The 71,955-nt window shown below is 40.5% G+C and overlaps 1 protein-coding gene across 1 annotated transcript; it reads left to right on the top strand.

Annotated features, from left to right (window-relative positions):
• The first annotated feature begins 31,087 nt into the window (after positions 1–31,087).
• On the top strand, positions 31,088–59,335 carry LOC101405558 (arylsulfatase F). The gene is made up of 10 exons (XM_014795531.2): positions 31,088–31,098; positions 31,999–32,148; positions 33,712–33,833; positions 35,784–35,906; positions 38,582–39,005; positions 42,446–42,582; positions 53,184–53,318; positions 54,964–55,126; positions 58,423–58,544; positions 58,965–59,335. The coding sequence occupies exons 1-10, from the start codon at positions 31,088–31,090 to the stop codon at positions 59,333–59,335; spliced, it is 1,758 nt and encodes a 585-aa protein (XP_014651017.1).
• Positions 59,336–71,955: the final 12,620 nt, after the last annotated feature.

Genomic DNA, 71,955 nt, shown 5'->3' with positions numbered 1-71,955 from the left:
GTTCATGTGCTCTGCTTTGACAGCCTGGGGTTCACGGGTTTGGATCCCAGGCACAGACCTATACACCACTCATTAAGACATGCTGTGGTGATGTCCCACAGACAAAATAGAGGAAGATTGGCACTGATGTTAGCTCAGGGACAATCTTCTCACCAAAAAAAAAAAAAAAAAAAAAGACTTAATTTAGGATATGAATTTTGGGGAACTTGTCAAAAATATCAACAGATTTTGAAATGCTTGTTCAAATAGGAAACAATGCTCACTGTGAAACAATGCTCAGTTATCCATGCAATCAAAGTGACAACAGAAATAGTCAAAAAACCAGGTCAGTCCTTTTGAACATAGGAGATTATTTTAACAAAACACAGATTTTCTGCCTTTTAGGTAGACTTACTCAAAGGTAAAGAAAAACCTTTTGTAATCTCTTCATCAAGAGCAGACTAAGTGTTTAAGAAAATTATCCCTTTTAAAAGCAAAAGAAAAGCAAATTCTAATTTTTGTATCAGCTTACTTCTGATAGTAAAACTTATTCACTTAATTAAATTTATTTTAATCCTAGCCAACTTGACCATGTGTAAAACCCTTTCCTCAGGGGTCCTCTTCAACAAACCTTCTACAACTTTCTTTTTACATTCAGAATTTGTCCCATGCCTTTCTTTTTTACCCTCTTAATACTTTGGGAAAAATTTATCTTTCTTAAGGAAACAAACAAAAATATTTCCATTCTTTTTACATTCTTTATTGAAAGCATACATCTTACTTTCTTTGTGTATAAAGATGTTTTCCTTATTAATTTTTATTAACCTTAATCACATATATTAATTAGAATTTTTAAGCTTTATAGAACTTAATTTTTACTGAAAATGAAGAAGTAAGCAATTATAAACTGTCTTTTACATACCATTTTGTGGCTTGGCAAATTCATAAATATCGTTTATAATTTCTAAAAACATATTACTTCATACTACAACCTTTTAATAAAATACAAGACATGTTTAGTAATAGACCCAAATATCTTTTGGTTTCTCTGTAATAAGACAAAAGTAGGTAAATTTAGACATGTTTAGCAATTGATGTTTCAGTATTTTATCTTGTTTGGAAATGATCTAGATATTCAATGAATTTTTCTCATTTAAATTAACATAGTAAAACTTCAAAGTTTCAAGTTACCAAAGAGATTTTGGAAGCTATTTTAAGTACATACACCATAACACATGATATTGTTTAAATGTTCACTCAACACTCATTTTTTTCACATCTGTTTAGTTACTTGTTGCCAATAATTATTCATATTGCCTACAAAACTTCATGAGACATTAGGCAAAATTAGCTATCATTTTAAGTTTTTTTTTTTTTTTTGCTAACCAGTTCTGTAATAGAAATAACATCAGCTTATTTGACCAATAAATGTAGAATAAACGCTGCGTGTCTGCATCATAGCCAATGCTGATAACTCTAAGGACATGCCTATTTTAATCAAACCAACAAACTTAAGCTTTAATTTACCAAAGATTATTTCATATCACATTAACTTGAAAGACATTTGGGTTAGTTTCTATTGAGGGTAATATGCAAAGTGAAATAAGTCAGAGGGAGAAGGTCAAAGACTGTATGATCCCACTCATTAAGTAGTAGATAATAACAACAAACAAACACATACAGACAGAGATTGGATTGGTGGTTACCAGAGGGCAGGGGGGAAGGAGGAGGGTGAAAAGGATAATTCAGCACATGTGTGTGGTGATGGGTTGTAATTAGTATTTGGGAGGTGAACATGATGTAATCTATGCAGAAATAGAAGTATAATGATGTACACCTGAAATTTATACAATGTTATAAACCAATGTTACTGCAATAAACAAAAAATTAAAAAAAAAAAATTAATTTATGTAGGGGGTCAGCCTGGTGGTGTAGTGGTTAAATTCATGCATTCTACTTCTGTGCTCTGGGGTTCACTTGTTCGGATCCTTGGTGCAGACCTCCTCACTGCCCATCAAGCCATGCTGAGGTGGCGTCCCACATAGAAGAACTGGAACCACCTACAACTAGGATATACAACTATGTACTGGAGCTTTGGGGAGAGAAAAAGAAAAAGAAGAAGATTGGCAACAGATGTTAGCTCAAAGCCACTCTTCCTCACAAAAAAAAAGAGAAAGAATTTATGTAAGCACTTACTTTAAGCCAATTAAACAGAGCTCTTAATTTTGACCACACCATCTGGAGGTACAAAAATATCTCACACATATGTATAGACACGCACACAAACAACAGACAGATGCAACTGTTGATGCAAATAATCCTCAACCTATAAATTGAAAGTGGGCTGAATTTTTTGTGAGCCAAATCGGAGGACTAGTCTGGGACCTTCCTTCCCCAAGGAAGGAAGGGCACCAAAGAAGTGGGGTGTACAGAGTGGTTATATACCATCTTGGAACAAAGAGCATACATCACATGTGATAGGAATGTGCCTTTTACAATAGTCACGAGATTGCTTTGCTGGGACAGCGATTCGGTGAATACAGCAGGTCAGTGGTCACAAGGTGAGCACAGCAGGTGAGCAATCAATCCTTGCTTTAGGGAGAGATGCTTATCCTTAAGGAAGAAATGCCAATGTGGGAGAAGTTACATCCTTATCTTTAAGGGCATCATTGTTATCTTTGGGACATAGTAAATATTTAAAGCACATATATGATGCCTGCTCAACAGGCCATATTAGTCCCTTTTGGTAAAACAAGGTCAGGCCAAATTAGTTTTAACCCAAATGGCTTCCTCATATACTCCAATATATCCTGTTGCTTGCCATGTATTTATCACAGTAAAGATTTTATAGCCTCTGTTTTAAAATTTTTCCCTAGATTTTTGGGCAAGGGTGCTTTCATAGCAGTCTGCATCTCCAAAAGCTTCTTTTCCTGGTTTTTTTTTTTTTTTTTTTTTTGCTTTTCTTTGTGTTCTAGGAATCTGGGGTGGGCTAGATAATAGCTCCCGGAGAGGTCACAAGTTTTTGAGATCAGCGGGGGAAGGTTAGTTACTTGTCAAAGGACTGAAATTCTCATCTAGTTACATTATCCTTAATTTGCTTCTTTCCCTCTGGGTACATAGTTTTATTTTAATTTAAGAAAGAAGGCTTGGAAAGAAAATTCCTATCAGGCTCTGAAATTAGCTTCCGGTTTGGCCAAATTTCTGATCATTAGTTGTTAAATCCTTTCAAATACCTTGTCGGATTAGCAGGGACAAACAGTAACTACCTGGAGGTATGGAACAGTTCCAGTAATTTTTAACATGGCTGTTTCCCAGAACATCTCTGAGTCTCATTAGCTCTGGGAATAGAATATGAAGGTGTCTGTGAAGTCATGGACTAATATATTTTCCTTTAGATACCTTTTATAACTTAATTTTTATTAGCTATTTGTAACAAAACTTTGAATAAGATTATTTTGGAATTTTGAAGTCTTTGCCTTTAAGTGCACTTCTTAAATGATCTTATCTAATTAGAATGTTCCTTCCACTGGCCAGTGTAATTCCCCTGAGACTGGGGGCAGTTTGGTAGGACCCTTAGCCACAAATGGAGTGCAACCCACATTTTTCTCTAACCATCTCTGACCGTAAGATGGGGTGCAACTGCATTTTGTCTGATCGCGTTTTGGGAACCTTACCTGATGACTATTAAGCCAAACCCTTAGGACATGAAACAAGCTTGGTAAGATTTTTTGTTGTTGTTGTTTTTTGGTAAATATTTACAGCTTCCAGAACCTTTAGTCTGAGCAATTGTGCTGGATGTTGGTGAGCTCAACTCTTTAAAAATTTCTCTATCTGGCTCTTAAGAAAGGATCCCCACAGTGGCCACTGTAATTTTAAAGTTTCCCAAGTTATCCTGCCAGCCATTTACAGCTATCCTTGTTTCATTAAGCACTTGCAAGTTTCAGCACGAAGCCAGCAGGAGTTTCAAAGGGAGGCTGCCCATTCGGGAACTGGTCGGCTTTTAGAAGCTTGATTTCCCACTTTTCTTTTAGTTTCGTTTTGCTATAAAGTCTGAACAATTTCTAGGCACAGTGTAAGGAGCTGGTGTCCCTTCTCTTCAGAGCTGAACAAGTTCAGACTCTCATTTCTCTATCAAGCAGTTTGTTCAGACTTTATAAACACAATTCTTTCCAATTTAAAGCCAAATTAAAATGTCAGCCTGCCCCATTCACTTCAAAGTTCCCCCTAGGCTTCCCTGGCCTAGGAAATTCCCCCTAGGTTTCTCTTTCCTAGGAATTCCCTCTGTGGGTTCCTCTGATCTAGGGTATGTACTGGTACCCCCTTAAGACACCTAGTCTTAAGGTTTGAAACAGCTCAAATAAACTCTGGACCATCAACTTAAAATAAGGAGGTCTGGGTTTCAGGAGAACTCGCCAGGGTCACCTGAAGAATGCAGTGATCTTGGGGGGTGGGTCTCAGTGGGCCAAAATGCCAGTTCAATGTAGATTCCAGGTGGTCTCTGGTGGGTTTCTGTGAAATCCTGCCACAAATACACCAAGAAATGTCTATGCACATAATCAATAAGCAATCTATAAACCAAAATTGGGGTGAGTTTATTATGAGCCAACCCTGAGGACCATATAGCCCAGAAGAGTCCTTTCGCAAAGGAAGGGAACACTTCCAAAGAAGTAGGGGTGTACAGAGTGGTTATATACCGTCAAAGAGCATACGTCATATATGATAGGAATGTCCCTTTTCCGACAGTCATGAGATTGCCTTGCTGGCACAGCAGATTGGTGAACATAGTAGGTCCGTGGTCACAAGATGGGTGGTCACGGGGTGAGCTCAGCAAGTCAGCAGTTAATCCTTAGCTTAAGGAGAGATGTTTATCTTTAAGGAAATGCTGATGTGGGGGAAGTTACATCCCTATCTTTAGAGCATCATTCTTGTCTTTGGGATGTCGAAAATATTTAAGGCAGGCGTACAATGCATGCTCAACAGGCCACATCAGGCCCTTCTGGAAAAACAAGTTCAGGTCAAATCAGTTTCAACCTAAATGGCTTCCTCATATACTCCAACATGTCCTATTGTTTGTCATTTATTTATCAGCTGGTTACACTTTTATGTTCACTTACTTGAAATTTATGAAGCTGTACAGTTACAATGTGGGCTCCTTCCTATATGTATATTTCAATTAAAAATTGCATTTAAAGATCGTTTTGCTGCAGCAGTGTTATATTCACATATGCTCATATGTGCATTTTCCATAAAAAAATGCAAAGTGTGTTGACATAATAGGAATTCTCAACAAGCATAAAGAAATTTAAGGCCATAAATGGGATCTTAGAGGAATTTGCCAATTTTCTGCTTCCCACAGCAAAGAATATGGGCATTCCCACAACTGGGAGAGAAGAAACTCATAATTGTAGTAAAGCTACTATAGCATATAATCTCCATTTTCACACCAGGAAAATGAGTTTCAGAGTATTTAAATAATTGCCTGAGATTATACTGATGTTAATTGCAGAGAGAGTATTTAAGTTCAATCTCTTTTCAAATGTGCGGTGGTGTCGGATTGCATAGCATTGTGTGGTTTTCCAACTCTTTTCTTTGATTCATCTTGGCGAGAGAACGGGAAAATGCTTGGCCTTTCTGGCACATTGTTAAGTACTGATGTTTAAAGATAAAACTGTTATGCTAATGTCTTACACATTTTCAATCGCATCTAATCACCAGTAATTCGAGATCTAAACTCATGCATGTTAAAATAAAAGAAAGAAATCTGGAAAAGCTTTTCTTTAATAGTCAGAAATTTTAAATAGCTTCCTTCTCTTTGTGAAATTTTGTTTCCATGTACCAGTTTGCCATCTCCACAGAGTTTTCTCCTAATATATTTAGCTTGAAATTCATGTCACTTTATCGTGCTTTTCCACAATAAAAAATAGCTGTAAAATTAGTATTTTTTGATTCCTGTGATTATAAATATTAAAAAGTTTCTACTTAATTGGATTATCAATACCGTTAGTAATGGTATATAATTTATCACAATGCGCACAAAACATATGGCCCATTTTGGTAACTAGTATAAACAAACCTGATATTTTGTTGGAAACATACGTATCAATGAGATGGGGCAGGATGTTTATTCAACAAACTCCTGTATTTGTAGGTGAATATTATTTAATGCCAGAATGAGACAGTAGACACCTACACTTTTATCCTAGCTTTCATTTTTATAGCTCTTGGAAAACTTTTTCAAAAATAAATTGATGGAGAATGGGGGAGAGTTTTGTTCTGTGAAGTCAGTCACGAGAAAATCATATAGTGACTGTCCAAACCTGCAAATAGTATATTTTGGGATCTAAAGGAAGGAGATTGAGGAGGCCGGAGATTGGAATAGAGAAGGAGGGGAAGCCAATAGGAGAGGAGGTTGTCATGCTTTCAGCCAATGTGGGCACCAGGGTGTAGTTCAACTCAGACCTCCAGAAGAGCCATATAGGATTGTCTGTTGATGGATGGGAAAGAGAAGCATGCCCCCACTGCAGGACCGCCTCCAAAAAACTAGAAAAAAATAGCAGTCCCTTTTTAAAACCACCATCTTCATACATAATGGTTAAGTGACGTGGAAGAAAGAGCACAAGAGTCACAGCTTCAAAATAGCTTCAAGTTTTACACCGTGAAATATCTTTTGTGAACGCGAGGCAACTATGGTTCAACTTATCTTTTCTTCTCACAAATGATTGGAGATTCTGTCAAACGCCCCATACCAGGTTCATGCTCTCAAACACGATTCTCACAGGAGGAACATCTCTGGCCTCAGACCTTCTGCAGGTTCATAGGTCATCCAAGAGCCTTTACTTATGTTGAGAATAGCCACCACTATGAGTTATTTTTCCCATTTTAGCAGGTGTTTCCATGCTTGCTCAAATGAGATGAAAGATTTCTTGCTTCCGGATTCAGAAGCACTGGTGAGTGTTCTCAGGGTTTCGTCGAGTCACCAGGCCAACGTCTGTACTGGGCTCATCTCCATGCTGACCTCTATCTTCCAGCTCACTGGAGCATGTCCAGTTTCCTTCTGGTGTCACTTGTTTTTGAGGTTTCTTTCATACTACGTACCTTCTATTGCATAGATGCTTCTGTCCTCTCCCACCCTTCTTGTCTTAGACAGGGGACGTTTTTCTTTTTTTTTTTTTCCCCGAGCGTATTTGGGAGGAGATAAATTCTGTAATGTGACTTAAACTTGCCATCCTATTTTGAAACGTATTTGCCTACTTAGGCAGACGTGTGGCTGTTTTTATGACTGTACCAATTCTTGCCCAACATCAGGGTGTCTCAGCTTCAGCACTGTTGATGTTTTGGACGTTATAATTCTCTGTGGTGGAGGTGTCCTGTGTCTTGCAGAATGTTGAGCATCATCCCTGTCCTCTCACTACCACATGCCAGTAACACTCGCCCCCGCTCCAACTGTAACAACCAAAAATGTCTCCAGACAATGCCAAATGTCCTCTGGGGATCAAAATCACCCCTGGTTGGGAACCACTGGTGTACCTGCACCATTTGATGGGTAGGGAACTTTGGGAACCAGAGAGTAACAGGAATGAGGCTGACCATTTCCCACTCCATGGAGAAAATGCAGAGGCTTTAAATGGTTGGGGTTGGTTTCATAAATTCTTCCCTGTTTCCATAAATTACCTCATCTCCAACTCTGTTAAAAAAAAAAAAAAAGGCAGGTTGCAGCAGATATGAAAATGTGGTCCAATTAAGTTTATTTTTAAGTATGTAAATCCCAGCAAAAGGACTCAAAAAATTTTAAAGTAAATGTTAAACGTGTCAATTTTTGCATCTTTGTGTGATGGAATCATCAATAATAGCTTTCTCTTCTTTACGTTTATCTGCATTTTCCAAATGTTAAATCATTATCTTGTTTCTCCAAGAAGGTGTTATTATATAACGTTGTAATGTCATGTTTGCAAGGGTGTACCAATTTCTCTAACTGGGCATGTGAAGTTCTGCTTTATACACCATTCCAACGCCCAGTTTTAATCTCAGCTACCTTAGCAACACAGGGGTATTTGCTGCCAACACCAAAGTGATTCAATTACCATGAGGATAAGCTGAAACAATCCTGATTTCATCTCTCAGCACATGAGACTCCTGTGAGAGCCCTGTTGAGCAGCTCATGGGGGAATCCTGCCCTGAGCCCAGCACTGGTGGATGTTGTATGGCTCCTCTTTGGGTATTTGATGAATCCACTTGTTAGTGTCAGGGTGCGTGAATAGGCTGTGTGCTGCATGTTGCAGAATACACTGATTTCGCCATTCCTCTATTGTCCTTGTCATGGCTGTGGGGATTCAGAATGGGCCACCCCAATGTGTCTCTTTGGCTTGACTATTTTTAAGAACAAAAGACTCTGAAAGAAACTTTGACCTTCCCCCATCTGCCTAAAAGAATTGAAGACAGAAGGCCAGTTCCAGGAGCTATCGCCATAGATAGCTATTGTATAATATAAACTAGGTGAGGTAGACAGGGAGGAAAATAACAAGGACCATTTAATCAAAGTCCTCTCCATGTCCCATTGTTCCTACAAGGCATGGTCAACATTTCTTTATCAAACATTTGCTTTTACAACTGAATGTAAATTGCCTTCTTCCCCTTTGAATTCTCAAACCACTACTCCCAACATCCCCCTTTGTCTTTAGCTGAAGGTGCTATTTAATGCAGTGGCTTCTGCGATTTTGGTGAGTGACAGATTTCTTGGGTTTCTCTCACGTATACATGTTATTAAACTTTGTGTGATTTTCTTCTGTTATTCTGGATCATGTCAATTTAATTCTTAGACCAGCAAGAAGGACTTAGAGGGTAGACGAATAGTTTTTCCTCTCCTACACCCCATTCAAGTGACCAAGGGATGGGATGGATTTTATCCAGTTATCCTGCCTGTAGAAGAACTCTCAGATTTCTAACTAATGGCATTCCCCCCAAGTATAAATACAATGCATATTTTGGAAAAGAAAAATAAAAATTAAGTAAACAAATATAATCTCAATACGTTCATCCAGAAATAAACCTCAGCATATTGGCATAAATTGGTATATATTTTTTTCCATTCACTGTCCTGGGTGTGTTTATACAATGACACAATTGACACAAAGTAGCATATACACCTTATGTACTGTGTCCTCTTTCTTTTTTATGTAGTGAATTGATTACTGTAGTTTTATAACACGTTTGAATGTCAGGTCAAATTGTCTCATAATTTTTTGGAGGAATTTTTTCATTCTTCTCCTATGCCCATTTCTCTAGATGAATTTCAAGGTCAGTTTGCCAAGTTACAAAAAAAATTCCTCTTTTAACAGGATTCCATTTAAAACATAGGTTAGTGTGGGAAGAAGTCACATTTTTATACTATGAAGTTTTTCCATTCAAGAAAAGACACGTATTTTTCTTTCTTGAAAACTTTTAAAAAATCCCATCTGTGGAATTATTGTTTTTTGTTGACTTGTTTGTTTAATATAGATTCTGTCATTCCTACATATTTTACATATGTTGCCATTATTATCTGGAGCTATTTTTCCATTCTATTTTCTATTTTTTATTTGACTACATAGAAGACACTGATTTTAACCTTAAGAATCTTACTCTTTAACTCCTGAATTTTCCTATTACTAACAATTTCTTTGTTTTTAAATATATATTACTTACACATCTGCAAATAATCATTTTATTTCCTAATTCCAATATTTATGTCTCTTATTTCTTTGTGTTTCTTCTTCTCCTTATGTCAGTGCATTTCACAACTATCACACTGGCTTGCTGGTCAGGAAAATTGTTCCATTAATAAGGATAATCTTGAACTCATTTCTCTTGCTTTTTTACTTCAAGAAGGTACATCTAGAATGCTAGCTTTGAGCATGCATTTGCTTCAAGATATTGTGAATGTGAGTTTGTGTACGTGTGTGTGTGTGTATAATCAAGGAAGTAGTACACTATTTCTATTTTGCCAAGAGGATTTTTTAAATTGAGAATTGATACAGAATTTTTTCCATATTTCTTTAGGGTGTCTATTGAAGTGATCATTTTTCCTTTTGATTTATTAGTATTCTTTCATGTTAATAGATTTTTTTTTTTTTATTTTGCTGAGGAAGATTCACCCTGAGCTAACATCTGTGCCAATGTTCCTCTATTTTGTATGTGGGTCACTGCCACAGCATGGCGGATGAGTGGTGTGTGTCCATGCCTGGGATCTGAACCCCCCAAACACAGGCCAATGAAGTGGAGCATGAGAACTTAACCACTAGGTCACGGGGCCAGCCCCTCATGTTAATAGATTTTTAACATGAAATGACCATTGTTTTTCTGTGATAAACTCCATGTGCACATGGCATGTTATTCTTTTCATGTCCTCTTGAGTGCCACTTGCTAACATTTCAGTTAAGACGCATGCACCTTTATTCATGAGGAAGGTTGCTATGGGATTTTAAGTTTTTGTGCTATCTTTGCCAAGTTTGAGGGTTTGTATTTTAGTCAAGACACATAATCTACTGCTGCAGCTTTTAGCACCTGCTGCTTGCACTGGAAGTCCGTTATCACATGACATGCGTTCCGCCTAAGGCTGCCATCTTGTTTGGTGGTGGATATGAAACCAAAGGTTCCTCCGACTTTCAATTCCGTGACACTTCTCAACTTCAAACTAAGCTCCTTGAAAAGATGGGTGGGTGTCCATAATCACACCATCAGGATACCTTTTAATTCTCACAAAAATGAAAGGATTATAAGCCTCAATATATGTTGACCATATTTAATTCACAGTAAAACAATGTAAGTGATATCCGAGGTCATTCCGTACTTGTTTAAAATTAAGCAATGACTTAAATGTATATATTCCCAGGAAAATAATTTTTCCCCCAAAGAAAATGTTCAATGTTTCAGAAATTTAATTCAAAATAAAAGTGTGATCTCAATTCTTAGACCCCTCAAAGTCCATGTGCAGACCTGTTTTGAGATCCCTGGGTAAGTACTTGAGAATATATATATATATTATATGTTGAATACATATATACACATATAATGTGTATGTATATATATATTATATATATATATATAATATATATAACATATTTATATTGCATCCCCTGGGGTTTTAAAGGATTGTTTTTTAATTTCAGGCTTTTTCTGTTTTAAAGCTACATGTTAGCAGTGTATTTTCTTTACTTTAAAACTTATTTGATATTTTTAAAATATAAGTTAAATTTAATTACAAAATATGATCATATTTTATAGTTAAAAATTCAAATAATTAAAAGGATTTAAGATAAAAATTAAAAGGCTCTCTCCCTCCTAACCCCATCCCTGAGTAAACTTTTACAGAAGTAAGCATTTCACATTAATGTGAAATCGGGCTTATTGTTCTCCAGGCTTGTTGGATGGCTCCCATTCTAGGATCTCACTTCCTTGCATCCTTCGGGTAACTTTTGCTGCCTTCTTGATCCAGTGCTGTACTTGACGACATCCCGTTTTATTTAAGATTTCACACTATATGTCTTTTGCAAATGTTGAAACTGAGTACAAAGAAGTTGAAAAAAATATTCCCTAGAGAAAAAAAATTAGATAAGTTTGGCTAACTGCAGCTGTGCATAGTCAGGATAATCAGCTGTTGTTCAAAACTAGCCAGGTCTCCCTGTGCCTCCTTAGTATACAAGTGAGGTGTCTTTCCCAGGAAGTCAAGGTCCAGACATCAAGATTCAACCTCACAAGGCCAAACACAGGCTGAAGATGAAACCTAACCAGAAAAGTCCAGGCAGTCGAGGTGATACCAGCTCAACACAAGGTTGACATAAGGGAAGCCATATTGTAGAAAAGAAACCCTTTTGTAGTTTTGAATGACCTCTAGTTAACTAGCCCAGATATGCTCTATGGACTTTATGGCCCTTCCCAGCTGCTATAAGTTGATAACTTTGTTGTTTTGAGTTCCTTAGAACAGATAAGTAATAACCAGCTCTCCACCCCAGGCTTTGTCCTGGATGCTAACCAACCCCATACAAGGAGGTTGCATGTTCCTGGGAAGCAAGACTAGGTCCATCAGAGAAATGGGCAACCCAGTAGCTAGACTATAAAGAGCTAGTGGAATCTGGAGGGGGGAAAGGGAGCAAGTATGCTCAGATCCTAAACACATTGAGGCTATAAAATTACGAATGGTTGTTACGAACAATTTGGGGCTATGCCTCTGGTGACCTGCAAAACTATTTGAAGATTAGCTGTAAATTCTGTTCCTCTACTGGTTCCTATGACAATGCCCATGTTCAGCAGGAAGCAGTTACAGAAGATAGACTTTCAACCTGTGCCCCTCAAAACGAGGAGCAGGATAAAACTAGAGGGGGGATTTGTCACCGACTAGAGCCCCGAGGAACTCAAGGGTGGGTTTGGAAGCATTTAACTGTTTTTTCCAAGTTGTTTGTTTATGTTAAGGAAACACAACCAGCAACCACCCTGAAGCTAACCAAGCCTCTCTACAAGAGCTACACCCATGATCTTGCCTTATTTTTAATGTGAAGATCTCTTCAGGAGGAAATTAAGCCTCATTACTATAATTTTCAGTGTACGTGCCTCTCCCTTTTTTTTTTTTTTCTTTTATAGCTGTTTTTATTTATTTATTTATTTTTTAATTTTTTGTTTATTGCAGTAACATTGGTTTATAACATTGTAAAAATTTCAGGTGTACATCATTGTACTTCTATTTCTGCATGGACCACATCATGTTCACCACCAAAATACTAATTACAACCCATCACCTTTTGAAAATTCATTCCCTAACCAAAATAAAAGTTCCTGCTTCCCTTTGATCCCTCTTCCCTTTGTCCTAAAACCTCAGCACACGCTCCCCCTCCCCTACCTAAAACCCCAGTGTTACCACCCAAAGGGGGTTCATCAGCCCCCCACAAGACATGGCAATAGTCAAGATGCAAGGTGGTAGGAGACAAAGGACTTTTTGTTACAGCTTGCTAGCAAGAGGGAAGATGGCCGAGTTATGTCTGAAAAAAACCATCTTACAGAACAAAGACTACAGGCCAGTTATATAGGGTGTTGGTCTCCGGGTGGGGGAGGCATCTGGTCTCTAGGTGGGGGCAGACATCTGGTCTTAGTTCTGTTACTGAACCAAGTGGGGTCACCTCCTGGTGAGTTAAATAAGATGCTACACCAGTGGAAGTTGTCCCTCAAAGTAAAGGGTATTGCAGGAAATAGGAGACCATGAGGAATCATTTCTAAAGTCATGGCATCCCCGAACAAAGGGAAAGAGGAAGTTTTATTTGGTTGGGGAACGAATATTCAAAAGGGAGAGGCAGATACACTGTAGGTTACGGTAATGTGGCTTAATCTCCTCTTGAAGAGATCATCGCATTAAAAATAAGGCAAGGGGGGCCGGCCCCGTGGCTTAGTGGTTAAGTGCGTGCGCTCCGCTGCCGGCGGCCCGGGTTCAGATCCCGGGTGCGCACCGAGGCACCACTCCTCCAGCCATGCTGAGGCCACATCCCACATACAGCAACCAGAAGGATGTGCAGCTATGACAGACAACTATGTATTGGGGCTTTGCGGGAAAAATAAATAAATAAAATCTTTAAAAAAAAAAAAAAAAAAATAAGGCAAGGTCCTGGGTGCAGCTCTTATAGGGAGGCTTTTTAGCTTCAGGGTGGCTCCTGGTTGCCTTCTTAACAATACAACCCTTAAATGCTTCCAAACACACCCTTGAGCTCCTCGATGCACTAGTTGGTGACAGGTCCAGATAGTTTTTTGTTTTACTGGACACGAATCTGAGATTGGAGCAATGCCTATACCCTGATCTTTCAGTTGTCATTGATGATGGCTATCAGCATAGACTCTCTGCCCTGGGGTCATCACATGCCTAAGGAACTCAAGAGAACAAAGTTATCAACTTATAGCAGCTGGGAGGGGCCATAAAATCCATAAAGCATGTCTGGGCTAGTTAATCAGAAGTCACTCAAAGTTACAACACGGTTTCTTTTCCACAATATGGCTTCCCTTATGGCAACCTTGAGCCTGTATCACTAGCACACGCTCTCCCTCCCCTACCTAAACCCCAGCACATGCTCCCCCTCCCCTCACTAAAACTCCAGCACATGCTGCCCCTCCCCTCCCTAAAACCCCAGCACAAGCTCCCCCCCCAACTAAAACCCCAGCACTCGCTCCCCCTCCTCTACCTAAAACCCCAGCACATGCTCCCCTGCCCTACCTAAAAACCCAGCACAAGCTCCCCCAACTAAAACCCCAGCACACGCTCCTCCCCTACCTAAACCCCAGCACACGCTCCTCCCTAAAACCCCAGCACACGCTCCCTCCCCTACCTAAACCCCAGCACATGCTCCCCCCACCTAAAACCCCAGCACACGCTCCCCTCCTCTACCTAAAACCCCAGCACATGCTCCCCTTCCCTACCTAAAAACCCAGCACACTCTCCTCCCCTACCTAAAACCCCAGCACATGCTCCCTCCCTACCTAAACCCCAGCACATGCTCCCCACCTAAAAACCCAGCACACTCTCCCCTCCCCTACCTAAACCTCAGCACAAGCTCCCTCCTCTACCTAAAAACCCAGCACACGTTCCCCTCCTCTCTCTAAAACCTCAGCACATGCTCCTCCTCCACCTAAAACCTCAGCACACTTTCTCTCCCCCTCCCTCCCTAAAACCCCAGCACTGGCCCCTCCCTCCCCCAAAACCCCAGCACACGCTCCCCTCCCTCCCTAAACCCCAGCACCGGCCCCCCCACCTAAAACCCCAGCACACGCTCCCCTGCCCTACCTAAAACCACAGCACACTTTCCCCTCCCTCCCTAAAACCCCAGCACCAGCCCTGCCTCCCCACCTAAAACCACAGCACAGGCTCCCCTGCTCTACCTAAAACCCCAGCACATGCTCCCCCTCCCCTCCCTAAAACCCCAGCACAGGTCCCCCTCCCCCACCTAAAACCCCAGAAAAAAACCCCTTCCTGTTTCTCTAACTCCTATCCGCTCACCTGACTGCCTTTCCATAATAGTAAACCTCTTTCCTTGACACAAGCCTGGTGTTTCAGTTTTTCGTCTTTGTTGGCCCCACTATGCAGCAGGTAAAGGAACTGTGTTTGGATTCAGTAACAATGTTGTCAGAAATCTCCCAATTTTATCTTCCTTATAAATTGTTTTCTCTCTGTCTCTCTCTGTCTCTCACACTCTTTCCATTTATGCTATATATACAGGTGCATATATTTTTATGGTATATATATGATATAGTAATATTATATTGTATATATACCATTTACTATATGTAATATATACTATTTGCAATAAATATGGTATTTATAGTAAACTATATACCTATATAAATAGATATAAATTAATAAATAAATATAATGTATGAGCAAAATGTAATACATAAAATATAATATAAAATCTGTATTAGAGGCATCAATAAAGATTACATAGAAATCAAATAGTAATAGCATATAATATATATAGCATATACTATATATTATATAGTTGCATCTATATATAAATATTTATTAATATATAATATGTATGTTTTATATGTATTATATTAAATGCATATAAAATATATTATGAAATCTATATATAGATGCATATGTTATAATATAGAATACATGAAGATGCATATATGGTAATACATGTATAGCAATAGTACATATGCTACATATTGTATATATATTCTCTCTATGTAGATACATGCATATGTGTAATCACACATATATTGAGTACATATATATGCAATATAATGTATAATGAAACACAAATTGATATACCAACCCTGTGTTGACAGGCATTTAGATTACCTCTACTCCTACGTTATCAAAATCAATGATTCAGTCAGTAAATTTGCACACAGGTCACTTTCCCACACCTGGGGGTGGATCTATAGCTCACCTCCTCCAGGAGACTGTGTCTGTACCTCACTTCCTACAGATGACTCTGTCTTTAGCCCATCTGCTACAGGAGACTGTGTCTGTAGCTCATCTCATGCAGGGGACTGTGTCTGTATCTCTCCTTCTACAGGGGACTGTGTCTGTAGCTCACCTCCTACAGGAGACTCTGTCCGTAGCTCACCTCCTACAGGGGGCTCTGTCTATAGTTCACCTCCTAAAGGGCACTGTGTCTGTACCTCACCTCCTATTGGGGACTGTGTCTGTACCTCACCTCCTACAGGGGACTGTGTGTCTGTAGCTCACCTCCTACATGGGAATATGTCTGCAGCTCACCTCCTACAGGAGACTGTGTCTGTATCTCATGTCCTACAGGGGACTGTGTCTGTACCTCACCTCCTACAGGGGACTGTGTCTGTAGCTCACCTCTTACAGGAGACTCTGTCCGTAGCTCACCTCCTACAGGGGACTTCTGTCTCTAGGTCTGTAGCTCACCTCCTACAGGGGACTGTGTCTGTACCTCACCTCCTACGGGGACTGTGTCTGTAGCTCACCTCCTACAGGAGACTCTGTCTGTAGCTCACCTCCTACAGGAGACTCTGTCTGTAGCTCACCTTCTAAAGATTTTAAGTCAGAAAAAGAGAGTTTATAATTTTGGTGGCATCTGACCCCATGGCCTTTCCAAAGAAAGAGAAAAAAGTGCCAGTTTGCACTCCCAACTTTCACGAATGAGAGTTGTGCTTTCCTAACACGTGGCCCATACAGTGGGTTGTCAGGTTTCACTTTTTATTGGTTCTTTGTCTTACACTCTTTTTAGGAACCAGCTCTCAGGTGCAATGTGAGTGAGGCCCATGTGAGGATTGGGGAAACTGGAATCCATCAGATTCTTTAAGACATCCTGTTAGGCTCCGTGTCACATCCTTATGCTGGCTGCTCACCCCCGGCTTGGAGCTTGGCTGTAACCCAAGAGAACAGTAGCGTCAGTACCCATGGCAGCCCTCCACGAGCATGTTGTGAGTTGCAAGTCTGTTTTTCTGTTTTCTGCATGAATATCATCTTGCTGCACCATGTCCTGTCGACATCCATCTCATCTTTGCCTCCTCAGGACATCGCTTTTTCTTTTCCCCACTGCACAGCATAAGCTCTTTTTGCAAAGCTTTATTTTCAATTTGACATGATCTCTCAAGTGAAGGGACATGAGCAAATGAGCTGTTTGTGCCTTTTTGAACGAAAACTCATTGAGAACAAATCATGTATGATTTCAGTTTTGATTTTTGACTTGAAATCGAAGTTAGGTAGATTTTTTTTTTTTAATTCTCAGAGGAGGGATCTTTCCCTAGAGCCTCCAGAGGGAGCATGGTCCTGCCCACACCTGCATTTTGGCCCAGTGATAATCATTTCAGAATTTTGGTCTCTAGAAATATGAGAATAATACCTGTGTTTTAAGCCACTAAGTCAGTGGTCATTGGTTTCAGTGGCAAACTAAAGAGTCCGGCTTACTGGAGTTCCGAGCCATGTGGCTTTTTCAATAACATTTTAACTTGGACATCTCATTTACAAATCTAAAAGTTAGTGCCAATAGTAATTTCAATGAATGCATTAATATTTCTTTGGTGGCTCTATCTGGTGGCTGTCATTTCATTTCCTGCTTTGCACTGTGACACGTCTCATCAGGGGGCTGTTGAATCTACAGAGACGAATGCTTGGCTGTTTTGTCTTGTCCCTAACTCATTGCCAAATGCATTTGTGCTAACCTCACTGACCAGGAAATGAAGTATCCGTTATCCATATTGAGAGGAGTTAAAGAAAGCCCTCTGAAGTTGATTTATTTCCCCCAAGAAAGAGCTGTTTTATAGATATACAATTCAAAGCAGACATCCCCTTAATAATATATAAGTCAGAATGTCTGAAGGATGTGCTATGGAATAGTGGATCTGGCTGTTGACCAAAGATTTCTAGAGGAGTAATAATTTAAGACCTAAAATGAGTTTGATATTTTATAATTATATTATAAAATTATAATATATATTAATTATATTGTAAAATTATAATATATATTTAATTATAATTATATTATAAAATTATATATTTGATTATAATTATATTATAAAATTATATATTTAATTATAATTATGTTGTAAAACTATAATATATATTTAATATATATGGTGTATATATATATGGAGTACATGTATGTGGTGTTTATATATGGTCTGTGTGTATATACATACTACTATATATAGTGTGTATATATAAGTTGTATGTGCATATATATACATATGGAGTATATATATGTATAGATATGTAGCTTTGTATATATATATATGATGTGTGTATATCTATATATGCAGTACATATATGGTATAGATCTGTGTTGTATATACATATGTGTGTGTGTGTATATTTGGTGTGTACATATATATGGTGTATATATATAGAGAGAGAGTATATATGTGGTGTATATATATGGTATATAGATGTTATAGATGTATATGGTATATATGGATAAAATATATATATGAGATAAAGATATGTCTATATATATAAATCTGGATAAATATGGAATTATATATATTATAGATATTATACAGATTTTTAGATATTTATAGATATCATAGACATATATATCTATGTCTATAGATATCTATAGATAGATATATATAATTTGGATATATTTATATATATTATGAAGAAAGAGGCTATATATCTATATATATATATATAGATAAATTTGGATAAACTGGAATTTTTATCCTAGTAAAATATGTCCCAAACAACTCTGTAGAACACTATGTATATAGACATCTACCTGTCTATCTCATATATATATATATATATATCTTATCCTGAGGGCTTTACAAGCATCATTGCCTTTATTTTTTATAGCAACCTATGAAGTAGGAGTGGTTATAATCTTCGTTTTATATTTAACTAAATTTCCCAGATGACACAGCTATAAGTGGTGAAGTGGAGAAAGAGTCCAGCCTCCTGGGTTATCAAACTCTAAAACTCTAAAAACTTCAAACTCTGAAACGTCAAACTCTTAAACTCTAAACAGCAAGACAAAATTGTAACAACCATGGGATTTTTCGGCAAGGAAGATGGAATTCCCACGGAGATGGATAAAGAAACTCACATTTAAAATTTAGATCTGCTGCGCTGGATCTCCTATGTTACTTCTCACACACGCGTCAGTGAGATGGTGAAAACACTGCCCGTGTGTGGCTTATGTGGAAACAGACGCTGGGAGACAGGAAGGAGCTTGTCCAAGGACGTAGATTTATTTCCTAGTGGAGACAGAATAGACAGTCTGACTTCCAGGCCAGTGGCACTGATGTGGTTTTGTGAGGCCATTTCCAGATGTCACCTTTTCCTTGTGACTCTCCCTTAGCAGGGAGCGAGCACTGCATCTGAAAGTGTCATGACCCTTTCTTCATAAGCATGGATAACAAGGCAGGGCTCTCTGCTTCTCCAAGTCCTTGGTGCCGCCATTTTCATTTCTGTTGGCTAGGAAACGGGTGGAGAGGTGAGAATCGCATACAATTTCCTTTCCTTCTTGAGTCAAGATTTCAAAATGACCTTTATTGTATCATCGACAGTTGCCATCTTTTGAACTAACTGCGTTATAATCCCTTACTGTTCTAACTGGAAGTTCCCTCTGCAATTTTCTGTTCCAATGTTCTCCTTAAAATATGAAGCTTTTTCATCAACTCCACGTGTGCTCTACCAAGCTTGCTCCGAGACAGGATGAATGTGCAACTCTCTAAATTGCCTACATTCTCCCATAGATTCTGTGTCTAGCTGGATTTAACCATTCACTCTAGTCTTCACCATTTCAACACTTGCACCCACATTTTGTCAAATTCTGACACTTGGAGAATACTTCATTTTTCTTCTTGTCTTTTGCTTCATATTTCTGCTTTGCTAGTTGACCTTCACCATTGGTCATCTAAACAATATGCTTCTTTAAATATAGCCTTAAATGTCCACTTAACACTCCAGAGTCATTTTCTTCTCATAGTTTTCCAATTCACCCATTGAAAAGGGACAACTCAAAATTATATTCTATGGTAAGAACACTTTCTAAGAAGTCAAAACCAAACAGTGTGTGACGGGGAACGTGCAAAGCAAGGAAACGTAGCTCTCTAATGACAATCGTTTTTGTTTCTCGTAAACCTGCTTTTCTTTCTCACCCACCACCTACTAAAAATGATTTAGAATAATTATTTTTTTTAAATAAAAACAAGGAGTAGATTATTTTTACAAGTCCATCTCTCTGGAGCTCATTGCACTAGCCTAACGTTGCTATCATAATTGCAAATCATTAATTGATAAAATAAAATTGATAATTGATAATAAAGATTGGCAACTGTCAGTGAGAAGGACTGGGTGAGGCAGCTATGAAGGTGGGCTACCCCAGCTTGTGCAGAAGAAATGAAGAGGCTGCAACTTTGCAAAGTCTGGCACGGGGATGAGGCCGCTGCAGGAACTTGCTTTCCTGGAAACAATGATCAGTTGCGTAACATCAGGAGAATGTTCCCGACATTCATCGTAAGTAAGTTGCATATTAAATTTGGGGAAAGTACGCTGTGGGTTCTATGGCCCACATGGGGAGGTACACTTTTTATAGACATCTTATCTAGGGAGAACTCCCAACCCATCAGTTGATAACAATTTGATCATACACCGAGAGATCATTTCTCTAACAAAATGAGTGGTCGGCAGTTGGAATGCTGTACCTACCGCTGAATTATAACTGAGCGAGTGTGATTAGCTATCAAGATAGTAAAACAATTTTCAGCGATCATGCTACTGCTTGTTGATTATACCGCTGCCATCTCTAGACTTCTTGAGGATACGACTTATAACTTGTTTTTATCTAATCTCATCCACCTGGCACAAAGCGCATACTCAAAATTTCAACAAATGAATCCGTTGGTGGTTTATTGGCATCCTGAATGAAATTGTACGGGAGTTAATTTATACCTCTAAGGCTAATTTTATCTACGACTTGCGAACATGCTTGTTTAAGCTGCAAGTCGAGCATACTTGGCTCGTCTGCTTTCAGTGCCTCCCTGGGTATGACAATGCATTGTACTGTACATGCACAGTGCATTTTACAAGGAACGCTGCATGTGGTTCATAAAGCCACCCTTGTACAGCGAGATAGAGGAGAGGCTGTATACGGAGATGATCCTGCTGGAGAATCCATCGAAAAACAAAAATGAACATCTACTGGGCACTATAAGTTTCACAAAGCCGTTTGTTTTATTGATCTGTGTGTTTTTGTTTTGCGCTTAAGAGACCTCCTGTTATAGAGGCAAGGGTGTGGGCTCTTGACACCAGAATGAATTTGTTTACACTTCTTTTCCTCCCCACCTTGGTGCCTGCATATTCTTGAAGAAGCCACTCAGCTGGACATCATTTTTCTGTCCGAAAACTATAAAAATATTCCTTTCTTCAAGGGTTATTTTGACAGGATTAAATGGAATATAATGTCGATTGCCTAAGGGAGAGGGGAGACATGTAATTAAACTATCTTTATTTCTGGATGTTTCTTTTATTGCCAATGCAGAGAGATTTTTATTGAATATCTTTTATTAACAAATGTTTAACTGGTAGCCTCAATTAAACGAGGTTGATACTCGTGTGTTTCCCCAGCTGGATCCCAGGTCCACTGGGGCATTATTTGTCCTCATCTTCACATCCCCAGCACTGATCTCAATATCTGACATGCAACAACCTTTCAACAAACAACAGTGATTTCCTCAGCAAGCCCTCATTGTACTTTCATTGAGCGGGTCATAGATTGTAGAGATTATTTTGACATATTACCACGCAATTCTTGCCACATCTCAGTCTGAGGACGTAATAGGATCTTAATCCAAGGGATCTGCTTGAAGGCATCTGTTTGAGTTAAATTTAGTTGCATCAAGCGCAGGAGGAACAAAAAATAGACTTTGATGACTCAATGCTCAGAAACAAAGTTTCTGCTAAGAATCTCAATTTTATTCAGTGAAATTTAATTTTGTATGCGTATCACAGAAAGTAAAACATATATATATATATTTATATATATTTTAGGAAAAAGGGAATATACACTCCTTAATGCCTAATGTCTTGATTAAATGTTGAGTGTAGGGCCAGCCCAGTGGCGCAGCAGTTAAGCGCGCCCGCTCCGCTTCGGCAGCCCGGGGTTCGCAGGTTCGGATCCCGGTCGTGCACCAACGCACTCTTTGTCAAGCCATGCTGTGGCGGCGTCCCATATAAAGTAGAGGAATGATGGGCATGGATGTTACCCCAGGGCAAATCTTTCTCAGCAAAAAGAGGAGGATTGGCATCAGATGTTAGCTCAGGGCTGATCTTCCTCACCAAAAAATAAATAAATAAATAAATTGTTGAGCGTATTCATTCCAAAATGAGATGATATTGAATATATGGTGTTATATCCTGCTTTGCTCGCAGAAAGATTTATCAACTACACCCATGATAGTCACGGAGTTCCCTTGGAGTGATTCTAGTGTTGAAAGATGTGTACTTTTCACAGAACATACACATTCTATTTCCACTCATATTGTGTCTTGGGGACATAGGTCTGACCAGTGATGAAGGAAAACCAGGCTGCTTTGGACCTACCGAGAGATGGATGTAGGTCCCCACCATGACGTGAAAATGTGGCCTCAGCAGAGCCACCACCCAGGCCAGCAAGATACTCTAATTTTGTAATTAACTAGTCAAGAAGTCCATTAGGATGAGGTGGTTCTCATTGATAGCCTGCAGAGCAACCCCAACCCTAAGTCAGAGTCAATTCCTGCAGACGCATCTGAATTCGAGAAAATGAAATTTGCGAACAGCCGTTCGCAAACAGCCAGCCTGCCTTTCCCAAAGAAGGCATCCACTTAAGCCATAGCCTATCAAATTATCTCTTTGCTTTGCTTCTGTGTCTGCCCTATAAAACATCTCCCTTGATCCTACCCGCTGAGCTCCCTGACCACGTTAGGTTGGCGCTGCCCATTTAGAATCAATGCTTGCTCAAATAAACTCTTCAAGACTTTAATGTATCTCATTTTATCTTTTAACAATACGAAAGGCGACTCAGCTGAGTCATGGCAAGATGTGATAAAGAGGAACCCGGCTTCACGTTTGTGTCTTGAAGTTGTAGGCTGGGAAGCTGGGTTTATTTTTTTTTTAATTAATTAATTTATTTTTTTAGTGTGTTTCTGTGTGTCTGAGGAAGAACAGCCCGGAGCTAACATCCATGCCAATCCTTCTCTTTTTGCTGAGGAAGACCAGCCCTGAGCTAACATCTGTGTCTATCTTCCTCCACTTTATATGGGATGCCGCCACAGCATGGCCTGATAAGTGGTGTATCGGTGCATGCCCGGGATCTGAACCCAGGTCGCCAGCAGCAGTGGAGCACGCGCACCTAAATGCTACGCCATGGGGCTGGCCCCAGAAGCTGGGTTTATTTATGGAGGGCCTTCCGTGTGCTAGGAATGAAGATAGCTAAGCAAACCGCATGCTTACTCTCATGCAGCTCCCATTCTAGTGGGACACGACAGGCATTTGGAAGAAAGTGTGTATGCCAGACAGGGACAAATGTGATGAACCAAGAGGAGAGGGAATGGTCAGGGAAGGCCTTTCTGGTGACGTGATCGTGGAACAGACACTGGGGAGGGACAGGAGGGGTTGACCATGGAAGGTCTCAGGAAGGAACGTTAGAGAGGACAGAGGTGAGTGCATGCATGTGTGTCTGTGACCAGTGAGGAAATAACGAGTTGGACTTGAGGGCGTCTTATGGGTTGAATTGTCTCCCCCACCCATAGGTTAAAGTCCTAAACCCCCCGTAACCTTGGATAAGAATTTGACCTTATTTGGAAATGGGATCATTGCAGATGTAGTCAGCTAAGCTAGGATGAGGTCACACTGCAGTAGGTTGGGACCTGAATCCCATATGACTGGTGTCCCTGTAGGAAGGAGACATTGGGATAGAGACATGCATAGAAGGAGGGAGAAGTTCATGTGGGGATGGAGGTGGAAATCTAAGTGATGTTTCTACAAGCCAACAAGCGCAAGGATTGCCAGCAAACCACCAGAAGCTAGAGAGAGGCATGGACCAGATTCTCCCTTAGAACCTCCAGAAGGAACCAACCTTGCCCATGCCTTGACTTGGATTTCTGGTTTACGGAACTGAGACAGACTAAATCTCTATTGTTTTAAGCCACCAACTTTGTGGTCATTTGTTCCAGAAGTCCCAGGAAACTATTCCACCACCCATCCCTATATTTTCCAGCTTCCAAAATTCTGTGTCTGCTTCTCCCTAATGGAAAGTCCAATGATAAAATATATTTTAATTAAATGTGCACTTAATTTGGTTTTCTTTTCTGATCTTTATGATATTGGGTTTATTCTTTATACTTGAAACTGAAGACAAGAAAATTATTGGGATGTGTCCATTATTATTATTTCGTTGGATTCTTAGGCAATAGTAGTTTTAACCTGTGATTTGGGGTCATGAAAATAGGGTTATGGTATTTCTTTGATTTTTTTTTTTTCTTGTCTGTTCCTCGTCCTCTTTCTGGAATTCCTTTCATAACACAGCTCTTGCATCTTTAAACATTTATCCATCACACACTTTGCTCTTTCCCTCTGGGTTCTCATAAATTTCCATTGCACATCCTGTGGCTTTTAATCATATTTATTACCTCCACTGCAGTTTTTAATTAAGTAATCATTTTTCATCATTAATTGTCTTTCCTGCTTTTGGATAGGCCCCCTTTGCTGTAGGCAATGCCCTTTCAAGTTTCACTGATGCTACACACTAGCATTATGCTCCTCTGTTGCATGGAGAAGTTCTGTCTTGTGGCATATTCTGAATTTTTACAAAGACCTCTGTGTTTTGGACTAGAGAATCTTTTCTGATGTCAGGTCACCATTTTCCTTGTGATGGAACTTTGAGCATTTCTTTTTCCATGACATTATGTGTCACAGGGCAAGGGGGATGATTTGCATCTCTTTGGGATGTAGTTGAGTAGATTGGGTCCGCCTTGTCTTGAGGTGGCGAGAAGGGGTTGTGTCTTTGGAAACTGGGAACACTCGGCTGTTCTGTGGAGCCGTGGATTTCCTGTGCTCCGAATGCTGCCTGGGAATGGGGTCTCACCCTTCCCTGCTTCACATCTTCCTCTCTGCAAATGGAGAGGTGACACCATTGATAAGTGGAATATGAGCTATGGGGGAATTGGGCCCTCCGAAGAATTGACCATTGCACCCACATGCTGCTGAGAATGCTACTTTTTCTTCCCATTCGGTTGTGATGTTCCAACCTCCCCAGGGATCTGCACCCCCAACACAGTCAGTCCTTATCCCCTGGCATTTGGGACGCATCCTGTCTCAGCTTCACATGGGGTCGGCTCCGACACTGATGCAGCACTTTTCTCCAAGATGGTGGTGTAGATTCCCAAGTCTTTTGGTTCAATGATTTTATCTGATTCTCCATTGACTGTTGGTATTCCAGGCTGCCAATATTTCTTTAATAAATAACAACATGGCTCCCTCCTTTCCTCCTTGAGTTCATTATGTTCATTGGGCAGAGCTCCAATACCAAAGCTTAATGTTAGTGGAGAGGGAACTAGATGCTACACTCTGCCTTGTTTTTAGTGGGGTGGCCTCTGGGGCTTTGCTCTTTAGTACAATGCTAGCCATTCACTGGAGTGCCCACACACACACGTATATAAAGATATACCCAGAGGCACACAGAGACACAGGATGAATGTACACATAGAGAGACACACAGATACACAGAAACATACACGTACATACACAAGCACATGTACACACACAAACACTCAGACACAAATACACTCACGTACACAGAAACACACACATGTACACACAAACACATTGGCATACACACACACACATATACAAAGACACAGCATGCATGTACACAGAGAGACACACACAAACACACACGTATACATACGCATATGTAGAAACGTGCACACAGATACATGGATAGATGTAGACACACACACTTATACAGGCATGCATTGTCCCCATTTAAAAGAAGGAAAGACACTCTATTGTTAGTTCCTTGAGATTTTTTTTTTAATGATGGATGGTTACCCAGTGGTGTCACATGCCTTCAAGCCAACCTGACCATATGACTTTGTTGACTTCATCCCAAAGAGGTCAGGTATTACATTAACAAGTTTCATACTGTTTGTCTGTTAGTGAATTATTAAAACTGGTCTCAGTCATGAAAGCCATGGTTTATCATCGTGTAGGGTTGCCAGGCATGATACCAAATGCCCCAGTGAGATTTGAATTCCAGATAAGCAATGAATAGTTTTTCTCTGTATGAGTTTCCCATGCAAAATTTGGGACATGTTTAGACTAAAAAATAAATATTGCTTGTTTACTTGAAATTCAAAATTAACTGGGCATTTATTGGCTAAATCTGGCAACCGTATTGGAGTGGTATTCTAGCTTGTGTGTGATAGAATAACCTTTTCAGTGCAATTGGAGTACCTGTGTGGATGGGGGGTGCCGTGGAATGTGATGCCTTCATTAAGCCTTTGTATGTTGTCCTAAAACAGGTGGGTCATTTTCCACCCTATCCAAGTCTAGAAGCCAAGGCGAGCATTGCAGCATCATCAGGTGAGGACAGTTGGGTTGAGAGTTTGACTTTTGTGGTAACAGACTTCCTTGCCCTGCCTGGTATGGAAGCTGGGACTCAACCTCAGAAACATCCTTGCCTTTTCTTGTCTTGGTCTCTCGTCTGAGGTTCAGCCTGTCTGCTGGACCTCTTGTGCCTTTGGAAGGAATCGAACACCCCTCCACAGAAGGACAAGAGACGCAAATGCTTGCCTACGGTAGCCTTGAGGGATCCTGGCTTCACCCGACTCTCCTTCAGAGTGTGGTCTTTTTTTTTGAAGATAGTTCTTGTTAGCCTTTATTTATCTATTTTTTTGTGAGGAAGACCAGCCCTGAGCTAACATCCAATGCCAACCCTCCTCTTTTTTGCTGAGGAAGACTGGCCCTGGGCTAACATCTGTGCCCATCTTCTTCTACTCTATATGGGATGCCGCCACAGCATGGCTTAACAAGCGGTGCGTCAGTGCACGCCCGGGATCCGAACAGGTGGACCCCGGGATGTTGCAGCAGAGCACGCACACTTAACCGCTTGCGCTACCGGGCCAGCCCCCAGAGCATGGTCTTTATCAGTATTGCACAACATCTTCCAGATTCATTTCAGGTGCACAGCCTGCTTTCACAAGAAAGAACAGTTGCTTCCCCTATCACTTTATAATTTATGACCCACTTGTTTCAAACATTTTTGTTTCAAACACAAGCCAGGGTGTGTTCATTCCAGACATAAATCATGGAGTAGCTCTCCTTTTCTGTGAGCTAAAATCCAAGTTCTATATGACAGTGACCAAGATCCCAGCATTTTATGGTTCATGATGTCCTCCTCTGTTACTTGTATTTCTCCACTTCACTCCACTGCCTTGTCATCTGCCTTAAATTCACCTTATCAAGACTTTAGTCCAAAAGTTACCTTTTCTAAGATTTCACCTGATCATCCTGGGTAGAATTTGTCTACGTTCTAATCTGTGTCCTAATTTCAACCCAGATGAGTTCGCTTTTTCCTCCCCAATCCTTTATTGCACTTCTCTGTTTCCACATCTCTGTCTCTTATTCTGGATTTTAAGACTCTGTGTTGAGCAAGGAGTGATTGTGACCCAGCTTTGAAACTCTGATGTCTGCCACAGGTTATCAGATATTTGATTGGCATTTCATAAAAATCCATTAAGCAAATGAAATTTTGCTTCCAGGTGCAAGCGTTAGCTCTCCACCATTTGGTGGAAGACTGGACATTTTCCACAAAGGATATGCTAGCACGTTGCTCGTTGCAAAATGATGTGCGTGACTGCTTCTCTGAAACTGGACATTGATAGGCAACATCTTGATGAAGGAGAGTCAGAAAAGGGTTTGTGCTGGTTTGTTTCGTTTTGGCAGAAACTATCTTCCACATGAGAAAGGCGTGAAGCTCTTCCGCTCTCATCGACTGTGCTCCCCTGAGCAGGTAATCATCTGTTATCTGACTAACGCTCCATTCATCTCTCGGCAGGGTAAGAGAGCTGATCCCATGTCACCTGGAATATTTATGGAGCCATGACTATCTGATAATTTTGAAAAAGGAGGATGATGGCATCCTTTTAGAGGGATACCTGAAGTTATCAGGCCCCGTGGCTAGGGAGTGTTCTTGAGAGTGCTGTCTTTATAACAATGCCTATGCACAGATAAAATGGCCACCATGATTTCACCCATGAGGAAAGTGAACTCCAAAGAGCATAAGAAGTTTAGCCACGGACTCCGTAATCAGCAACAAGCAGATATTCGCTTACAATCTAAGTCTACCTCCTATTCTATGTGACACCCTATTTCATTTGCAGAATCCGTACTTTCAAAGAAATGCAAACTTTGATAAGACGGACATCCTATTAGAAGTCATCCTTGGGAGACCTTAATTTTCACCAGGGTCCACATGGTACAGATGTTTGCATGTACTCAATATCATCGTGAAAAGCGAAAAAGTCACATTTTAGGTTTATGTTTAAAATTCATCCATCTCTTCCAGACACGGTAACCCAGTGCCAAATCTGAACTGTTCAGGTAAAATCAAGTTTTTCCATCGTATCCCCATAACCACCCATTTGGAGGATGGGCATTTCAAATCACGAACATCAGTAGGTTTGTACCTGATTTACGCAATTCAAGCAACATCACCCCGCTTTGGCCAAAGGCTTGCATATTTTCATTGCGTCTTGTCTTCTGACGTTTTCTTCTCCGGCCTTTCAGATGTTTGCATACAATGGCGTTATTGCATTAAATAAACTTGACTAATTACATGGCATCAATCAAATTTGAAATTTGACAGAATGTGGCCACAGTGCTGTGTTTGTTAACAAAGTGGCAATCAGCAAGTGCAGAACATATCAAGATCGGCAAATCCTGTTGAAACTAATTACTAACAACAGGGAGCTGCAAGACCCTGCCATGAGCAAGCCTTCAAGAGTGAAAAACCTTTCTGGGATTATAAGTAAGGATCCTGAGCAACCCCCAAAGTGAAGACTCACCCCACAAAGAAACATGGAATACATAAAGATAGCCCCAGAAGCTGGAAAGAGAAGAATTATTTAATTACCACACTGATGAGATTTTAAACCAGCTTGTTATGGAGCTGCCATGGGTATCCCCATTCAGACACCTTTATCCTTCATATTTTATTGTTCAGGATGAAAACTCGTATGCAGTTCTCCTTCTGAAGAAGGGGTTCAAACTTTCCGGACATCTCCTTTTGGTGTTTTTACGTGATTCTAATGCACAGTTCCCCTCCACACATTGGTCTAGTGATATCTGTATTTTTGGCCTGAAGGTCTAGGATCTGGTATCTAGAGTTGATGGACCCACACAGTGGCATCTCTAATAGAACGTTCCACCTCAAAAAAACCCCACAATGTTCCAGTGAAAGAAGGCTGTTCTGTGAGACTATTTGCAGCAAATTCAGAGAGCAAACTGCTCTAGTTTGTTTACCTGGGTGGTCATGAAATTTTCATTGTGTGTAGAATGATAGTGCCTTGGTTCATATACACCCAAATCTTTATTTATAATGCTGGGAGAGAGGCTGTCTTGATTTGCGTCTCTCACTGTTTCATAGCAATCCATTTGGGGCATGGTGTTGACAAATAGGATACTCACTACCCCCAAACCATCCTCCATCATCTGTCTTGCTGAACAGAATTAGGAAATAATCCAGGGGGGAGGTACTGTATTTTCTCTCCTTTATTTAGGTGCACAGATCACTCTGAGGCAATGCTGGAGGCCAGGATGTCATCAAAATCCAGTGGATGGAACGAAAAGGATTGTTCTTCCACAGGAGAGCCGGTCTTCATTTCTCCTTGATGAATCATTTTGGTGATAGATGCAGATAAGAACACTCATGCCCTGCAAGGAAGGCTGCACATGATTTGCCGATGGAATTTTTTTCCCTGCCCTTGTAGAAGGAGATGAAAATGAGGGGTGCAATTTTCCTCATTTGCAAATCATAAGCATGAACCATCTCGAGGAGCACAGTACGGACTAGCCTCCCTGTTGCAGAGGGAGGTGGAGCCAGCAGATTATCATTTGGGTCATGACTCTGGGAGGCTGTAAATAGAGCCAAAAGTTCCTCAGGACCGGGTTTGCATTTTGTCCTACACATCAGATAGACAACACCACTGACAGGTGAGTTGGGGAAGGCTTCTAAGTAGAGACATTCTCAGCTCTGTTTTTTTTTTTTTTTCTTTCTGATGTGATGGGCACACCTGATGGGCTCAGGCTTTTGAAGGGTCCTTTGGCTATTTTCTAAAACTCAATGGATCATCTTAGGCATTGACAAGTTGCTTTCAAACCAACTTTTGTTTAAGTTTCTCTCCTTCCTCTCTCCTTCCCTTCTTTTCTTCTTTCCTTTCTCTTTCTCAGTGAATAACTCTTTGCTTGTGGTCTCCATCATCTTGCTTTTGAGCAAGATGGATTTTTGAAGGAGGAGGTTAGTCTTATGTTCTTAGTGTTATTTTAAGGTACAAATACAAGTAATAGCGTGCCGACAGAAGATGCGTGTTTCTTTTCTTTCATTGCAACGAGTTTTGCTGTTGTATCACTTGTTTATATATTTCCCCTTCCCAATTATATATAACCATTACCTATCCTAAAATCACCATATACGGTCTGGATTTGGACTAATGCAAAATCGAAGAAGTGGATAAATTCAAGTAATCGCCTATTTTCTGGTGATTCAAATTCATTCCACATAGATCTCTTGAGTAAGTTCAGCAGCTCCTTGAGATTATACTGTCATCCACGCATGTTGTAGGGTGGGTTTAGGGACCGAGCCAATGCACTTAACAGCCAAAAAGAGTCAAGCCCCAGGAGTTGGCACAGCATGAGCTCTTTAGAAATGAGCCAACAGGGCAAATTCATCAAGAGTGCAGGGTTTGTGCCATGACAGATTTGGAAACCAGTTTTGAAATGTTGGAAATGGAGATATGTCTCCTTAATCCTGTGAGAATTTTATAGTGAGAACTAACTGAATACATGCATTTTTTTTTCTCAGGACCTTTTATCTTTGGCCAAAGAAAACAGGAAGTTACTCGGGACTACGTGATGAAGCTCAGGTAAATGAAGTAGTAAGCTACATTGCGAACACTTTGAATCTAATGGACAATTTTGCGGCATTTGTGAATTCGGCTTTACAGATAGAGGCATTCAATCTCATGTATTTTTTTCATCTGATTGGCTATAAGATGTCTAAATTGATGCTCTGGATTTGGTAAGTCTATAATAAAACAGGAGCGATTTACGCTATGGATACAAACATAAACTGCAAATTTCCAACACGCTTGTATTATTCTAAAATATTGTAAAAAACAGGAAAATGGGAAAAGGAATTCAACCAACTTTGGGCAGATGAAAAGCATTTTTGTAATTATTGCAATTTAACAATAGAAAAAGTCCTGGGATGTAGCTCCCACCTTCAAGAAATTCACAGCCTTGGAGGATATGTTTGGGTAAAGCAAAGAGTTGCAATCTCACTGGGTCAGCATTGTTTCAGGGTATTGATAAAGGGCTCTGGGTGCAGACAGGGGCAGCGACTATTTCTGTCCTCCCTCCCAGTGGAAATATTTGAGGTGGGTTTTGAAATATGAATAAAGACGAGATAGAGATGGAACCAAGAGTTCAAATGTCACATATTCATTCCCTGATAATGGAAGACAGATCCAGTGGGAAGAGAATTATATGAATACATTATATTTTTCTTTGAGAAAACGGGACTTTAGTTGGGACTGAGCAAAATGTGAGGTAGAACCCAGGACAGCCTCCCTTTGAACACTGCTGGTACCATTCCACAGCAATGGCCAATGCTTGGAAAGAGAAATTCTTGCCTGTTTTTGGGAGATGAGCCTGGTTTCCAATGAGCCTGCTGCATTTATGAGAAGGTGATGTTGGAATAGGATGTGGCTCCTGAAACCAACCAGAGCCGTGTGTTTACAATAAAATCCATGCTTTCTTTTCAGGAACCTCTTGATCTCCCTGTCTTGGATGTGTTTACTTTTAAACACATGCCTGTCACAGGAGGTGAATGATGACAAGCCCAATATTGTCCTAATAATGGTGGACGATCTTGGGATTGGAGATCTGGGTTGCTATGGCAATGATACGATCAGGTATGTCTTTGTATTGAATCATGGTTTTTTTACCTATTGTTCAGGCGGGGAAGATTGATAGATTTTAGGACTGTGTCCATGTGCAAAACCAATGGATCTGTGGAGACTTTGTGAAAAGAAGTAAATAGTATTAAAATCAGGACTGTCTGGATTTGAATCTCGGTTCTGCTCTCACGAGTGGTGAAATGTTGGACCAGTTAGGTAATCTCTGCGTGTCTTCTTTTTCTAATCTGTTAAATGCCCAGGTGAATAGTATATTCCTCTGAGCTCATATAGGCAAGGCACACAGAATAGTCACCTGGCACATAGTGAGTTAGTTATCTGTGGAAACAGAATATTATGATGAGTGCTGATTCTTATACATATTTTGACTCGGTAGAATTAATCATTTCATGCTTGCTAATTTTGGAAGGCAACAGACCTTTTAAGGCAACATCCTTCTATTTTAATAATGGAAATTCTGAAAGGAGAAAAAAGCATGAAACAAAAATTCAGAGCTTTCTGGTGGATTATCAAAGCCATCTAATGAGCCGTGCTTTTACAAAGCTTCAGAGTACATCTTTATAACACGCATGAATTGTACACTTAAAAGATTTTTTTTTGTTGTGTTACTAATAAATGCCAAAGCTGGTAGTCTCTGCTTTCGATCAAAGAAATTAGGAGTCATGAAAACGTAGGTATCAGAATTAATTATTGCAGCCCGTTAAAGGAATTAAGACTCATAAAAAGGTGCATAAGAAAATAAAGAGCAGCAATTTTCAGACAGTGTGTAGAAGGGGGTAAATGTTTTGCTGAAGGTACTAGCTACTTGAGAGGTGAGACCTTAATCAGCAGATATGCCCCAGAAATACGTTTTACAAATCAGTCTTTTCTATGCAAATCGAATCCTACTTTAAAAGACCCTAGGTGATTTTTCACATTTAAACGAAGAATCAGATAAATGTGTTGGTAAAGCTGGAACTTCTTCATGCACTAATTGCCACTCATGATCTCTCTCATGAATAAATCTAAGTCTCATTATATTTCATTTTCATCCCACGAGGCGACTGTTTCTATTCTGTAGAAGTCTCTCTTTTATTCTCTTCAACGTCCAGATATCTTTATATTTAATCATATGTCAGTTTTGGGGACCATTTGTGTGTAAAGCAAGGATGTTTCTCTCTCGATCATGTGAGTTGAACTCATCCTGAGATCTGTTTGTAGCTAGGCATCACTAAGATCTGTAAGTAAATGGCCTTAATGAATCAGTCTAGAGATACTCTATATTTTTATACATATTTTAAAAGGCAGTTTTATACTTAATAGACACCATATTGCACAACCAAATTTTACCAATCTTGCGACAAACAGCTGCCTGAAACCTCAACTGTATTTTCAACCTGAGAAGGGCAGAAAAAGGAGGATGGGCATTGTGTGTAGGTACTTCTTCTCCAGTTCTGAGCTCAGGGAATCATAGTAAACAGAGATATTGTCTACCTGCAGGTAACTCTGTGTCTCTCTGTGTTTCTGTTTCTCCTCTCCCCACCTCCTCTCTCTGATTTTCCCCTCTGTCTCTCCCTCCAGGACCCCTCACGTGGACAGCTTAGCCAGGGAAGGTGTGAGACTGACCCAGCACATCTCGGCAGCCTCACTGTGCACTCCAAGCAGGGCTGCCTTTCTAACGGGAAGATACCCCATCCGATCAGGTGTGTAAACGGAGAAGGCTCTGCCACGCCCTGCTGTCACGTCAGGATGTGAGGACGTGGAAATGTGGCTTGGTCATTTTGAAAAGTGCAAGAGTGCACACACACATGTGCTCGCGTATGCAGCTACGGAGGCCACCATGAAAACCACTGTGCTCCCAGCTGACCCAAGACCACCTTGTGTGGCTAGGTTATGTCTCTTAACCTCTTGATGACTTTTTTTCTGAGAGCCCTGTGTCTGGAAATAGGCCTGACTTTCTATCTGAAGACAAAGAGCGGGAAACTGCCTCGGAAGGAAATAGTTAACAAGGAATGTGTCTGCCCTCCTGCAGGCTGTCATAAGGCGGTATCTATCAGAATGTCGCCAACTTTCATCCCAACGTTTTAGCTCTTGTAAGGATGGGACACCTTTCGTTTCTGCCTTCATCCGATGAACTGCTTGGATTGTTTCTGCCTTTTGCCTTTTACGTATAGTTCTGCTGCGAACACATCTGTACAAGTTTTTGTCTGAATACTTCTTTTCAATTCTTTTGGATACAGATGTAGGAGTGGAATGGCTGGGTCGTATGGCTGTATTTTTAAAGGCGAGCAGAACGGTTTGGTTGATGGGCACAGATTCTGTAGTTTAAGAGTAAGGCGTGCAATTCAGAGACACTAGTATTTATGTCTACTTTTAGTCAAGATCGAGAGGTCCCTTCACCTCTTAAGGATGTCGTGTAAACTTTTACATCCTGTGAGGTTCACAATATCTGCCTTGGCTGGTACTAAGATTAATCAGGTCCAGTAAACCTCTATATATTCTCCTTTTTTTTCTTGTAGTAAGAAGAAAGTGCCAGTCACTTTATGTCAAACTCATTTTCCTAACCTTTTAGAAGGAGTTGTAGAGGGTTTCATGTCTTGAGTCACCGTGTCCAATGTTTAAACCAAGATGGCTGCTCTCTGAGAGTTCTTAGCCTGATTTGCTCTCCCATTTTTATCTGGATCTTCTCTCTCTTTTTACCCACTTTGTCCTGTCTTACTCAATTTTGCTTCCATTCCAGATTTTGCTTTGGGGTTGGGCCCCTATTTTGGAAGGAAGCCAGGAAGCGTCAGTTTTGAGAGTTCATCCCAACAAGATTGTTCTATCATATTCAATGTACCTAGGATCCTTGCATCACCCTTGATGGGACTTATGAAAACCCGTCTGGCTTCAGCTACTCTCCAGGGATTGCCTGTTGGCTATTTTGGGTGTTCTTTTGTTCCTGGATGTTTCAGGAATTCATTTGCTTTCTTCTGCTCCACTCCTGTAAGATACAGATCTTGGGTCTCTGGGTGATTTGTCTCACCTACTGGTTACCTCGTTTTGCCATAAGCAATGTCTACGGCTTTGTAATTTTCCTTTGTGATGACTCTACTTTTGTGAAGGAATCGAGAGATTCCAAAATGTTGTGTCCACTCTTCCTAGATGCACCAACTTCAGGTTTTTGGGAAGAAGTTAGCTTCTACACCTTTGCCACAAATAGAACTTAATCCTATTGTCAGAAAAAAAAAAAAAATCCGTTGCAGAAGCAGTAGGGTTTTCATGAGATTTCATTTCTTGACTCTTTTTCCAATATGTACATTACCCCATTGAGGGCAGGCACATGTCAGATGTGCAAGCAGCAGTTGTCTGTAGAAATAGTACCCTGTGAAGCTGGTAAAAATGCAGGAAGTGTGATTTGGACAGCATGTTTGTGTGTACCTGACAGTATCATGCGTGTGTGTGCACGCACAAGGGCTTAAAGGGGCTTTGTATACGGAACAGTGTGAGTTCTGTTTGGAGAATGTGATTTTCCCCTCCACAGGATGGTTTTCTCTTCCTTTCGGGATGGCACCTCATCTCTCCATCTTCCAGCTCTGAACTCTCCACAACCGTGTCCCTCTTCATCTGACAAGCACCTACTCATTGTGTGTGTTTTTTTACATTACACTTAGGCATGGTTTCTAAAATGGATTCCCGTGTCATCACCAGCCTTGGAGTTTCTTCCGGACTCTTTCTCAATGAAACAACATTTGCAGCCTTAGTGAAGAACCAGGGATACACCACGGCACTCATCGGTAAGAAGCCATCTTTGGTTTTACTCATTTATCGTCAAGTAACTATAGATGTTATTCTATCCTTCACATATTGTTTGCTTGGAAACTGTTTAAAAATGAGTTTCCATCTTGGATATGGCAGAGAAGACTCTCCGTGCCATCTGGCCTCCACATCTGCCATTTCAGTGGCTACCTCCTACCTCCATGTTGACCCTCCCCAATTAAGCTAGTTATATCTTGTATGGTCTTTGGAGGAAAATGTGTGCTCTTGCACCCTCCAGAACTCTCCCTCATCATTGCACTTTGTTCACGTGGGACCCTGTGTTGCAATGCTCTCTCACCCAGCCACACATGCACTCTTTCCTATGTGGCACCTGCCCATCCTTTTCAGACATGGTTCAGGCATGCCTGAACATCCCTTCCTACCTTCCCCCCCGGGCCTTGCCAGGTGTCCCTCCCACCTGTTTCTGTATCACTTCCTCTTTGCACAGACCACACTGTACTATGATGGTCTGTTTCTACATTATTCTCTGCAGATTCTGAAATCCATCATCTCAGCCACTGTGTATCATTTAAGAAATGTAACAAGTCTTCCCAAGAAAACACAGATAGCCTTACGTGTTGTTAACTTTTTACGAAGCGTCAACTTTTGACTCCCTAAAAAATGTCTACACTCTCTATCCATTACCCAAACAGCCAAAAAAATGACTTCTGAAAAATGTCTACACCCTAATTCTGTCACCCAAACCCGGATAAGGAGCACGTACATGGCCTCAGAAAGCTCACATTTACTCCTTTCCGGTCCATCCCTCTCTCTTAGCTCCCCCTTTCTCCACTCTTGCTGCATGAAGGTCAACTCAGAGGAGAAACCTGGGCGCTCCTTTTGGCAATGATCATGGTCCCTGGTTAATTGCATTGCAGTAAGAGGACACTGTGCACTGACAGAAACATTGATGATTACAGGTGGAAGAGATGTCCGAGAGTAACTTGTCGCCCTAATTTCAGAGAGAAGGACATTGATTCTTCCCAAGGCTGAGAGACATATGCGATGTTTGAAAGCGAGTGTTGTACAAGAAGAAGATCAAATTTGTCAGGGTCTCCATGCCTTGCTAGTTCACTCATTGTATATTCTCTCACCAACCTCATTATTCGTTAAAACTAGACCACAAGGATTTCCTTCTCCTTGCTGCCAAAGATGATACAAGTAAACTAACGATGACTCCTTTGGAGCTAAACCTACTGTGCCTGTTTGAGAGGCCTGGGCTTCGATTGTCTTGAAAATACCATGCTATTTTAAATCTCTTTGATTTTTGTAACCAATTTGACATTGATAGGAGAAGACAATCTTAGTTCAGTTGCAGGAAAGAAAAACCTAGGCCAGCAGCATTGCTTCTCATCTACCTACCCCCTCAGGCTCCCAGAGATGTGAGCACGTGCATCCTTGATGTGGCCTTGACTGCATGCAGAAAACTATTAATGTTTTGTTAGATACACATTATTATATGCTCTTAGAGTCCACATGCCAGCAGGACTCACACGGATCTTTCGGTTACCATTAGAGGTGTGGCAAGTTTTACTGAATAAATTCCTTACTTCAATGAACTTTAGTGGGACACCCTAGGATTTACAGCCAGCCAGCTATCCATCCATCCATTCATCCACATTTGGTCCATCCTCCATCATTTATCTATGTCTATCATCTATCTATCTATATCTACCTGTCTAGATATCTATATATCTATTTATCTATTATCTATCTACTCATCTATCTACTCACCCACCCATCCACCCATGTATCTATCTATCATATATCTATTCATCTACCTATCCATATATACATATATACATATATAAATGATATCTTCTATGATTTATTTGTATCTGTCATATCTATCTTTTTATGGATCCATCCATCCATCATTTATATATCTGTTTGTCTTGTATCATCTAACTTGTCTCTGTCATTTATCTATCCATGTAGGTATAATTTACATCTATCTGTCTATCTGTCTATCTATCTATCCATCCACCCATCTATCCATCCATCTATCCATCCATCCATCTACCATTCATCCACCTGCCCATCTATCTGTCTATCCATCAACCCAATCATCCATCCATCCATCCATCCATCACCTATATATCTATTTATTATATATCACCTATCTATCTTTTGGCTACAATTTACATTGATCTATCCATCTATCTATCTATCCACTCATCCATCTGTCCATCCATTCATCTACTACTCATCTGCCTGTCTATCTATCCATCCATCCACTTACTCATCCATCATCTTCTGTCTTATCTATCTCACTATCTAATATCTACCTATCTACCTATCTGTTACCTATAATCTACCCTTGTCTCTATCATATATATATCTTTGTTGCTATGACATTGTCCTCTCTGTGAATGAGAAGCTGCCCAGTTCGCATCCTTGCTGTGAACTCACAATTGTATTGTCCTCCCTTTATTTTTTATCCTATCTAGTCACTCACAACCAGATCTTAACACAAACTTCTGTGAAACAAAGGAAAAAAATGAGCCTATGCTGATGTCAGATTTTTAAGCAAAAGAAAATTACTGCTCCATTTTTGTGCATTAGCCGATTGTTTCAAATGAAGAATGATCACATGGTCTTTATGATGTCTGAGCATATTACGCTTTATTTGTGTGTGTGTGCTTCATTTCAGGCAAATGGCATCAAGGCTTAAATTGCCTATCGCGAAGTGACCACTGCCATCATCCATATAATTACGGGTTTGATTACTACTATGGCATGCCGTTCACTCTGTTTGAACCTTGCTGGCCAGATCCTTCACGTGACGCGGAATTAGCCATTGGGAGCAAAATCTGGCTGTGTGTACAGCTGGTCGCCATCACTGTGCTTACCTTGACTATTGGGAAATTGAGTCGCTGGATCTCTGTTCCCTGGTCCCTCATCCTCTCCATGATTCTTTTTATTTTTCTCCTGGGCTACTTTTGGTTCTCCAGTTACACATCCCCTCTGTACTGGGAGTGCCTCCTCATGAGAGAGCATGAGATCACCGAGCAGCCCATGAAGGCAGAACGAGCTGGGTCCATCATGGTGAAGGAGGCGGTTTCCTTCTTAGAAAGGTAAAGATATTTTTTTTTAAATCCATGCAATTATGCTAAAAAATGAGTATTTTAAGAAACGAGGGTGAGGACTTTAACCAAACTGAGTTAAGAAATGTTATATTGCTAAACACTGTCTAGACAATAATATGAAATGTTTTGGAAGACAGCTGGATGCTTCTGGCAGTGCCTAAGGAGGTGGTATCTTGTTTGAGTCCTTCTTATCAAAATCACAGTCTCTCTGTTGGCCCTGAAATTCATATTTGGTTAGACCAAGCAGGCAGACTCACACTAGACTCAAACTCATAAATCTGGCTTATTAATTTACAATGCATATTGTCACCTATTAATTTACAATGGGAATTATATCTCCCAGGGAACTAAGCAATAGAATAAGTTGGCCACTGCATTGTTTCCCTGTTAGAGAAAAAGCTACTTGAGAAATTAAAACAAGAAGGTTGATTGATCAGATGAGCATGTGATATGGAAGGGATATTATTTGGATAAGGTTAATGGTGATCGTTATAAAGCTTGATGCATCCATAACACGATAGCTGGAAACTTTCCGAGGGAGCCACATTTACCGTCCTCTAATTGCTGGACTTTCTTTTAGGAAAAGCCTATGAACACATTTTTCTTTCTTTCTTTCAACATTGAGGCTTTCTCTTTACCAATCACCATCCTGGGATCTGGCACTTCAAGGTTGAGTTCACATTTAGTGATGACAACAGACATACAAGCACATGATAAGAAATAGGTTCATGGGCAGAAGTCCAGGGTGCTATTGGTCTATACACTAGGGACTTTCCAAGACATCAGGGAAGCCGTGTTTGAGAAAACACAATCTTACCTGAAGCTTCAAAGGTGAGTAATAGCAAGAAGAAGGAAGGGTGGGCAAGCATCACTGGCAGAAATGCGAGCATAAGGAAGAGAGTGTGTGTGCAAGGATCTGCGAGCAGTTTGCCCTGGTCAGCATGTAATGTGCCAAGCCAGGAATGGCTGTAGGAAAAGTCGACATGTTCAACTGTTAGGTAGAGTTGACTGATGATGTAAAGGATTTTGTGTAACCTGATAATTAGCTTTGTCCTTAACCTGTAGCTCAGGTGGAGACAATAAAAATTCAGAGTGTGGGAGAGAGAGAACCATATTTGTATGGTAGATGCAAATGAATGGCTGGTTTCATTTAGGGCAAACTCTTTACTCTGGAACCTTTCCAAATGTGCAGAGTTTAGGAAGTTTTACAAAGGACATGTTGGCATGTTGCAAGGTGGCGTGCACCCCTCTGAAATTTAAAGATGAGCCCTCCTCTTCCATTCCATCAGCCAGTTCAAGTCTTTGCACACCCACACACGTTGTGGCTTAGTATTTTACAGGAGTCCTTTAAGAACAAAAGCTGGTGTGGAAATGTACTTTCATCACTGAAACCTCTGTTGAGTTTCAAAAGTTCTAAGTGATCCGTAGTGACACAATATCAAAAGGAAAGAGAAACTAACAGTGAACAGGGAATCTGAAGATTTGGAAGCTACTCCATTGGTTGACAATGTGGCTACGAGTAGGTGGCTCAGGTTCACACAGACTAGAAATTGCTTTCATCTGATTCTCAGTGTATGCATTTCCTATGACTGCTGTAACACATAGCCAAAAACTTAGTGGATTAAAACAACACCCATTTATTATCTTATGTTCTTGAAGTCAGAAGTCAGGAATTAATCTTCTGGGCCTGAAACTCAAGGTGTCAGCAGGCTTAGTTCTCCTGGATGCTCCAGGGGAGAATCTTGTTTCTTCTAGCTTCCGGAGGCTGCCTGCCTTCCTTGGGTTGTAGCTATGTCACTCATATCTCTGCTTCTGTTGAAAGATATCCTCTTCTCTTCCCTCACGTTGACCCTATTGCCTCTCTCTTGTGGTTGCATTGGATCATCTCCTCATCTCAAGATCTTTGACTTAATCCCATCTGCAGAGTCCCTTTTGCCAAGTAAGGCAACATATTCACAGGTTCTGGGGATTAGGGCATGGACACCTTTGAGGTGAAGCATTATTCTGCCAACCACCCTGAGCACCACTCTTTATTTTGACAGCTTAGTTTGGAATGCTAAGTGCTTTTAACACTTGGAAGTGCTATAAGTGTGACATACTCCACCCCCTTGTCTTCCTAATTTAGGTTTTAAGAATGACATGTCCTGAAAGAGATTGAATGCCACACAGTCAACTCCGGGGTGGAAAACTATCTTACCTGGTCATGAAGACACAGAGTGAAAAAATACTACAGAACTGAAGTCCATCTTGTTTGTCTCTAACAACCGGCCTCCCTGTGTATATTTTCTGTGTCTCCCCCTTTAAAATACAGCATAGGAAATCATGTAATCTCATTCTCTATCAGTATGTATATTAGTTTCCTAGGGTTGCCATTAAAAAAAAGTGCCATAGCGGGGCTGGCGCCATGGCATAGTGATTAAGTTTGCGCCCTCTGCTTTGGCAGCCTGAGGTTCACAGGTTCGGATCTCGGGCTCTCACCGACTGGTCACTTGTCAGGCCATGCTGTGGTGGCGCCCCATATCAGGTGGAGGAGGATGGGCACAGATGTTAGCCCACGGCCAATCTTCCTCACATAGCCGTCTTCCCCTATGTGTGTCTCCTAATTACTTCTTTTTATAAGGACACCAGTTATTGGATTCTGTGCCCATTCTACCCCTATATGACCTCATCTTAACTAATTACACCTCCACAGACCCTATTTCCAGATAAGATTGCATTCTGAGGTCCCAGGTAGACACGGATTGTGGAGTAATGCTATTCCACCCAGTACACTATGGCACCACTCTTTCTTTCTTGATTCATTTTTTTTTCACATTCTTTCCACAATGATATCTCATCAGAGCAGACATTTCCTACAGAGTGGCATTTGTGTTGTGTGCTGCCCTGGTTAGCTGAGGACCTATCTTTTACTCAGACGGATTGTCAGAGCTTGAAGTGAGTCAGCCTCATTCCCTGTGTCCTCACATGCGAACCAAAGCTCTGTGGACAGCTTGCCAAGAAGTTTCTGTCCATGCTTGCTCTAGGGTTGTGAAAGTGCTGAAGTTTCTAAGTAGCCACTCCTGTGCCACTATATCTTTGGGCCTCTTGGGGTGTGCCTCTAGCTTGAAATTCATGAGCCATGGGAAAGTGTCCCAAGCTGGGCTGGATTTGCATTTTAGCTCTGGGTTAAGTAGTCCCCTGTGCGTCCTGGCATCTGAGAGTCGAAGGAACCATGGTGGTGTCACCCCAACTGGGGGAAGCTGTCCAGATGCTGGAGGATCCTGGAAGCCACTCTGGCCAGGATGGTCTCTCGAAGGGGCTGTGTCTTGCCTGTGTCCCCTCTTGTGGGGCCTGGAGAGCAAGGAACTGTGTCTGTGTGACAAAAAGCAATGTTGTTCCCTTTCCCAGATGTTGAAAACTCAAAAGCAATGTGCTTGATGTCTTCTCAGGAACCGTGAAGGACCTTTTCTCCTCTTTTACTCCTTTCTCCATGTTCATGCACCCCTCCCCACGACGACTGAGTTCATCGGCACCAGCAAGCATGGCTTGTATGGGGATAATGTGGAGGAGATGGACTCCATGGTGGGTAAGTTGCCAGACCTAAGTAGACGAAACCTCCATGCTTTGATAGTTCAGGACACCCGGACACTGACCCCGGCTAGCCTGTGAAAGAGAAGGTGGGGATGATTGTCTGAAGAGTGAACAGAATCCCCCCCACCAGGGGCGTTTGGTCTTCCATGTAAACGATATAACAGATCCGACCTGTTATACCCAATCTCGGCACTCTTTGGTTGCAGAGAAAACCTTCATTTCAGGTCTGCTGGGTATTCAGATCTGAGTCTAGGGTGGGGGGACAGTGGTGAGAAGCCAGAACCCGATCAACTGTAGTGAGAGAGAGCAGGGTGGTAAGTGTGAATTCCCGTGCTGTTGTGATACATATATTGGTTAGCAAAAAGGATTCGGCTTTTCCAACATGAGTGACAGAAGAGCATGATGGTCTCTCAGGCTTGCAGGACACAAACTTGAGTGATAGTATTCTCCAAATATAGGCTGTTGGTTTGAAATAGATTTCAGTAAACAAAGAGACACTTTGGAAATCAAGCTTGACCAAGGGGAAGCCATTAAAACGCTGTCAATTCACATAGTCTTAAAAATAGAACATATTTAAAACTTAGTTTAAATAGAAATACTATTTTGATCAAATATATACACAAAGGCACATGTTTATGCAGGCATATGTGTGTATATGGGGTGTGTATGTGTGGTGTGTGTGTGTGTGCATGTGGTGTGTGTGTGTGTGTGTGTGTGGCATGTGTGGTGTATGTGTGTGTGACGTGGTGTATGTGTGTGGTGTGTATATGGTGGGTGGGTGTGTGGTGTATATATGGTGGGTGGGTGTGTGGTGTGTGTGGTATGTGTGGTGTGTATGTGTGTGTGTGTGGTGTGTGTCCGTCTCCCACTTCATACTTTCACCAGGACAAGACAACATAGCGTGTTTTTAAAATGCATATTCTTAACGTTAGACTCTATCTCAGGAGCTTTGGCTATCCTACTTGTCATTCTGTCTTTTTGAAAGGGAATGAAGTAACTCATTCCAACTCAGGATGCAAGGAAAAACAAACAAACAAACCCAAATTACGTACTATTTGCTTTAAAATTTTAAATTAGTAAAAAGTTTTCAAAATATCTAAGTTAAGATAATTAATGATGTGGCATGAAGTCACCAAATAAGGTACTTTGGTTTTGATTTGGTTTCAGTGGGATTTTCTCGGTGGCACTCAGATCCTATTACACAAATGGATGGGTGTGTTGAATGTGGGCAGACACGCCATGATATTTGAAAGCCGTATTTTGAAAAAGTGCAACGGAGATTCACAAGCCACTGGTGCCCAATGTCAGAATTGAACCTTTAAGAAGAATAAACATCTGCTTCCATATGAAATTTGAGAAATACTACCAAGTTTATTGAACCCCAAGATATCTACCCTGAAGCTATAACAGTACCCCAAACCCCAGGAATTGTTGCTTTGCTTGTTAGAAAGGTTAATTTGCAGATGTTCTTGGTTAGGATATCATTCTAATGCATTTGGGGATTAATGTGAATTGCACGCAGTAGTGTCTGACACGATGGGCTCCATTGATTGAATGGACACTTTGACACATGGCAGTTGGTATAAGACATGCACTGTTGCAAGTGTGTTCCAGGTGGATCTCCATAAACATTCTAGGAGACGGGTACCATCTTCATCATCATCATCATTGTCTCCCTTAACTGATGAGGAATCTAAAGCACAAGATACTTAGTGGCTTGCTCAAGGTTACAGGACAGGTCCAGCTGGGCCAGGATTGGAACCTGGACACTCTGGCTCTGTAGCTCAGTGGCCATTTGTGTAGGGCAAAGAGGTTATGAACAGAGATTTGGAAAGAGAGCCAGGTTCTTCTCAAGTATCACCAAACCCCTCAGGATCCAACAAGGCGTAGTTTCACAGGTTCCAGGAAAGCTCCAGAAATTCCCCCCAGCCTGGCTTCCTGCTTACTCACATCCCGTTGGAGGCTTCCAATGCAAATGACGTCTCTTACCCCACCAGGAGAAACACCTCTGAGGCCCAATTAGTCACACATCCTCAATGGGAAAGAATTCAGCAGCTCTCAGCTCAAGAGCAGGTTTCTTGAAAATGGTGAGAAGGGATGAGCTTCCAACATGAGGAGGAGAAATGAAAGTTGGGATCACGGATTGACATGGCCGGACCTGTTTGGCAGTTATGGGGGTTGGAATGAGGTTTCCGGGATGGGGGTGTCTAAGGATTGCAGGGGCACTTGGGCAGCTCCATTGAAGAGGGCGGAGAGCCTATGAGAGTGCAAAACTGTCTTAGAAAGAGAGATACATAATATTATATATAATATTAATAATAAATAAATATCAACTATATACGTAATGAAATTATTAAAGATATATAAATATATATTTAAAATATAATTATACATATTTAAAATATAATATATCTATTTCTGACATTAACTGAAATCTCTAGGGTTTTCAACATAGACACTTATATCCTTCATTGATATCAAGTTACTTTGAGATATTTCTGTTCTTAATATTTAGAGAGATTAAAAAAATGTTAGATAGTTGCCATGGAAAGGCTAGAAATATCTCTCTAGCATCAACTGAAATATGTATATGTGTCATATACATAAATTTATATTATATGTTATATATAAAGCTATATATAATACATGTATAATGTGTAATATACATTTAATATTTATATAAATATATTTAATATATGTTTATATAATATTTCAGTTGATGCTAGAAATATATATTGTTTATAATATAAATTTATATTTATAGAATCGTGTTAGCCATTTCCATGGCTACTTGTTTTTAGTCTCTATTTCATTTATTTTTGCTCTAATTTTAATTATTTCCCTCCCTCTACTGACTTTGGGTTTTGTTTGTTCTTCTTTTTATGGTACTGTTAGGTGTGGTTTAAGATTACTTATTTGAGATTTTTTGACCAGATGTGGTCTATCTTTCAGAATGTTCCTTGTGCACTTGAGAAGAATGTGTATTCTGCTATTTTTGGATGGAATGTTCTCTATATATCTGGTCTAGTGTTTCATTTAAGGCCACTGTTTCCTTGTTGACTTTCTGTGTGGAGGATCTATCCATTGATGTAAGTGGGGTGTTGAGGTTCCCTACTATTATTGTCTTGCTCTCAATTTCTCCCCTTAGGTCTGTTAGTAGTTGCTTTATGTACTGTGTGTTAGATGCATATATATTCATACATATTATGTCCTCTGATGGAATGTCCCTTTTATCATTATATACTGCTCCTCTTTGTCTCTCATTGTCTTTTTATCTTTAAGTCTGCTTAGTCTGATATAAGTATGGCAACACCTGCTTTCTTTTGTTTGTCATTTGCTTGGAATAGTGTCATCCATCCCTTTACTCTGAGCCTATATTTGTCTTTAGTGGTGAGATGTGATTCCTGGAGGCAGCATATTGTTGGGTCTTGTTTTTTAATCAATCCAGCTACTCTGTGTCTTTTGACTGGAGAATTCAATCCATTTAGATTTAGAGTGATTATTGATATACGAGGGCTTAATACTTCCATTTTATCTTTTGTTTTCCAGGTGTTCTATATTTCCCGTGTTTCTCTTCCCTTGTATTTCTAACTGTCATTTCAGTTTGGTGGTTTTCTGTGATAGTTTTCTCTTTATTTATAATTGGTGGCTCTGCTCTGATTCTTTGTTTCATGGTTACCATGAGGTTTATGTAAAAGGTCTCATAGATGAGATAGTCCTTTTTCTGATAGCCTCTTATCTCCATTAGCCTAAGCAGGTTCCATCTCTTTCCCCTTCCCCTTCCGAGTTATTGTTGTCACAAATTATTCTTTTTTGTATTGTGAGTTTATGGCTAAATTGAAGAGTTCATAGTCATTTTTGATGCTTTCCTTCCCTTTATCTTTTATGTTATAGTTAAGTATTTCCTGACCTGTTCTGATAGAGAGCTGCAATTTCCTGATTTTGTCTGTCTACTTATCTCCTTGCTGTAAGCTTTGTAAATCTTTGCCTTTTTGTCACAGGTAAGAGGGCTTCCTTCATCATTTCTTGTAGGGCAGGTCTAGTGACGATGAACTCTCTCAGCTTTTGTTTATCCGAGAAAGCTTTTATTTCTCCATCATATCTGAAGGATAATTTCACTGGATAGAGTATTCTTGGCTGAAAGTTTTTGTCTTTCAGTATTTTGAATATATCATTCCATTCTCTTCTAGTCTGTAAGGTTTCTGCTGAGCAATCCACTGAAAGCCTGAAGGAGGTTCCTTTGTTGGTTATTTTCTTCTGCCTTGCTGCCCTTAATATTTTTTCTTTGTCATTTACTTTTGCCAGTTTTAATATTATATGCCTTGGATATAATGGTCTTTTTGCATTGATGTATTTAGGAGTTCTATTGGCTTCATGTACTTGTAAACCCGGTTCCTTCCCCAGGTTTTGGAAGTTCTTAGCTAGTATTTCTTTGAACAAGCTCTCTTCCCCTTTCTTCCTTTCTTCTCCCTCTGGAATACCTATAATCCTTATATTGCTTTTCCTAATTGAATCAGATATTTCTCAAAGAATTCCTTCATTTTTTTAAAACATTAATTCTCTTTCCTCCTCCACTGGAAACATTTCTATATTTCTGTCCTCTAATTCACTAATTCTGTCCTCCATAACTTCAGCTCTATTTTTTATGGTTTCTAGATTATTCTTTGCCTTATTAATTGTGTTCTTCCTATCCAGAATTTCTGTTTTTTTTTTTATAGTTTCAATCTCTTTGGTGAAATATTCCTTCTGCTCATTAATTTTATTCCTGAGCTCATTGAACTGTCTTTCTGAGTTTTCTTGTAACTCACTGAGTTTCATTATGACAATTGTTTTGAATTATCTGTCATTTAGATTGTAAACTGCTATGACTTGTCATTTTTCTTCTACTCTGAAGTGTTACTGTAGTTCTTCATGGTGTTTGATGAATTGATCATTTTCTGGTACATTTGTGGTAGTATCAGGTCACAGATTCCACCTGCCACCACTGGGGGGGGTGCAGGAGCTATGTTTTCTGATTCTGCCCTGTCTGCTGGAATTGTGTGGGTAGGGCTACTCTGCATTTACTGGGGCTGGCTGCAGCCACTCTGCAGCTTGCACTCATGTGGGCAGGGTGGGGGGGGCGGGTCAGGCCTTGTAGGTGGGGCCTCTGTGCTTGGCAGGGGACCAGCTGAGCTACTGTTCACTACACAGGAAGGGTGCCTAAACCAGGGCTGAGCCACGTGGGTTCCATGGGCTGCTATGGTCCATGGGCAGGGTGTCTTCTGAGTGGGCAGGGTGCCTTCTCACCTGTGCTGCACTAGGCAGGAGGGGCGCCCATGTAGGGGCTGAGCCAGCACTCGGTGGGTCCCACAGGTTGCTGTACTCTGTGGATGGGGGCATCTTCTGAGTGAACAGGATGCCTTCTTGCCTGTGCTGTGCTCAGTGGGCGGTCACCTTCACAGTGGCTGAGCCACCATCATGCAGTGTAGAGTGTTCCCACGAGCGAGGCCACCAAGACACAGTGCTTGCTCCTGCAGGCTGGGTTGCAACTCTGAGAGCAATCATGCAGGCCGGGCTGCCTTCAACTCCTCTTACAGTGGCACCAGCCATTGTGTGAGGATCCACAACCTGGCTCACTACTGCTTGGGCGGGAGAGGAGTGCACTCACCTAGTTCCACTGCTTCCTGGGGATCCAGTACACCCACCTTCAGGTGCATGGCTGCATGGATGTCTCAGAAGTCCTGTTGTGCTGTGCAAGGAGTCCTCTGCTGGTTAATGAATGTCCATTTAGTTGTAACTTAAAGGGGAGAGACAAAGGGAAGAAGTCACTCTGCCATGATGCTGACATCACTTGCCTCATTATTTTAGAGTGTACTCTTTCTACTTACAAAAAAACAGTTTATGGGAAAACAGCATGCTATGTTACACTGGCAGCAGCCTCATACATCTTGTGTTTACCATATCTCTTGATTACATTATTTTCTCTTGTGCATGATTTAATCTCATTTTGCTTTGTTCATCATGGCCCCTAAGTGTATGAAATCCACTGCTAATATTGCCAGTAAGAGGCCACATCAAGTGATTGACCAGAAAATGAAATTAAAAGTGAGTAAGGACTACAATGGTGGAAAATCAGTGATGGTTATTGCTCACCAATTGGGTACATCCCATTCCACCATAGCTACAATCTTGAAGAACAAGAACAAAGTGACAGAAGCTGTTAAAGGATCTGCTTCATTGAAGGCAATGAGACTAACAAAAATTGGAGAAGGGCCTATATTAGATGTGGAGAAACTTCTAATGACCTGGATTGAAGTCCAGACACAGAAGCCTATCCCTCTCTGCACCATAACCATCACAGCTGAAGCAAAACTTTGTGGTATTGAAAGACAAGGCTAGACCCAATTGTGATGTTGAATTTACTGCCAGCTCTGGGTGGTTTAAATGATGCAAGAATCATTATTCATCACATACTGTGAAAGTGAGTGATGAGTCTACAAGTGCTAATGTGAAGGCAGCTGAATAATTTTTGGGAACTCTAGATAAGCTGATTGTGGAGGAAAATTACTTACCAGAGCAAATATTCAATATGAATGAAAACTCTCTGTTCTGGAAATGGATGTGTGAAAGGACTTTCATCCATAAGGAGGCCAAGTCAATGTCAGGTTTCAAGGCTTTTAAGGACATGGTAACAGTCTTGCTGGGGGGCGACGTTATAGGCTATGAATTGAAACCCTTTGTGATCTGGTACAGCGAGAACCTCAGGGCCTTCATGCATATCAATAAGTACACACTGTCAGTGTACTATAGGAGCTATAAGAAGTCATGGATAACCCAGCTCCCCTCCCAAGGTGCCCTCCTGAATTGCTCTGCCAGTGAAATGGAGAAGTACTGTTTGGAGACTAACATACCTTTCAAGATTTTGTTCATTGTTGATAATGCTCCTGGACATCCTCCTTTTATTGATGATCTTCATCCCAATATCAAAGTGTTGTTTTTCTCTCCAAACATCTCCTCTTTGATACAACCAATAGATCAAGGAGTTATAGCAGCTCCTAAGTTCTACAGTCTGAGGAGGACCTTTGCCAAGGCTGTGGCTGCAACTGAGGAAGATCCTGAGAAGACACTGATGCAATTCTGGAGGGATTACAACATCCATGACTGCACTAAGAACCTTGCTTGGGCTTGGGGTGATGTCACCAAAGAGTGTATGAATGACATCTGGCAGAAGACGCTCAAGAGGATCATCCATGACTTTAAGGGATTTGCCAAGGGTGAGAAGGTTGCAAAAATCCACAAAGCTGTGATTGAGATGGCAAACAATTTTAACCTGGGTGTGGATGAGGATGACATTGAGGAGCTCCTAGAGGTGGTTCCTGAGGAATTGATTAACAAGGAGTTGTTGGAACTGGAGCAGGAACACATAGTTAAAGAAGAGGCAAGAGAAAAGGAAACTGCAGGAGAAGAAAAGGAAGAAGAACCTCCCAGAAAATTCACATCGAAGAGCTTAGCAGAAGCTTTTGCAGACCTCAACAAGCTCCTTAAAAAGTTGGAAAACATGGATCCCAACACCGAAAGATTTTCATTAATAGAGAGGAATGTTCATGGTGCATTATCTGCTTATAAGCAAATCGATGATGAAACGAAGAAACAAATAAAGCAAACCACCATGGACATATTTCTGAAAGGAGTGACCCCTCCTCCAGAAGAGCCTCAGGCAGGTCCTTCAGGAGGTATTCCAGAAGAAGGCATTGTTATCACAGGAGATGACAGCTCCAGGTGTGTTATTCCTCCTGAAGACCTTCCAGTGGGACGAGATGTGGAGGTGGAAGACAGTGATATTGATGATTCTGACCCTGTGTAGGCCTAGGCTAATGTGTGTGTTTGTGTCTTAGCTTTTAACAAAAAAAGTTTAAGAAGTAAAAAAATAAAAAATAAAAAAAGCTTGAAGAATAAGGACATAAAGGAAGAAAATCTTTTTGTACAGCTGTACAGTGTGTTTCTGTTTTAAGTATTATTAAAAAAGAGTCAAAAACTTAAAAAAATTCAAAAATTTATAAAGAAAAACTCACAGTAAGCTATGGCTAATGTATTACTGAAGAAAGGAAAATATTTTTTTATAAATTCCATGTAGTTTAAGTGTGCAGTGTTTATAAAGTCTACAGTAGTGTACAGTAATGTCCTAGGCCTTCACATTCACTCACTACTCACTCACTGACTCACCCAGAGCAACTTCCAGTCCTGCAAGCTCCATTCATGGTAAGTGCCCTATACAGGTGTATCATTTTTTATCTTTTATACCAGATTTTTAGTGCACCTTTTCTATGTTTAGATAGGTTTAGATATGCAAATACCGTTGTGTCGCAGTCGCCTACAATATTCAGTACAGTAACATGCTGTACAGGTTTGTAGCCTAGGAGCAATAGGCTAGACCACATAGCCTAGCTGCGTAGTAGGCTGTACCATCTGGGTTTCTGTAGGTATACTCTATGATGTCCACACAATGACCACATCACCTAACAACACATTTATCAGAATGTATCCCGTCTTTAAGTGATGCATGACTGCAGTTAGTAACCACAAAAATGCTTACATGCTCTCTACCATCATCAACCTAAATATATACATTTACACATGTACATTATATAATATATCATGCTATATATAATATAATGTACAGATATATTGTTATTAAACATATTATAATACTATACTATACTATTGTATACCATACTAATAGTATTTGTGGTAATATATGTGTTGAGATCATATATGAGATATTGAGATTATTATATAATATACTATTAGGATAATATTAGTGTAATCGTAAAATTAATTTATTAGACGTATATATTCTAATATACGTACATACATATATATTCTCAAATATTTCTCTGTGTTAGATATATGCATTGAAATTAATACTTCTTTATGTTAAAAATAACCCATTTCAAGGTACAATAAGCAAGAAGATACCATTCATAGTAGCTCCAATACCAACACTTAAATATTTAGAAATAAATTTTCAAAAAATAAATGGTTGTATTGAAGACAACTGACTCATAGAAAGAAAGTTTAATTAGTGGAAATATACCATATTCTGGATGGGAAGAGTGACTTTTATAACACTAGTTGTTCCGAGATTAACATTAAGGCATAATGTGATTCTAATTAAGACATTAATTACTATTATCTGGAGAATGTTCATTATAAAGATGATGATGAAGTATACCTAGAAGAACCAAGTGGTGAGAAAAGAAACTTTCCAAGGACATCTGATGGGAAGGAGGTTGGTAGAAAGAACCAAAAAAGTGCTATCAAAAATAAAAACTATAAAAATTAAAACTCTGAAATACAAGTGCAAGATTTGACTTTTAGATCAGTGAAGCAGAAATAGATAACCTTGGAGCAGGACCAGGGAGAATGACGAGTTGTAAGAAAGGAAGCTTTCTAAATCAAAGTGGCAGGGATGGAATACATTGGAGAGAGTTGGTGTTATGGTTTGAAATGTGCCCCCCAAAAAGATATGTCCACGTCCTAACTCCCAAAACCTGTGCATGTAACCTCATGTGGAAATAGGGTCTTTGCAGATGTAATCACGTTCAGATGTGGTCCTTAGGCCGGGACCCTAATGCAGTGTGATGGGGGTCCTTATAAGAAGAGAAGAGACACAGAGACAGAAACCACAGAAGAACACGCCACCTGAAGACACAGGCAAACAGGGATTACAAGACCTTATGACGATGCACGCAGAGATTGAAATGATGCACCTACCAGCCGAGGACCTAAAGACTGACAGCCGCCATCAGGAGCTAGGAAGAGGCAAGGAGGCATCCTTCTCTAGAGCCTTCAGAGAGAGAGAGAGACCCTGCCAACACCTTGATTTAGGACTTCCGGCCTCCAGAACTGAGAGAGGATAAATCTCTGTTGTTTAAAGCCACTGAGCTCCTAGTAATTTGATACAGCAGCCTGAGGAAACCCACAGAGTTAGTTTAGGAAAAACCATTATCAATTCAATTGGCCTACTTTTCCATGCAGATTAAGGACATTGAATGAAATGGAAAAAAGCTGGAAAAAAACTCTGGTTAAATATTAAGTTTCTCTCTGGATGAGGTATGGAGCTAGTAAAAACCGTAGAAGTCATGACGAAAGCAAAGATCTTTGGATTTCATGAAATATCGACAATACACATCGTAAACAGCATACCTAAGGCCACTTGTAAACTGAGGAAATACGACCAAGAACGTGAGGTTGTTTTAGTTCCTTAATAAAGGAGTCCTTATAAATCAACAATGGAAACACGGAAGCCCCAACAGAAAAATCATCAGAAGCTACACTTAGGTTACAGATCAAATGTGTAAATGTCAGTGTCGGCATGGGAAGAAACCTATTTTCACTCCTCGTTTGACATAATCGCCTCTGAAACACAAGATGCTGATGAAGAACTGAGGAAACAGGCACGCTCACGTGATCTTCTTGGGCATGTAAGATGGTACCTCTTAGATGAGAAACATTTTTGCAACGGATCCCGAGGAAACGTGCAGCAGCTGGGACTGCTCTGAACGCCCACAGCTCAGAATGTCATTGGTTTCACGTGCCTCTTTTTTATTGTTTCAGGCAAGATCCTTGGTGCCATCGATGATTTGGGTCTGAAGAACCGCACTCTAGTCTACTTCACGGCGGACCATGGCGGGCACCTGGAGGTCAGGGTGGGCCACGCCCAGCATGGCGGATGGAACGGAATATACAAAGGTAAGGACAGGAAGTCGTAGGAGTGATTTGACAGTGAATAGGCTCTTTTGCTCGTTATAAGGAAAATTCATAGAATGAAGCAACGAATGCATCAAAAACTGAACAAGTTCATTATATTTGACTCTCTGTAAAAAACAAAGTGTAGTGCCATTAGCTAAAGAAATTGGCTTTAAATCTGCCAACATTTCTAGGGAATGCTAGAAGGGATATCTAGAAATTTGCCTCCTTGGCGACTCTATGAGATGACAGAATATTAACACAAGAAGATACCTTTAAGGGAGTCTTTAAATGGGTTGAATACCTACTCATGGATTATGTCTACAAGACCATCGAGAGACGAATAAGTGGGAGGAACGTGGTAGCTAGGGTACAAAAGACAAAAACTACTGGCTCCTTGGTTATTAAGAAAGCTGTGGTGCTCTCTTCCAACGATATGGCTTAGCACAGAAAGGAGCCAAGCTTGTCTCAGTTTTGACAATTAAATCCACGTATTCTATGTCCTGATGCAACATTTAGTCCATGAAAACACATCCATTAGCCAGCACATTGACCTGGTTGATAACGGATATCCTGATGTTATAACAAAACTATCTGGAAAATGTGTGGTACATTTTATCATAGGTATTGAAAGAGATTTCAAAGTGTTTTCTAGAGGAATATGTATTATTATTCATGCAAATATAGATTCTATAGACTTGGGTTCAGTAAGAAATGATGATTTCTGTATGAATGAGATAAAGCCTCTGCCTCAGTCTGGAGACGAAAAGATGGGAGTATTGGCTCTTTACAGCTTGCACAAGTAAAGTGTGTGCTTAGAAAACAAGACAAAGCTGTAAGGGAAATTGTTATTACTGAAATTCTATTTTTGTCTGTGAGGACTTTTAAAAAAATCTCCATTTCTCAACTTGCTATGATTTAGACTCTAATTTGAATCATTTAATTAAATAATAAAAGTCCATTAACTCCGTAGGATGGACATTCCTCCTCTTTTGGAATCCTGGTTTATGCCCGTCAACCTGGTGTTATTAATATTCCCTCCTGCTTTCGTCCTCAAGAATGCTCAGGTTTGGACATTAAATTAGCATATACCCATACTATTTCATTCAATTACTTTTCAGGGTGCTGGATTCCAAAGTGAATAAAACAGACAAAAATCCCCACCTTCATGGAATTTACATTCTCATGGAGGGAGGTGCACCAAAAATAAATAAATAACTACATTATATGATATGTGATGAGGTAGTAAATATTACAGAAAAATAAAGTGCAAACAAATACGGAGAAAAATAGAGCAGGAACGACTCTGGGGTGGGATTGCCACTTTAAGTAAGGTGTTCCCACAAGGCTTACTGAGAAGGTGACTTTGGGCAGAGGTGCAAAGGAGGCTGGGGATGAAACAGGTGTATATCTGGGGTAACAGCATTCTAGGCAGAAATAGCCGGTGCGAATGCCTCATATTGCATGTTTCATTAGTTAATCAAAAACCTATCAGCAGTCCAAGAGAAAATAATTCTGTGTACATGTAGTGCTGATCCCATCAGGTAGGCACTGAGCAAAGATGGTCTGTACTGATGTTGATTTACATTTTTAAACACTCTTGCCACAGTGACTATTTTAACTGGAACTTCATTGCCTTGTCCCATAGGTGGGAAAGGTATGGGCGGATGGGAAGGTGGCATCCGTGTCCCCGGAATTGTCCGATGGCCTGGAAAAGTGCCAGCTGGAGAAGTGATTGAGGAGCCTACGAGTTTAATGGATGTTTTCCCAACCCTCGCAGCAGTGACTGGCGGGACTCTCCCTCAGGACAGGTGATCTGATAGAATCTTAACATAGCTCCTTTTGATCCTCCTTTGTCTTGAGAGGATTCAGGACAAAGGAGACAGGTACACTTTCTCCCCGATACCTAGATAATTTTGCCTTTGTATGTGGCTATGTCTATGGAGTGTCATTCATGTATCAGGCATCAGTTTTATACGACTATGGTCCATCTTAGACACACTATAGTTTTCATTTTGAAGATGGAAGTGGGAAGGTTTGGAGATGAGAATATGGCCAGTAAGACTCACTCATCCATATAAGAGAAAAAACAATTTTCTAGTTTCTGGTGTGCAGGATCCAGAGGCTGAGATGAAGGTAAGACATTGGATGGATACTTGGAACTCTGTTATAAATATTTTGAATTCCATTCAAGAGGAGTTCCTTCATAGTGCATTGTTCCAGTCTCTCGCAGCGACTGACCCAAGTAGGTTTGAAGCTGATTTTCTGGCAGTTCATTGATCCCAGCTCTGTAAGGGAATCTAAAGGATCCAATCCACTGCTATTTCTCACTTCTGAGCCCAAAGAGTTATTGTAATGTTTCTTTCTTCATGTAAAGGAGCTCATCTATTTCTGAAGGAAAATACAAAGGATCGTAAAGCTAACGAGAAACAAACAAAAGACCTCCTCAAGTTTTTTTACCTTAGTTTTAGCCAATAATAGGATTTATTGGGAATTAGTATGAAATAGTTAAAGGATAGAGCTCTCTTACATTTAGAAGGGTATTTATCAATTTGAGCTAAATGATCCATTTTTTTTAAAAAAAGCTAATGATATTAGTGTAAAGCTAATTTTTTTAAGTTACTAAGCTAATCACAGTCATAAAAATAATTTTCCAACATATCAATGGGGTGGATTGACTTTGGGCATTGCTATAGTTTGGGTTCACAAAGGGTTACAGAGAATCTCAATCTGGAGTAATATTTTCCTTTGAGCTCTGATTAGGATTTTCCTTCAAAGAAATGATTTGACTTTTTTTTTCAGAATTAGCTCGAAAAATGTCATTTCTTCATGCCCTGTACATTTCACTTTTCAATGGGAAACAGAGGTGAATCACTCTGTAGAATTCTGGAAAGCATGCCTGCTTTGGAGAAACAGATTTGGTTATTATGATTCAAGTTGCAATGGACATTTTCATAGAAGTCTTTGTATGAACATCATTTTTTTGTTTCTTTTAGATAAATGCCCAGGGGTGAGAACTCTGGGTCATATTATAGATATAGGTTGAACTTTGTGAGAAACTGTCAAATTGATTTCCAAAGCGGCTGCACCATTTGGCATTCCCACCAGCAATATATGAGAGTCCAGTTACTGCACATCCTTGGCAACACTTGGTGTAGTCAGTCTTTTTAATTTTAGCTGTTATAGTAAGTGTGTACTGGAATCTCAGTGTGGTGTTAATTTGTGTTCCCCTAATGACTAAACCTCTCCATGTACCTATTCGCCATCCACATCTCTTCTTTGTGAAGTGTTCCAATCTTTTGTCCATTCTTTAATTGGATGTTTTATTTTCTTCTTCTTGAGTTGTAAGTGTTCTTTATATATTCTGGATACGAGTTCTTTATCAGATATGTGTTTTGCCAATATTATCTTCCGTTCTGGGACTTGTTTTTTCATTTTCTTACATTGCTGTTTGAAAAGCAGAAGTTTTCAACTTTGATAAGGTCGGATTTATCATTTTTTTTAATAGACTGTGATTTTTGTGATATATCTAAAAGAATGTTCCTGTTCCAAGGTCACAAAGATGTTCTCCTATGATTTCTTCCAGTGAAATATAGTTCCAGGTTTTACGTTTAGGCTTATGGTCTCTATTGAGATAATTGTTTGTATAGTGTGAGGTATAGGTTGAGATTTATTTTTCTTGTTTTCAGATGTCCGATTTATCTAGTGCCATTTATTGAAAGACTGTCCTTCATCTACTGAATTACCTTGGGGATTTGTTGACAATCAATTGACAATATATGTGATGGTCTATTTCCAAACTCTCTATCCTGTTCCATTGATCCATATCTCTACCCTGATGTCAATACCACACTGTCTAAGTTACTCTAATTTTATAGTCAATTTGGAATCATGTGGTGTGAATCCTCAAACTAGTTTCCTCTTTTTCAAAATTGTTTGGCTGTTCTAGATTCCCAGGTAAATTTTAGAATAACTTTCTCGATTTCTACAAAAGATCCTCTGGGATTTTGATTGAGATTGCATTAAATCTATAGATCAATTTGTAGCAAATTGACATCTTAACAATTTTTAGTCTTCTAATCCATGAACATGGTTTATCTCTCCCTTTATTTCTCTTATCAGATGTTTTGTGGCTTTCAGCATACAAACTTTTATCATTAAAAACAGAAGGTATTGGGGCCGGCCCAGTGGCACAGCAGTTAAGTGCGCGTGCTCGGCTTCAGCAGCTCGGGGTTCACAGGTTGGGATCCCGGGCACGCACTGACACATTGCTTGTCAAGCCATGTTGTGGCAGCATCCCATATAAAGTAGAGGAAGATGGGCACCAATGTTAGCCCAAGGACAATCTTCCTCAGCAAAAAGGGGAGGATTGGCATCGGATGTTAGCTCAGGGCTGATCTTCCTCACAAAAAAAAAAAAAAAAGAAAAGAAAAAAAGAAGGTATCCCTAGATATTTCATGCTTCTTGTTGCCGTAATCAACGGTACTTTTAAAAAATTGTAATGCGCAGTAGTTCATTGCTAAAATATAGAAATAAAATTGATTTTTTTAAGGTGGTCTTGTATCTTGTGACTTTGCTAAACTTACTTAGTTCCAATAGCTTTTGAAGGGATTATTAACACAATCATTTTATCTGAGAATAAAGACAGTTTTATTTATTGTATGATCATCTTTAGGATTATCTGGGACTTATTCTATTTTTTATTATGAGGTAGGTTTTATAATTATTGTTTTCTAATATAAGGTATAAGACATTTTCTAGTATAAGATAAAAAGCATACAATTTTTTAGAGATTCTATAAAATCCCTTTTCAAGGTAGCAATGCCATTGCAAATGAAACCGTGGCATGGAGCTTGTGAGACATCCTGTGGCTATTTAGATGGGCATTCATGGATGTGTTCTTCTGTCTTGTCATTTCACTGTAAAAGCTGAGATTTGTTTTTCTCTTTGCCACGAGAGTTGAACGTCCCTGCGAGCCTGCGTGGATTTCCTGAGTGGTCAGCGCACTGTACTCGGGCCCGGGGAATGTCATGGAATGCATTGACCATCCTTCAAACAGCCTGATGGGCAACATCCGTTGAATTCCCTCCTTTGTGTATGTCTGCAGGGTGATCGACGGCCGAAACCTCATGCCCCTGCTTCAGGGCGAGATACAGCACTCGGAGCACGAGTTCCTGTTCCATTACTGTGGAGTGCACCTCCACGCTGTGCGCTGGCATCCAAGAAATAGTGAGTACACCAGCCCCTGCTCCCCGGGGATGCCAAGAGTGGGGTCATTCAAGTCCGTTCTCAACGCTTTCTTCTTCCATCTTCCTTCTTACCCCCCCCCCAAGATCAGTCCTTTCATTCTAGGGTGACCACTGAAAATACCTTCTTGGAAAAGTTTCTAAGAATTGGTCTCCTTAGAAAGGCAGGGGGATATCTCTAAGATGTAAAAATTGTGAATAACAGAACTAATGACTATTGCAGAAGATGTGTAAGGTCATTCTAGGGGTTTCTGATGTTCTACTATAGTTGTAAGGACTGAATGATATTTAGCATTCACCTGTGGGAAAAGAGAAATAGCAGAAAAATGCTAGAGGAGGTAGAAGAACACAAGGGCAGTTGGCACATGGGTTGCATGTCTCTGAAGTGTCTTCTCTTCTCCAGGTGAGGCAGTGTGGAAAGTTCATTATGTGACACCAGTTTTCCAGCCACCAGGAGCTCAGGCCTGCTATATGACCACCTATTGCCGCTGTTCGGGGGAACTGGTCACCTACCATAACCCTCCTCTGCTCTTCGATCTCTCCCGGGACCCCTCTGAGTCCACACCTCTGACACGGGACACGGAGCCCCAGTATGATTTAGTCATCAGAACAGTGGCCAACGCGCTGAAGAAACACAAGGACAGCATCATCCCAGTCCAGCCGCAGATCTCAGGATCCCATCAGGACAGCATATGGCTGAAACCTTGCTGTGGAGTGTTCCCCTTTTGTCTGTGTGACAAGGAGGGGATCTCCTCAGCCTCGGGGTCATCGTGAGAAGCAAGGGTTGAGAGCAGGGAACCGAAGGCTGTTGACTTCGGCACTTTCCAATTTGCAAGGAATGGATTTGAGAGCTAATAAATTCTACTACCATTTCCAATTATTAAAGGTCCGTTGAGGTGTTTTTCGGGGGGATTCTTGGTGATAAGTGTTTATCTAATTCTCAAGTTTTCAAACATGCCTTTCAGAGCTAGGAATCAAGCATCAACAATGCTTAATCCCATTGCCTCTCTTGCTCTTCAAACAAACTCTACATGTAAGATCCTGTGTGCTTCCAACTCATTGATCAGGAGAGGCAAAATACTCCCCATTTAAATCATAATGCATTGAAAGTATCTAGTCTAAAGCAGACAGGAAGCCAACCAAAAGGATTTATTTTTAACAAATGGGACTACATCAGACTAAAAAGCTTCTGTATGGCAAAGGAAAGCATCAACAAAAGAAAAAGACAACCCACCAACTGGAAGAAAATATTTGCAAATCATATAACCAACAAGGGGTTAATTTCCAAAATACATAAAGAACACATACAACTCAACAACCAAAAAACAAACAGCCAGACCAAAAAATGGGCAGACGATATGAACAGACATTTCTCCAAAGAAGATGTACAGATGGCCAACAGGCACATGAAAAGATGTTCAACATCACTAATCATCAGGGAAATGCAAATCAAAACTACAATGAGATATCACCTCACACCCGTCAGAATGGCTATAAATAACAAGACAAGAAATAACAAATGTTGGAGACAATGAGGAGAAAAGGGAACCCTCATACACTGCTGGTGGGAATGCAAACCAGTGCAACCACTATGGAAAACAGTATGGGAATTCCTCAAAAAATTAAAAACAGAAATACCGTATGATCCAACTATCCCACTACTGGGTATTTATCCAAAGAACATGAAATCAACAATACAAAGAGATTTATGCACCCCTATTTCATTGCAGGTTATTCACAATAGCCAAGATGTGGAAGCAACTCAAGCGTCCTTCAACTGATGAATGGATAAAGAAGATGTGGTATATATATACAATGGAATACTACTCAGCCATAAAAAAGACAAAATCATCGCGTTTGCAACAACATGGGTGGACCTTGAGGGTATGGTGTTAAACAAAATAAGCCAGACAGAGAAAGACATACACTATATGATTTCACTCATATGTGGAAGATAAACAAACAATAGCTAAGGAGAACAAATTAGTGGTTACCAGAGGGGAAGGCAGTGGGAGGTGGGGGCAAAGGGGGTAAAGGGGCACATATGTATGGTGATGGATCAAAACTAGACTATTGGTGATGATCACGATGCAGTCTATACAGAAACTGATAAATAATAATGTGTACCTGAAATTACACAAAGATTATAAACCAATATGATCTCAACAAAATAATCGAAAAAAAAAGATTTATTTTTGTTCACAACAAACAGAAAATGAATCAAGAGTGATACAATTTTTCAGCACTACGTGGTCGTCTGCATAGTGATTGGTTTCCGATAGTCCGGAAGGCACTCCGATAGTTGATAAAACGTTGTCCAGAGCAAGGAGATTCCTGAGAGTAGCAAGAAGTGGAAACTGAAAACCTGGGAAGGGGCACCTGCATTGATTTTCCCCCCATGATACTCCAGAACTTTGATGGAGTGTCTTATTTCCTCCTTACTTCACCTTTACGATTTAGGTAGAACCCCACGCATGAATTTCCTAGGGAACCCTAACAAATCACCACATTGTGATGGCTTAAAACAACAGAGACTTATTCTTTCACAGTTCTGGAGACCAGAAGTCCAAAATCAAGGTGTCAGAGGGGCCATGTTCTCTCTGAAGCTCTGGGTAGAATCCTTTGTTGCATTTCTCTCTTAGCTTCTAGTGGTGGCTGGCAATCCTTGGCATTCCTTGGTTGTAAATGCATCACTCCAATCTCTGCTCCCTCTTCTCGTGGCCATCTTCCCTCTCTGTGTACCTGTGTCCAAATTTCTCTCTCTTTTTAAGGACGCCTATCATTGGATTAGTGCCCATCTTAATCCAGTAGGACCTCCTCTTAACTTAATCACATCTGCAAAGACCCTATTTCCAAATAAGGTCACATTCACAGGTAGCAGTGTTTAGGTCTTCAACACATCTTTTAGGGGGACATAATTCAACCCACTACACCCCTATATAAAAGGGAAAGTAACTGGGGCTTGGAAATGTTCTATAATTTGCTCAGGAGAACACGGCTTGTAAGTTTTTGGCCTAAGATTTGACCCCTAGCCACACCAACCCTAAATCCCCAAGGTGTAACTTCAGGAGCAACACAGTTATGGGTGTTGGATCCCTTTTCAGCACACCTCTATTTTTTTATTGTGTTTACTAAGAAATAATATGAAAACCTAACTCAAACACACATAAATGTATTAATATTAAATATTGAACAAGGATTTTTTTTTTCTCCTAAGTGATCCTGGGTAAGCATCTTAGACCATATTAGTCCAGGAAAAGATTGTTTACAAAGGCTAAGTCATTTCTCTGCCACTCCTTGTTCTAAGGTTTCCAAGACATCCTTATGTTATGATGTATCTTATGAGAACATTCATTTTTTGTTTGTTTTTTTATTGAAGTCACATTCGTTTATAATGTTGTGTAAAGTTCAGTTGTACATCATTATATTTCTACTTCTGTATAGACTGCATTGTGCTCACCACCAATAGTCTAGTTTCCATCAGTCACCCTACACATGTGCCCCTTTAACTCTTTCACACTCCCACCAACCCCTTCCCCTCTGGTAACCACCAATCTGTTCTCCTTATCTAGTGCTTGTTTGTTTATCTTCCACATATGAGTGAAGGCATTCAGTAATGGTCCTTCTCCATCTGACTTATTTCACTTAGCATAATACCATCAAGATCCACCCATGTTTTCTGAAATGACAAGATTTCATCTTTTCTATGGCTGAGTAATATTCTCTTGTGTATATATACCACATCTTCTTTATCCATTCATCTGTTGATGGGCACTTAGGTTGTTTCCAATCTTGGCTATTGTGAATAATGTTGCAATGAACATAGGGATGCATGTATCTAATTAGTGTTTTCATATTCTTTGGATAAGCATCCAGAAGTGGAATAGGTGGATCACTTGGTAGTTTTATTTTTAACTTTTTCAGGATTCTCCATCCTGTTTTCCATAGAGGCTGCACCAATTTGCATTCCCACCAGTGGTGTATGAGGGTTCCCCTGTCTCCACATCCCCTCCAACACTTGTTATTTCTTGTTTTGTTAACAACACCCATTCTGATGGGTGTGTGGTGAGGTGATAGCTCATTGTGGTTTTGATTTATATTTCCCTAATAATTAGTGATGTTGGACATCTTTTCATATGCCTGCTGAGGGAACATTCCTTTTGAATTTAGGATGTCGTAGAGTAGAATCTTAAAATTTTACTCTGAGAAAGACTTCCGAGATCATTTCATCAAATCCCCTATGTTATGGATGAAGATAACAGAGTGCGGAGATATGAAGAGGCTTAACCCAGGCCACATGGTAGAGTGAGCAGGACCCCAGGTTGTTGGCACATAATTCAGTTCTCTCCTTCCCTCTGCTTCCTCTAGTCACCTGTTGACCAGAAGGCTGTAGGAGAAAGCAAGCCATACACAGCCGAGAAGCATTTTCTTTTCTGCACAGCGGTATCTACAGAGATGAAAAGATAAATGGTCTGCAGGGTTTGACAGCTGGATTCAATAGCAGTTGTGCTTTTGTCGGCTAGGTATCTTTGGACAATTCCTGCTTCAATTGTTCCATCTGTAAAACATCAATAATTACATCGTGAGGTTGTTGTGAAGATTCATGGAGATAATTCCTATGAAAGACTTAGCACCACAGCCTCACACAGAGCACTAGATAAATCTTTGCTTCTCTATTAGCTGATTCGAAGATGCTTTAAAGTTAAAATGTAGGGTACATCATATATGAAAAAGATGCCAACCTTTGCCATTCATCAAAACACTCCAAACTGGATAATTAATTAACCACTGTCCCCAATTGAAGTTATAAATGATAAAATTCTGTCTACATATATAGTTACTTTAAAAAATTTCTACGTTGATGCTGGGAGAGGCTATGCGTATGGTGTATGGCAGTATCAAATTGCCATGAACCTGAAATGGCTCTACGAAAAAGTATTTATATATGTGTATAATTTTTCCCTTTCTCCCTCCCCCATTATCTAATAATCTAAGCCTTACTGAGCATTAGATGTTTTTAATCATGAAAGTAATTTAACCACTAGGGGGAACACTAATATAGCTGTGTGCATGGCTGACTCAAAATGCTAATAATGAAACAATGTTTTAAATATATACATTTCTTTCATTTCTATAAAAGTAGGGTCCGGGTGAGGGAAAATCCCCTTTCTTCCCTTTCATCTTCTTATGGCTGAACTGATAGTAAAACTGACACAAAACCAGATTAACAGGAGAAAAACCCAGTTTAATACGTACATATTGGAAACCATAAAGAAACGATGCTCGGAGAGTGAACAAAGCAGGCAGTATATATATCTTTTATACAAAGAAACAATAATTTTATGAAGAATTGACAGGACAAAGAAACTTAGGTTTAGGGTAAGTAATTAGTGAGGAATTTAACCAGAGTTTAGGCTTTAGGTAGTAAATTAGCAAGGATTCTTTATACAGGCTTCTTAGACCTGAATTCCCCAGCTCTGGTGACAAGGATGCAGGGAGATCACCTTTCACATGGGAGAGTTATTTCCTACTTTCAGGGGAACAGAGATAGGAGAGTCAGAATGCCCCGTTTGCTTCTCAAGTAACTTTAATTCAAAATAATCCATCTGCTATTGTGGGATATTTTGGGGTGGCCTTCCTGGGGCCCCAACAGTAGCATAAGTTTAAACTCCATTCCTGAAAAAGGAATTTGCAAGGGGCAGACACCCTTTTGAATGCCTCACCTCCGAATGGATCAAGAAAGTCTCCCCCACCTGCCGTGTGCATTTCAAAGCGTAATTGTGTTACATATGCCCCTCTAACTGATGGGTTGGGATGTATGAGCTAAATATTCTGATAGGAATAGTAGAAAGCAAAAATTAGAGAAAGATAGACAGACCCACAGAACGAGAACAATCAAAGGGCATAATGTATCCCATGGAATTTTCTAAGTAGTAATACATTGATTACACAATTAGTGATCTGTTTTACTCATCCACCCCACTGACGGTTAGCCTTACCTGGGCACTTATAAGAATTCAGGCATTGAGCTAAACGTGGAGCAAAGATGTATCGTTTCTTCTGTCCTGAGACCCTTTTGTTTCAGGAATGGAAATAGAAGAGAATTAGAGGTGAGATATGCTCATAAATGATTCCAATACTTTGCTGCCATCAGCTCCTGCCCTTCTGGTCTTGGATATAACTTATCTGAGGAAACAGTGCATCTCCCTGGAATGACATTTTACAATGCAAATCTATGAAATTTGCCTTTGGATGCTATACTGTTTCTGGAGATTATCCTAATCGGGATGGATGTACAGATGGTAGAGACTCCTATGATTAGGGTTATGGAATCTCCATTACTTGGGTCAGCAAAGAGCTCCTGAACCCGAGGTTATGGCCAGAGTGAGTTTCCTTAATACTGTTCCAGAAAACGATGGGAGATGTAGACATCTCGAGTCTCCTAGAAGTACAATCTGCCTGGGTTTCCTGGATACCTCCAGGTGAAGGTTACTGGGTGATGGATAGTTTTCCAGCCACCTATGGGTGATGGTAATGGAGCAATGGACATTTTCTAGTGGCTTTCTGGAGGGTGGCAGCAAGATAAAAGCATGGATTTCTGATTCAGAGAGCTTGCTTCTGCCTCCCCAAGACGCCCTCTTCAATTTTCCATTGATTTAAAAATCTTCCACTAGGAAAATGCCAAATATCCCCCCACATCTCCATCACCTGGATCCTTCCCTTAAAAGAAATCTCTGCTTCTTCTTAGCAGAATTTTTTTGTGTGTGTGAGGAAGATCAGCCCTGAGCTAACATCCAATGCCAATCCTCCCCTTTTTTGCTGAGGAAGACTGGCCCTGGGCTAACATCCATGCCCACCCTCCTTTACTTTATATGGGATGCCACCACAGCATGGCTTGACAAGCGGTGCATTGGTGCACGCCCGGGATCCGAACCGGCGAACCCCGGGCTGCTGAAGCGGAGCACATGCACTTAACCACTACACCACCGGGCAGCCCCGTCTTAGCAGAAGTTTAATCATTGATTCTGACACCTTAACTTTCACCCTGAGAGCTGAATTTAGGTCTTTGCCGAGGGAATATTCCAAAAATCTAGAGCAAGAAATATGCACTTTTGACAACTATGACATACAACTATCTACTGGGGCTTTGGGAGTAAAGTAAATAAATAAAATCTAAAAAAAAAAAAAAAAAAAAAAAGAAATATGCACATTTGAGAGCAATGCTTTGTGTATCTAAACCTACCCTCGTTCTCATTCTGAGTCATAATGACCTAAGCAAGTTTAGTTTGGGGCATGTCTCTTATGTGGTCAGGACTGGCTATATAATTTGAGGGGCACAGTGCAGAATGAGAACGCTGGGCTCCTTCTTCGAAAATTCTTAAGAATTTTGAGCTGATGACAGCACAACATTAAGCCAAGTGTGGTGGTCCCTTCAAAGAGGGAGGCTCTGTGTGACAGTCCAGGGTGAACATCATGAAGCCTGCCCCGATTCTGGGTGACATGCTTCTGAACCTCTTCTAGAACTTGCACTGGCATTCTTGGACAAGCTTCAGTGCCTCTCAAAAGCATCTCTGAAATTTTAGGTGGTGCTGGAGGAGCATAATCCTGTCCCTAGACCCTTACTGTTTAAGGGAAGAGTTATATTTAGGCTGACACTGAAAGATGGGAGGGAGCTGGCCTTGGAAAGAGCCAGGAGTGGAGGAAAAGACATGGAATGAAGATTTATGGCCAAAGCCGTGTGGCTCCCAGCAGGTCCCTGCAGGCCTTTGTGAAATGGGGGAAGGGTGGTTGGGGTCTTGTAGATCACGATGGGCAGCTTATAGGATGTTCTAAATGTGAAGAAGCGTTTTAAGGAAGGCATGTTTTTATCTGGCAATCACTCTGGCTGCTGTGTGGGATGGGAGGAGAGCAATGAGTGCTGGAGAGTAATGCACAGGAGATAGAGGATGGGAGGGGAGATATTGGCTGCAGTAGGCTGTGTGGGAGATGATGGTGGACTGGCCCAAGTAAAAGCATTAGAAATGTCAAAGAATGTTTGGATATGAGACACATATTGGCAGAAGAAGTAACTGGACTTGCTGGTAATTGGTTGTGCAGTCGAGGTGGAGAGGAGCAGAAAGGACGCTTATCACAGATGACTTCTTGTTTTCTTGTTAGAGCCACTGGAGAGATGCTGGTGCCATATGCAAAGAAGGGCCTGGAAGGAGGAACCTGTAAGTTGCAAGCTCTGAGTTGGAGATGCCACCACGGAGATATCCCAGTGGAAATACCATGGAGGTGATAGATGGTGAAACTTGGATGAGAGGACCCCGTTGGACTGGAGATGACCAAGAGGAACTTGGGGAGATTGGCTCCAACCACACTAGCTGGTTTCCTTGATCACGTAAATGTATGTCTCCCACTAATTCAAATTGGCTCCTGTCTTCTAAGAATGTGGTTTCAAGAAGTTCATTCTTTGTTCCCCTCTGATGCTCCAAAAATACCAAAGGTACTCCTTTTAAGAACAGACTCCTTCAAAATCGTGTGTCATCTGTGCCAATAAAGTTATTACACAGGGATGGTGTGTGACCTAGGAAAATTGAGAACTGACCGTATCTCTTTTGATGTAGTTATTTTACCTCATGAATTGAAATCAGCTTTGAAGCAGGTTTTTAAATGCTTCGTATATTCATTCAATAAGCATGTCGTGAGTGTATAATACACTTATGAGAGTGTGCTAGGGATGTGGCCATCATCCTTGTCTTCAACTTGCATTCGAATGGAGGAAGAGACAAATACAGGAGTCCCCCTTATTCATGGTTTTGCTTTCTGCAATTTCAGTTACCTGCAGTCAACTGCGTTCCGAAAATATTAAATGGAAAATTTGAGAAATAAACAATTCATAGGTTTTAAATTGTGGGCCGTTGAGTAGTGTGATGAAATCTCGCACCATCCCGCTCCATCCCTCCTGGGACGTGATTCATCCCTTTGTCCAGCGGGTCCACGCCGTGGATGTCACCCGTCCATGAGTCACTTAATTGCCACCTTGGTTATCAGATCAACTGTCACAGTATCTCAGTGCCTGTGTTCAAGTCACCCTTATTTTACTTAGTAATGGCCGAAGAGCACAAGAGTAGTGATGCTGGCAATTTGGATAGGCCAAAGGGAAGTTATTGTTGTTAGTCTCTTACTGTGCTTGATTTATAAATTGAACTTCATCATAGGTATGTACGTACAAGAAAAAATGTAGTGTATACTGGGTTCGGTACTATCTGTGGTTTCAGGAACCCATTGGGGGTCTTTGAATGTATCCCCCGCATATAAGGGGGGACTACTGTACTGAGGTTGGCAGTTACTCCTGAGTTTGCTTTGGGAGAGGTGGGTTTACGTAAATGCAACATGGACAGATACATAATTACATCCTTCTGGCTGTCAAGTGGGTTTTGGACTAAAGAAAAAGAAGACTGGATAGAGGGAAGGTGCTAATTAGGAAGGTGTTGCACTCAGGAGAGTAAGAGATGATGAAACGTTGAAGCTCGGTGCAGGCACTAGAGCTGGGAGGATGTGGGCTGATCCAGGAAGATATTCAGATTGAAGCAACAGGCAGCGCAATTAGATGATAGTCACACCCTCGATGAATCTACTTCAGTATTATTTTTCCTGTTTCCTTGTTCAGGACCGTCTTTGAGAAACAATTTTTTATGGTTGTGAGGGGTCTCCTTTGACCTTTTGTTCCATTAATAAAAGGCAATGATGGAACCACATCAATGCTGAGTGAATGGCTGGCCCTTGCCTTGGTATCCTAGGGAATTTTGTGGGACTGCTGGAGGGAAGTAGTTTGATCTGATGAAACCTGTGGTCACTCAATGAATGATAGAGAAATGGCTCTCAGAGCTAGAGGTTATCCTTTCATAACACATTTCCTTAGGGATTTATGGACAAAACTTCTGGCTTGGACAGGTAGTCTAATTTGGACCATATTTCTTTTCCAAATATTAAGTCAAGGATGGCTGTCATTTCCTGTAATGCGTGGCTAACTGGGGTCTGGGAGATTGTGGACTCCAATCCTGGCTTGGTAACTGATTTCATGACTTGAGGCAAGTTCACAGAAATGTACGGTGAGAAGCTCCCTACGGATCTCACTGCTTAACACTTTGGATGGGAGAAGTCACCCACACACCTCCACAGCCTGCTCCATCCTTATAATGTAGTGCACATTCCTCTCATTTCAGCCTTGAATGTCTATGGAGATGAAAAATAATGACCCTAAGATTGTCTTTCAATGGCCCTCATGTGAAACTCATGACTCAGTCACATGTCTTGACTTTGCTCTTTGAAGCGACATTCACCACTCAGCGTATTTTTTCTCAATTGCGTTCTCTGCCTTTTTACCTCTTCCGTTCCCTCTAGGGTATCTCCATCCAACCGTCTCTTGAAAGGAGGCATCCGTACTTGACCAAATATTGAATAAGAGTCTACCAAAACCTGAGAAGGCTATGAGTTATATGTTGATTTCTATACCTCCAAATTATATGGAGCTTCTTATCATGTTGGTCATTTGAACATCCCAAAAGCAACATTGTAAAGAGGTTCGGTGAATGGAATCATCCTGTTACTACATGTTTTGATGTATACATCTGTAGTCTTTATGGGGCAAGTAAGAAAGTAAAAGGAGAGAAGAAAAGAGCTGTTTTGTTACAATCTCTGCAAAACTTTGGGATTGTGCTAGATTTCTCTGGACCCCTCACAGAGTAAACAACAAAGAGAGAGGAGCATATTCCTGTCTCCCATGGCATAGATGTGTCTGCTTTTTATGTGAGCCCAGGAGAGACCACTTGGGGGCCCCTCTCAAACTTGGAGAAGGGTTTGCATGATGCTAATGTTGTCCTGCAAGACCAAGTGGACACAAGAATAAGAGGGTGCACCAGTACTAATGAAGTGATTTCAGACAGTGATTCTGATCTGTAAATTCCCAAAAAACATGCTCACTTGGGAAAAACTCTTATGGTAAACACATCATGTTTACTATTTCTAAACTGGATTCCTTTTCTCATATGCATCTACTTTTCTTCCTTTCTGATAAAGGGAAGATATGCTGCCTCACCTGGTTAATTTCAGACACAAAGCATCTCTGACAGCTGGAAATTGGTAGACGGGTGTGTGAACTCCATTCTCATCTGTGCAATTCTATGGCTTTCCCTAGAGTGGTAGATGACAAGAAAGGTAAGATGTAGCCAAGAGGGGAGCAGCTATGGGGAATAATTTTTTTATGCCATGAAACCAAGACTCAGGTGGACACCCACACACCTTCTTTGAGAGGCAATATTGTGATACAGATAAAACCCAGTCATGCACAGCCACACTTCAAAACAGAAACAAAGGTGCCCAGCCACCCCGTTTTCCAGGAGTGGTTCTTGCATTCAAGGAGATGGGTTTTTCTAAAAAGAAGCCAGGAGTTACAAGAAAGTGCCCGTATGAGTTTCCTGGAGCTACTGTAACAAATCACACAAACTCGGTGGCTTAAAACCACAGAAATTTATCTGTTCCTAGTCCTGGAGACCAGACGTCTGAGACGAAGGGGTCGCAGGGCCACACTCCCTCCGGAGGCTCCAGGGGAGGGTCCTTCCTGCCTCTTCCAGCTTCTGGGGCTCCAGGCATCCCTGGGCTGGTGGCCACCTCTCTCCCATCTCTGCCTCTGTCTCCACGTGGCTTTTCCTCTGTGTCTGTGTCTTTCTTCTTCTGTCTCTTATAAGGACACCAGTTGTTGGACGAAGGGCCACCCTCATCCAGGATGACCTCATGTCTAGATCCTTGACTTCATTCCATCTGCAAAAATCTTTTTTCCAAATAAGGTCACTCTCAAAGCTTCTCAGATTAGGACTTGGACAAATCTTTTAGGAGTCACCACTCAACCCACTATAGACTTTATATTAGATATTTGCCCAGTGGCCAGTGGATTAAACTGGGTTTCTGTCTGTTTTTCAGGGTTGAAAAAGGAGCTATAATAAACTGTTAATCCTGACATACCACTTGGTATTTTAGCAAAACAAAAATTCCCTAGATTTGCTTAATGAATCCTCACAATACATAGCAGGTAATCGGCTCTTACATGTTTGTTTTGAGTCTTGGATGAATTAAGGGGAAAATTTAAAAATTGCTAAAAATCTCACTACCTCCTGCCAGCTCACCAGACAACTTTTATGCTTCATAAGCAGCAAAAGAAATATAATTTCTGAGAGAATAGATTTCCTTGTACACATCAACGTCACTGGAAAAAGTAGCTGGGTGGAAAAGGCTGAAAAAATGAATAGAGAGTGATTTTCAAGATTTCCTTTCATTAAAAACAAAGCTTGAGGGTTCAGAGATGTAGAAAGTGAAGTGCATTTTTTTGTAAAGGAAAGAATTTAAGATTTGGAGTGAATGGATGAATATCAGCAGCGAAAGAATGGCTGAATATATGACAGTGGTATCTTTGTAGAAGACAGCTCTGAAATGGTTCTTTGAAACTCATCTTCTTACACGTTGTGTCAGTCTGATGGAGCTGTGCAATATTGGAGCTCAGGACCCATGTTTTACAGATCCACATGAGATTCTGCATACAAAGAAACATGCCTATCTATACTGCTTCTGGTTATTGGTAAAATTAAATAAACACTCTCAGTTATTGTGTCTTTCTGCATTTGCAAATTCTTGGTTTACATCTAACCTCAATTCTAGAGGAAGTCTATTATCTTGCTCTTTAGGGATCATAGGTGCTTTTTAAATACGATGTGGAATTTCCACTCCCATGAAAAAAGTGGTTCCATTTCAGATAGTGTCAGCTCAACTGGTGCTTTTGAAACAAGTCAGAGTCTAAACTCTTTGGCTCTCTAATCACCACTGTGGAGTTAAAAATATTAACGGAAATTGTTAAAATTTGGAGAAATTCTGAACAGATGGATAGACCATAAACCATAGGGCGTCAATGACCCTAAGCCAATGCAGGAGAGAGTCATTTTAAAAACTGATGATGAAACTACAGTTGGATCAGACCCACAAAAAAGATGTATGGTAAATTTTATTTATACCAGACAAATGTTAAGTTAATCATTGCCTCTGGTTAATGCATATTCCAGATCTGGTGACACTGTGGATGAAATCTCAGGTCACTTGTTGTTTTTGCAGAGTTACATGGAAACATTGATTAAGTCCAAATGCAGTCAGAGCTCAGCTGGCTTCCATACCAAAGGGCTCTGATGACTTCCTGAAGTGAGAGGAATGCGAACTCTTTGCAAATGCCTCCTACACAGCACACTCTGCTGAAAATGTAGTGGCTACTTGGTTTTACATCATTCTATCCATGCAGTAACTTGGAAAAGTGATGAAACCTTGAAGACATATAGCTATACAGCTGATGGATGAATGGAAGGATGGCT

Source organism: Ceratotherium simum, chromosome X (genome assembly GCF_057802395.1).
Source record: "Ceratotherium simum simum isolate JZ-2026a chromosome X, ASM5780239v1, whole genome shotgun sequence".
Taxonomy (NCBI): domain Eukaryota; kingdom Metazoa; phylum Chordata; class Mammalia; order Perissodactyla; family Rhinocerotidae; genus Ceratotherium; species Ceratotherium simum.
Note: the sequence above shows the minus strand (reverse complement) of the source record. Positions and strands in the feature narration are given on the sequence as shown.

Excerpts from the sequence above, each read along its gene's own strand:
- LOC101405558 (XM_014795531.2), top strand. Across the intron at positions 42,583-53,183 it reads GGAGATGGACTCCATGGTGG|GCAAGATCCTTGGTGCCATC; the intron begins GTAAGTTGCCAG and ends TTATTGTTTCAG. Across the intron at positions 55,127-58,422 it reads GGGACTCTCCCTCAGGACAG|GGTGATCGACGGCCGAAACC; the intron begins GTGATCTGATAG and ends GTATGTCTGCAG.